Here is a 61,118-nt window from a genome sequence, read left to right as displayed (position 1 = left end):
CTGAGGGAACTGGGATTGTTTAGTCTGCGGAAGAGAAGAATGAGTGGGGATTTGATAGCTGCTTTCAACTACCTGAAAGGGGGTTCCAAAGAGGATGGATCTAGACTGTTCTCAGTGGTAGCAGATGACAGAATGAGGAGTTATGGTCTCAAGTTGCAGTGGGGGAGGTTTAGGTTGGATATTAGGAAAAACTTTTTCACTAGGAGGGTGGTGAAACACTGGAATGCGTTACCTAGGGAGGTGGTGGAATCTCCTTCCTTAGAAGTTTTTAAGGTCAGGCTTGACAAAGCCCTGGCTGGGATGATTTAGTTGCGGATTGGTCCTGCTTTGAGCAGGGGGATGGACTAGATGACCTCCTGAGGTCCCTTCCAACCCTGATATTCTGTGATTCTGAGAGTGATCAGGAAAGGTGAACTATTACCAGCAAGAGAGCCGGTGGGGGGAAGAGAGAGAAACCTTTTGTAGTGATAATCAAGGTGGGCCATTTCTAGCACTTTACAAGAACAGTAGGAGGGGAAATAAACAAGGGGAAATAGTTTTACTTTGTGTAATGACCCATCCACTTCCAGTCTTTATTCAAGCCTAAATTAGTTGTATCCAGTTTGCAAATTAATTCCAATTCAGCAGTCTCTCCTTGGAGTCTGTTTTTGAAGTTTTGAAGCATGAGTGAATACCTTGGCTTCCGCTATGGAGATGAAACAAGTGCCAGCAGTGTATTTTTGGGAATGGTAAATTAGATTGTATAACCTTGTGAGGTTCCTTGAAGCTCTCTGTAATGAGTCATCACTGAGCCTGATGAGTCACCCATGAGCCTGAGTGACATGCAGCCAGCCCCCAGGTTATCAACCAGGGCTCAGCAAGTCTAACCAGGTCACCTCAAGGCCAGGGATATAAGCTCCCAAAGAGAGCAGCAACTCCTGCCTGCTCATGTTGCTACCTCGCTGGAAGTATCCCCTGCCATTTGGTGGTTCTGACAGACTTCCTGCCCCAGCCCTGTTTCAACCCTGTTCTTGGGTCCTGCTCTGACCCCTGGCTCCAGTCCCTGGTCTGACCACTAGGCCTCACTGCTGCTGCTCCAAGCACTGGGCCTGACCATCCACTTCTCAGTTTCTGACACTGTCTTTCTCATTACAAACTGTGGGTCTAGTATGTAAGGGAATATTCTGCTTATCAATTAGGTCATGCCATACATAGCATGCAAATGACACACACTTAGCTATGTATTTCTGTATTAGGCCTTATTCCATTTTTGGGCAGGAATAACCTGACAGTCCTTCAGCAGTGCTCTCATTCATGCAGGATCGAATTCCACTGTGCTGATCGCCCTGCTTGTCACTTTGTACCTTGTGCTTATACCCACAACACTTTGTACCTCTACAGTATGGCATCAAGGTTATTAATGTGTCTTTATTATGTATGGGTGGAGTTTATTTGGGAATAGCATTGTGGAATGTATAGCTTGTCTATATTCCTTTCTGAATTCTCCTATTAGCATTATTTATTATTTGGATTATGATAGCACCTAAAAGTCCCAAATAGGGCCAAATTGTGCTAGGTACTGTACAAACAAAAGAGAGATCTCTTGTTGCAACTGATTCTTAAGACTATATCTATACTGCAGCTGAAAGATATCATTCCCAACTTGGGTAGACATACCTGCCCTTGCTCTGCTTGAGCTAGTGTGCTAAAATGATAGTGGGACCAGGGAGGCACAAGCAGCAGCTTCAGACTAGCCACCTGACTATGTACCTAGGATCTCAGATGGAGTTATACTCATGCAGCTAGGCTGAGCTGGCACCTGTGCCATCATGGCCACACCGATATTTTAGAGCATTAGCGTGAGCACAGCTAGTGTGTATATGACTTCCCGATCTGGGAATTACACCTTCCAGCTGCAGTGTAGTCGTACCCTACAAGGTTTGATGTGCATACAACAGAGCTGGGCCTGAACCAACCCCTTGCCCCCGCCACCCCAAAGCTTAGCAGTGCATCTAACTCCAGTAGATAGTGTGGAACTTGTTATTTTTCCCCTTAATGAATGAGAATATTTAAAACAGAAGAGACACTCCAGATGCACATAAGAAACATTTTGTTTGTTCGATTGATTAAGACACTAAGTGTTCCTTGCTACGTGTCCCATTGCATCTATAGAGTAATGGGACTGATTTCTGCCGGATGTGCAGCTATCATAGCATACACTATAAAGTAGCTGCATACCAACTGACTTCAATGTGCTGTGCAAAGCAGAGAGCTTTTAATTATAAAGATGAGGCTCTTTGCATAAGCGCAGGTTAGTTATTTACTTGGAAGATATCACACTTCTCTGTGTTGGAAGCCTAATTAATTAAACTTTTTTCCCTGCTCCTAAGCTCCTGCTGTAAAACGCTAAGCAACCGGCCCCATCTGGGCTAGCGGAAAGAATGCCACCAAATGGAGCTTTGCTGGTGTGTGAAATGTATTGGAAAGCACTTGTCTGCATCCCAGTGGCGGCTTCTTTACCTCTTGAGCTGGACTGTTACCAGCATTGCATACGGTGAGGGTAGGTTTACATCTGCAGTCTCTCCAGGATTTATAGGCTGAGCCTATGGCTACACTGCAGAGCTTACAGCGGCATAGCTGCACTGGTGCAGCTCCTCTGCTGTAAACTCTCTAGTGTAGCTGCTCTAAGCCAATGGGAGAGAGCTCTCCCATTAACTTATTTACTCCAGCCCCTGCAAGCAGCAGTAGCTATGTCAGCGGGAAAAGCTGTGCCCCGACATAGCGCTATACACACCAGCACTTAAGTTGGCATATGTCACTCAGGGGGTGGCTAATTCACACCCCTGAGCGACATAACTGAAGTCGACTTTAGCTGTAGTGTAGCCATAGCCTCACACGGCAAGAGTAATATTGCATCCTTACACAGCAGACAGGAGAGGGGGAAGTGTCTGCCTTGATCACATGACACTTGGTAGAGTGATGCGGTATTCACAAAGGCCCAGGCTATCCTATCTGGCAAAAACCCACGTAGGAGACTGGAAATTCCACAAAGTTCCTCTTGTGAGATTTTCTAGACAATTATCTGTCAGGGGTAGTTTGCTCCTCTTTTAGAAAAAAAGAGGAAGCACATACCCCCAAAAGTGAGGATCCCCCATGAGCTGCAGGCCAGAGCTCTCTGAACAGAGTCCCTGGGCCTCTACGTTGGCTCCAGTCCAAACCCTCTGGCTCCACTGATGCTCTCCTCCCTGCACAGAGGAGTTCTACAGCATGGAGCAGGTCCATATAAAAGTCTGTATTATTAAACTTTGTGAGGTTTTTCTGTGGGTTTTATGAGGAAATTATGTGCAGCCCCTGGCCTAGCCTCTTCTCTATTCATGGAACTCCAGCCCTGTGCAGCAGCTTCTGGGTGAAAAGGAGGATAAGGCCACAACCTTCCCACCCATGTACACAAGGCCCTTTGTGGCCAACCAAATCCTCTTTCTAGAAAATGCCTTGTGTGGACAAAGGAGGCAAAAAACTCCCTTTAGCTGCCTAAATTGCTAGTTTTCCAGCACAAGCCTTTGAAAATTCTGCCCTCTATTTCCTTCTATTCACTTACATTTATTCCCCCAGTATGATTCAGTAGTCATATGTGTTGCATCACAAATTTTAATCACCTGGCAAATAAAGTTTTGATGTTGCTGGTTTCCTTGACAGGTATATGTTGTGTCAATATAGCACATATGACTGTTACACGGGATCAGCAAATTCCCCAGCCCCATGCTCTAGGGCTTAACTCATCTTCAACTACTAACTCATTCCTTTTCTACAGGCCCTGAAGAGGAGGCTCTTGGGTGCCTAGAGGTGGAGAGCTGGAGCTGCCGCAGAGCTAGCATTGGAATCAGGAGGGCATCATAACAGGTTAAGGAATTTGATTCAGTAGCATAAAGTACATTCTCCATCAACATTATTGGAGTAAACTTCATTCTCTGTTGGTATCAATGGAAAAAGGTTATGCCACATAATATGTCAAATAATTTTAATTTGTACAAGTTAACTTTCTCACCAACTCTATTCTGGAAACATTATCAATATCTATTAAATAACAAAAAAAGAATTAAGTTACAGCTGAGATTGTTGATGGAATTCAATAACTGATATAGCATCAATAGTGCTAAAACACTTTTTAAAAACCTGAACATTAGGATGAGAACCCCAACCCCTTCTAAGATGTCTTTGCCCTGCGGAGCAGCATATAGGGACCCTCACCAGCCCCAACTGAATCCTGAAATGGTGTGAAGCTGGTGTGATGGGCTTTATACTGGCTCCTCCTGATCACACCCCTTCCTTGCAGACCGTGCAGGGCCATTATGGGGTGGGTATGTTCTGGATGAAGAGTGAAGGCTGGAGCATGATGCTTTTTGCCAACTTCCAACCACTGGACTGGTCTCTCGGGAGCCATTGGTGTAGGTTAGGACATGCTGCTCTAACTTGTGCTCGTTGTTTGTTAATCTCTGGCTGGCCCAAGGTCTGAGGAGGGCATTAAGGTGTTTTAGAGTCACCTTTGACACTCCTGAGGTCTCCACCCTAAACATTTGGAAATCACTAACTAATTTATAGGAACATTTCTGACACCAACCTTACTACCAAGCACATAGACTATTAAACAGAAAACATCCGAATGATCAGGATCCAAACAACCTTAACTCTGTCCTCAGATTTGGTAGTGGTTTATGAGCCAATCCAACTTCCATGCAAGTGGACTCTTTAACATTCTATTTTACAGTCAACATAATATTATACTTTACAAGCACAATCAGCCTCTTTAACATTACACTGCTGGAGAGCTGAATACATACATTGTATTTGTTCTGAAGTACCAATGTGGATGTTAGGATGTGAACAGTTGCTGTTTTAATGAAAGGGACTTCACTTCGAGGGTGTGTGTGTGTGTGTGTGGTGGAGCAGGAAAGGGAATATGTGGTGGCAGGAGAATAAAATGGGACAGGAGAAGGGTGTGGGGAGCAGGAGGAATCAGAGTGGGACATGCAGGGCTGTGGGGAACAGGCAAGGCTGGGGGATGTGATAGGTCTGCAAATGTAAGGAAGCAGTTGGGGCTGAAGAAGCATAAGGGTGAATGCTACATTGGGGAGCATAGGAGATGGAGGACTGGGAGATCAGGAGGAGTATGAGGGTGCTGGACAATTTCAGAGGATTGGGGAGCATGGGAATGAAGGGGACTCACAGGGAACACAGTAGTGGGAAGGGCGACTTGCTGCCAGATTCCCTCTGTGATGTAGGGATGCTGAGCACTCTGCCCTCACCAACCCCTCCCAAGCCATGGATTCCTGACCCCACAGAGAGCTTCATACAGGTGCCTTCCATGTTGGCACAAGGGAGAGAATGATTGGCCTTGCCCGGGGCTCATAATGAAAGGGGTAGGAGGGTGAAGTCTCTGCTTATCCAGCTGTGCAAATGGTTGTTCATTTAAACAGAAAAGGTCATTGCAAGTGATTCTAATCTTGCTGAGTGACCAAAAAACAGGCTCTGATCAACATTTTGGTCACTTGACAACCTTCAAGAGGTGGTGTTAGGGAGTCACAGACAGACAAGAAAGACATCACTGAATGTTGGCTTTTAGTAGGGGGAAAAATCATGTAAAATTAGGAGGAGGGAAAGAAGGGGATTTAGGGTTACCAGGCAACAAGCACTGGTAAAGAATAACATGAAAGGACAGTGGAGAGGAAGCCCTCCAATCAGTTGGCTGCTTGGGTAATTAGGGGCCTGAGAAAGCGATGAAATGGGCATAGTAACATTCCATAGAAGGTTAAGAAATCTGTTTTAAGTATGTAGAAGGTGCTGAAGAACAAAGGGGCACAGCTGAGATGAAAATTATGTATTAAAAGAAAATCTCTTACCTTAGCCATAAATAATACCTTTGATTATTCAAATGGAAAGAAACATAAATTGTTCATTTGCTTTCCACCACTGCTGCTGTTTGTTTAATTTTGCACTTTCAGTCATCTTGAACAATGAAGCTAGGCTTTTCATTTTCACTTTCTGCATCCAGTCCAGCTTGCTGGGTTTTGTGCATGCCAGTTGAATTAGGTTATCAGTTCTGTGCTGTTGAGGAAGGCTTGAAACCAAACAAAAATGCTATTTTCACTGAAATTTAAAAAATTAAAAAATCTGTTTCTGTTTCTCAAAATTGTGAAGTTCTTATTCAGTCAAAACACTCATTCCAATCAGTGAGAGTTTTGCCTGAGTAAGAACAGCATAAAACCCCAGGACTTCACAATTTGATCCTGTTAGGTTTTCTAAAGCTTTGCTCAGAAATTAAAATGGGGGCCTACTTGACCCTATCCTGCAAGTGGCTCGATTTTTAGTAAATCTGCAGATACTTTTATCATCGCTTTTTTTTTTAGTGTGGCAACTGCAATAAGTGTGCAATACACATATAAGCAGAGTCAGGATGAGCTCTGGTGGTGAGTCTTGGTGGGTTATGGAAAAGAACTTCAGGGGCTGATCTCATTTGCATAGGCACACCCAGCCAGGGGTGTGGGATTAGGATTAGGATTAATACCTGGTGGTATGAGCCCCCCCTGGGGAGGGCCTTACATGCTAATTGCACTTCCTCCTCTCTCCACTGTGGAATATCAGAGCTAATTTTGATTCCATTAGCAGTCTAGTTACAGGCTGCTGAGCTGAATTCACTTTGGGCCCATGGTGTACCAGCCCTGAGGCTCCCCTACTACAAGCTGAAATCGCTAAAGAGCTAAAATTACTAAGAGCTAAAATCACTGAGCGTTATGTTAAGTAGTGGGGGGGCCTGAAGATATATTGCGGAGTGGATCGTGGGATGGCTGGCAGAGTGGAGCAGCTGGCGGAGCGGAGCAGAGCAGTTTCATGGGTTGTGTTATGAATCCTGTTGGTGGTGTTTTCCCAACATAATGCCACATTGTTTCTCTCTGTTATTAAAAGGCTTTTGCTACACTCAGACTCTGTGTTTGCGAGAGGGGAAGTATCGCCTTTTAGAGGCACCCTACGGGGGTGGTATATATTTGTCCCAGGTCACTGGGTGGGGGCTCGAGCCGGTTTGCATTGTGTTATTGGAATGGAACCCCTAGATACTGAACCCGGCCCTTGTTGCTGCCAACTCTGATGGGCAGAAGGGTTACACACATAAGCACTGGTAAAAGACTGCTTTTTATTTCCCTGGTCCCAGTCACCTGATATGGGGTCACAGTTACAAAAGGTTACTGCTTCCTGCCATAGGACAGGAATCTGGCTCCACTGAGACCAGTGGCTACTGGTGATCTTTTTTCTTTTTGAAAATCAAATGCAAATAAAACATAATATCAATCAAAACCAAAGCCCACAAACTAATCCAGCCAATTGATAAACCACAGAGGGAGTCAAGTAGGGCAGAGATCACAGTCAATGACCCCCGTTCCCCACCCTCCAACAGAGGAGAAGATTATTCTGCCTCTTATTGGGCATCTGTCAGTCACTACTATCTCTGAATCTCTATGGCTTTCTGATCACATGGTCATTTCTTGTTCTCTGAACAGTTCCTTCTGTGCCACTGAGATGGAGCCACCAGCTGGAGCCTGTGTATGTTTTTCTTTGTTAATAACTGGGTGGGCTTTTGTGTTTCTTCTACCAATGCTGCAGCCCTGTCAGTAGCATTCCGGATGTTCTCAAGAAGTATACAGCTAGTGTCCTCCCTGCTTTTGTTTATCTGCTGTTCCTCCTTTGGGACTGAACTCCAAGTGTGGTTATAATGTATGACCTTGGGAGAGATAGAATAGCTATTACTTTCTGTTTAGAAGCCAACGTTCTCTCTCACATGCTATGGAGGTACCTGTTTGGCATTCTTATGATAATTCTTCTGTTCTATCTTTCTGGTATAGAACTATATTGCAAGCCTTTTTTCAGGAAGCTTGTTAGATGTTGGCAAGATTTCGTCCTTCTTCCCATGAATCCTTGAACTGATGACTCTAATAAAGCATTGTGAGGGTGTGATGATTCTCTAACAATACCAAGCAAGGAGCCCTGGAATGCCCAAAGGCTTTTCCCCACTCAATTTTTTGCAGTTTGTACTCCAATATTGTTAGCAATGTTGGGAACTTTAGTCTGGACAGGGTATCAGCTGCAGTCATCACTATAATTACCATATCAATTAGATCTTCTCTGATCTAGTAAGAAAAGAGTGACACAAGCCAGGTCATTTTTTCTGTAGTAAATGCATATCATTAGCTATAGTTATGAAAACTATATGCATGGGACAACAGCCTAAGAAAGGGAAAAATACATGCAGATGCAGTAAGGAAAAGGGGAAATTAATAAGACCTGTAATGGAAGGTAATGCTCTAAGGAAGATATAAGCCTGTTCACAGTTTAAGATTTTTAAAGAAAATAATCCTCCAGCTCCATTTTCATGACACAGTTTATGAGCACAAAATCCCCTGCACAACCCATGTTTATATATACAGCATACATAGTGTATGTAAATGGTAGACTGTCTGTAACTTGAAGCCTTTGAATCATAATTTGAGGACTTCGGTAACTCAGCCAGAGGTTAGGGGTCTATTACAGGAATGGGTGGGTGAGGTTCTGAGGCCAGCAATGTGCAGCAGGTCAGACTAGATGATCATGATGGTCCCTTCTGACCTTAAATTGTATGAGTCTATATCAATATAATTATTGGAATATGCACCACAGCTAGCATCAGGTTAAATGGCTGCAGTAATTATTTGGAAAAGGGATGAATATTTGGCAAATTAAATAGATGTGAGGCTCAGAACTCAAAAGACATATGGTATTTGTGGCCGGGTATAGACACAGTGCACAAATACAGTGTGCACTTCTGTAGCAGCTTTCATCTAAGGATCTCAACATGCTTTACAGATATTATCCCATTAAGGCCCCCAGTGTCTTTGTGGGGGAAGATGACTTCGGGGATTTCCAATGGTAAACACAGAGCTTTTCACTGAGCTCACTGGTTCAAATCCATTGACAGCGACGAAAAGTATGAGCAGATCGACATTAGCATTCTGTATGTTAGATGCTGGGGAGCTGGTGTGATGGGTTCGGTCACAGAGACCCCTTTGGGGCTGTCACCTGACATGCTGAGCCCATTTTCCCTGTCAGCTTGGGGCTCCAGAACCCTGTTTTGTTGAGCCAGATATGCAAGCCTGCTGCAACACAGACCCAGGGTCTGAACCACATTCCCAAAGTTGCAGGCTTTAACTGAAAACCACTCAGCAGGTAATCCTGTCTCCAGCACCGAGACGCTCAGCTCCCAATGGGATCCAAACCCCAAATAAATCTGTTTTACTGTGTATAAATCTTATACAGGGTAAACTCCTAAATTGTCCGTCCTCTATAACACAGATAGAGAGATATACACAGCTGTTTCCTCCCGCAGGTATTAATCACTTACTCTGGGTTCAATAATAAATAAAAGTGATTTTATTAAGAATAAAAAGTAGGATTTAAGTGGTTCCAAGTAATAACAGACAGAACAAAGTAAGTCATCAAGTAAAGTAAAATAAAACAAAACATGCAAGTCTAAGCCTAATACATTTAGAAACTGAATACAGGTAAATCTCACCCTCAGAGATGTTCCAATAAGCTTCTTTCACAGACTAGACTCCTTTCTAGTCTGGGCCCAATCCTTTCCCCTGGTACAGTTCTTGTTAGTTCCAGCTCAGGTGGTAACTCGAGGATTTCTCATGACTGGCAGCCCCCCTTGTTCTGTTCCACCCCCTTTTATATCTTTGGCCCAAGGCAGGAATCCTTTGTCTCTCTCTGGGTTCCCACCCCTCCTTCTAAATGGAAAAGCACCAGGTTTAAAATGTATTCCAGTATCATATGACATGTCCTGCGAGACTTCATTAGCCACTTCAGGTACACAGGAAGGCTTGCAGGTAAACAGAGCCATTTACAGCCAATTATCCTAGTGAATGGGTGTCATCAAGATTCTAAACCACACTTTGCATAATTACAATAGGACCTCAGAGGTAACTTCATATTTCTAGCTTCAGATACAAGAATCATACATTCATACAAATAGGATGAACACACTCAGTGGATTTTAAGCTTTGTAACGATACCTTACAAGAGACCTTTTGCATAAAGCATATTCTAGTTACATTATAGTCACACTCATAAGCATATTTCGACAAACATATAGAGTGCAATGTCACACCATTGTCCTATACCATGAAAATATTCTGCATTTAAAATAAATTATGGTTAAACAATAAGAACATTCAAGCAGCAAAACTATCATCTTGTTTTAATGCTACGTCTGACAAATTCACAAAGGCCAGTGTGAAAGCAGACACTGTGTCTGTAAGTCAGGCCCTTCTATCTGTCTTTTTTTCAACTATGTGCTTTTGAATCTTTAGCCTGCATTGCCCAGAATTTTTTCAGAGTTACTTGGTGTTACTTCAGTGTGTACTTTGTTCTGTGGTTTCATATTGTTCTAAAGCAAGAAGAATTTCAAGGAATTCTCCTAGCACCATTTATTGTAAACCTAGTAGCAATCCATTCATATTTCATAAGTAATTCAAGCCTTGCAATTCTGCATTCATGTAGGGAGTGTACTCTCTGTGCATATACTTTAGAATTGTGCTTGTGGGGGACTGGTAATAGCTTCTTACTATTTGGGTGCCAGTTCAAATACAGCACCTAGTGGTAGCGTCCAAAAGGTTGTTACGATCTGATAGCTTTTCAGCAGCCTCTGAAATGAGTTGAGAGTTGTCTAGTGCTTAATGGCAGGTGTATACACAAAAATCTACCACCTGTCTGACATTAATTGGCTTCCTTGCTGTGAGTCTCAGTAGACTGCCCAAGGATCTACATGGGCCACAAAGCCAAAGTTCCCTTTTGTTCCTAGGGGTGGTCCTTTCAAGTCAGAGTTTAGGTACATTTGCTAAACAGCTAAGGTGAGGCTTGTACTGCCACTGCTCGTGCTGTACCTATTCTGTGGGTAGAGGACTTCAGTCTCCAGGGCTATCAAACCTATATCTTTTATATACTGAGCTGTTTAGAGCAGACACTGTCTTTTTTATTATATATATGAACAGTGCCTAGCACAATGGTGCCTGATTCCCGGCTGGGATTGCTAGGAACTACCATAATAGAAAAAAACAATAATAATTGTACCAGGAACAAAAATAATTAAATAACATGCAAATAACAGCACCATGAAGAGTGCCAGTTTTTATCTAGTTATTTATTTAGATTTAAAAAAATACAAAAAGATGTCTGTCTTTTTATTATTCTAGGTAATCAGGGCTTGCTCATCATGGAGCTACTGCCCTTCCAAGAGTACACCAGAATTCTAGTGGTAGTTGATCTCCTGATGAAGATGGCACATTTTATACCATGTCGCGGCCTCCCCACCGCTCAGGAAATAGCCTGTCTATTCGAAGACAACATCTTTCACCTTCATGGGCTGTCCACAAGCATAGTACCACAACTGGGAGTCCCTGTTCATTTCTTGCTTTTTGTGGGAATTTCTGCATCTTTTGGGCATCAAACCTTGTATCTCAACTGTTGAGTGAATCAATCAATTTCTGAAGCAGGACCTACGCTGCTTACTAAACTACCAGGATGATTGGCTGGAACACATTCCCCACACCGAATTTGCCTACAACTATACACATGCCCTGAATCAACAGACGCTTTTCTTCATGAATTATGGGCTCCACTCTTGGTATCACCTCAAAATCTTTCTCAACATTCACCAAGTGCACAGAGCTGCTGGAACCATTTTTATAGCAGGGGTGCCGAGAGCCATTTACTCAAACTGTAAACTCTGTATATAATGGAAACCACTTCAAGCCAGGGGTGCAGCTGCACGCCTAGTTCCAGCACCTATGCAAGTGCATCAAGGACTCAAACACCAGTTAGAAGAGGCTAAGACAACATACAAATGCCATGCTGACACTCACCATCAGATGACCCCTAACTTCATGGTAAATGACAAGGTTTGGCTTGTGCATCCGTGAAGCTGGACCACTAAGGCCATTTGCAATCACAGAACGACATAACTCAGTAATATTTTGATTGCAGCTGCCAGAATCCCTTAAGAGCCACCCTGTGTTCCACATCTCTCTCGAAATCTTTTGTTGAAAATCCCTTCCCACACTGCTCTACTCCTTCCCTGCCAATAACCATGCAGGACCAAGAGGAATACATGATCCAGCAGATTCTGGACTCCTGCCGAGTCCAGGGAAGACTCCAATATCTGATTGACTGGGATGGCTATGGCCTGGAGGAGCGGCCATGGGAACATGTGAAACACGCTCAGGTCCAGAACCTCCTGCTTGCCTTCCATTGGGCCTACCCCAAGAAACCCAGCCCAAGTGCTCCTGAAGAGCAACCCCGAAAGGAGAGGGGTGCTGTCAGGGCGAGACCAGCTAGGATCAGCTGCTGGCCTACTTCTTGAATAACATCTCTATAAAGAGCCCCACTGCACTGCCTTGGAATTGACAGAGAAGCCTCAGCACCTCATTGGCTGTTTGTTTAGCAGCCCTGCTTACAGTCCTGGCATCCACAGGAGATCAATGACTGCTGAATGTGAACCACACCCACAGCTGTGCTTGCCCAGCTCTTGCTTTCAGCCCTTGCTCTAGCCTACTTCCAGTCCTTGGTCCTGCCTGGTTCCTGTCTTGCTCCTGCCTTGTTCTTGAACCTTCTCCTGCTCCACCTGCCACCCGCACAGGCTATTGACTTCTGGGTTTGATCCTCGGCTCCACCTCTGGCTTATGATTCTGGTTTACCCTACGTCTTTGACATTTAGCTTCTGTCCCTGTGGTACTGACCCTCAGCTCATTCCTGGACTCTAACCACCCTGGACCCAGCTCTAACCTGTAGGTTGAACTCTCATTTCAACCATTAGGTCTGACTACCTATGGCCTGGTTGTCTATAGAAATATGATCTAGATTAAATTACTATAATATAGGTGTACATCTGGTTGAAAGACTGTACTCAAAGAGCAGTTATCAGTCTTAGAATTGAAGGACTGGAAGGGACCTCGAGAAGTCATCTAGTCCAGTCCCCTGCACTAATGGCAGGACTAAGTATTATCTAGACCATCCCTGACAGGTCTTTGTCTAACCTCCTCTTAAAAATCTCCAATTATGGAGATTCCACAATCTCCCTAGGCAATTTGATACACTGCTTAACTACCCTGACAAGAAGTTTTTCCTAATGTCCAACCTAAATCGCCCTTGCTGCAATTTAAGCCCATTGCTTCTTGTCCTATCCTCAGAGGTTTAGGAGAACAATTTTTTTCTGTCCTCCTTGTAACAACCTTTTATGTACTTGAAAACTGTTATCATGTCCCCTCTCAGTCTTCTCTTCTCCAGACTAAACAAACCCAATTTTTTCAATCTTCTCTCATAGGTCATGTTTTCTAGACCTTTGAATAATTTTTGTTGCTCTTCTCTGGACTTTCTCCAGTTAGTCCACATTTTTCCTGAAATGTGGCATCCAGAACCAGACACAATACTCTATTTGAGGCCTAATCAGTGTGGAGTAGAGCGGAAGAATTACTTCTCACGTCTTGTTTACATCACTCCTGCTAATATATCCCAGAATTATGTTTTTTTTTTTTTTTTGCAACAGTGTTATATTGTTGACTCATATTTAGCTTGCGATCCACGATGATCTCCAGACCTCTTTCCACAGTACTCCTCCCTTGGCAGTCATTTCCCATTTTTTTATGTAACTGATTGTTCCTTCCTAAGTAGAGTACTTTGCATTTGTCCTTATTGAATTTCATCCTATTTACTTCAGACCCTTTCTCCAGTTTGTCCAGATCCTTTTGAATTTTAATCCTATCCTCCAAAACACTTGCAACCCCTCCCAGTATGGTATCATCCACAATTTTTAAGTGTACTCTCTATGTCATTATCTAAATAAGTGATGAAGATGTTGAATAGAACCAGAACCAGACCCAGAACTGATGGGGACTCCACTCATTATGGCCTTCCAGCTTGACTGTGAACCACTGATAAGTGATAACTACTCTCTGGGAATGGTTTTTACACCAGTTATGCAGCCACTATATCGTAGTTCCATGTAGGTTTTATTTCCCTAGTTTGTTTATGGTTCGCTGTCAAACTGGGAGGACCCACAGGGGTTTGTCCTGGGTCCAGTATTATTCAATATTTTCATTAATTATCTGGATGATGGAGTATACACTTATAAAATTTGCTGACAACTTCATGATGAGAGGGGTTGCAAGCATTTGGAGGACAGGATTAGAATTCAAAATCATCTTCATAAATTGCAGAATTGGTCTTCAAATCAGTAAGATGAAATTCAATAAGGACAAATGCAAAGTACTGCAATTAGGAATGAACAATCACTTCCACACATACCGAATGGGGACTAACTGGCTAGGCAGCAACAGCTCTCCCTTGAGAACAGCTTTGTCTTTCCTTTTTCATGCTGTCATATTTTATCTTCTTGAAGTACAGGTGGCTACCCTGTTTATGGCCCAAAGGAACTTACAATGTATCTGTAGCCACCTTCATCTTTAGCATGGAGATGTGGCCCACAAAGGCGACAGATACCAGCCTGCGCTGGCCATTACAGTGTTGCCAGTTCTCACCATTTTATCCCAAGTGTTGTGATGCATAGTGTTTTTCTTAAAGCCCCAGCTCTGGGAATCACGCTGTTATGTGAGAATCCCAGCTTTGTGTTTTGGAAAAAGGATGTGTCTACCCTGTGTGTTGGTGGTGGTGGTGAGCTTGCGAACGTGATACAAGAACACCACCAGCAGCAGGCAAACAGTAAGAACCTCCTTTTGTTAATTTTAGAAAACCTTGTGATGTGTGAGCCAATCTGGGAATTTTTTTTTTTTTTTGGATCCTGATTCATGAATGCTCAGGGGTGACAACACTCAGAGCCTCCTCCGCTGCCCCGGGGTCCTGCGTCCCCATGGCCCAGGCCGTATTAACCAGGGGAATTGCTCCATGGGATGCCAACTAGCCCCTGGCTTGGTGGACCCGCCCCCCTGCAGGAAGCCTGGGGCTGCTGGGAAGGAAAAATGACCCTGTAGCGCGCCCAGCAGCCGGGCCCAGACGCCTCAGCACCCTCTAGCTTCGACTAGGGCTGAGGCCCCCCGGAGTCCTCCACCTTCCCTCCCCCGGGCCTGTGGCCGTTGCCGCTCTAGTCCTTCTCTCTATGGTTTCCTGCACTTCCTGCTCGCTGTGGTTTCCTGCGCGAGGGCAAACCCCGCGCTGGGCGGAAGTGCGCCGTGCTGGGGATCATGGCGGCGGTGGATATCCGAGGTACCGGCTCCCGCTCTCTGTTGATGGGACTGGAAAGCGACGTGAACGTGCCGGCGGGCCGCGTGCGCGGGGACGGGGGTTCTAGCGCCGCAGGCTCCCTGCCCGGCCGCCGAGGCCATGGCGGCTGGGAGCTCTTCGCCGACGATGCGGGCGTGCACTTTAGAGACGGCCCCTGATGTCCCGGGCGATTCGGCACATCCAGACCCAGGGTTCATCTATAAAGTACAAACCACAGGGCAGCCGCTGGGCTTAAACGGCCCCTCCCCTTAAAAACCGCCCCCGGGGGGCCGACCCTGTTACCAGCCCCCAGCCCCATGCACCGACCCGTCTGGGGTGGCTGGAGCTGGCTGGTTAAGGGTTAATCTCCTTGGCCTTGGCGGCTCCTCTCCGCCCTGCTGGGGCTGCCTGGGGGAGCAGGTGGCGGGAGACGGGCGCTGTGCTGTGAGCACCCCCGGCCCCCTCGCCGGCCTGCCGGACAAGAGACTCCGCAGCACAGGGTCTCTGTGGCATGTCTGTGCTGCTAGCTCCTGAAACGCCGCCTGTCACCCTTCCTGCCGTTACAGAGCTCGCAGGCAGAGCCCCGCTGCTCTCTCCTGACTGTTACTTCTGCAGGGCCGCGGTGATGGTTGCCGCGCGGCATGTTGTATGTGCCTTGCTACTGGCATGTCGTCCAGGGAAACAAGCTGCAAGCCTGTGACCGGTGGCAATGAGAGACCTGTGTGATCTCTGTATCTTTGTCATCTCAAAGTTCTTTAAATCTCAGAAGACACTGAATCCCCCTCTCCACAAAATAAATAACTACATAGAGATGTAACAGTCCAGAAGCTCCTTTTCTCCCTTTCTCTGCATGTTACATCTTGATGCTCTTAGCATGGGGTTACTTTACGTATAGTCATACCTTCTTGGAATACTGCCTTTCTGCAACCTGTAATACTAACCTTTGATTATATACTGACTTTTTACTGCAGAGGATCCCAGAGTGACTTACAAGCTATAGGCCTGGTTTTGTGGTAGGCCCTGTGCAAACAAGACTTCCACTGAGGTCAGTGGGAATCTTGCCTATCTAGGGACTGCAGGATTGTGCCCTAATTAAATGCAGAAATCACTCCACTAATTGCTGAATTTTAGCCAACTCTCTGTGATGTGGAGACTGGCAGCCAAGCAGACAAGCAATGCATGTCACCCTGCAACAGTGGGAAACAAGAAATTATGGGTTTACCCATGAGGCAAATGTACTCTAATTGAAAATGCAGTGGAAAAAAGCAGACAGGACTGCTAAATGACTCACATGGCAAGCTGCTTGGTACTTGATGTGATTAAGCTGTTGTATTTCTGAAGTGCCCTATTACTTTGGTAGAAAAGCATTGTATTATTTGAGAAGGTTTGCCTTTTGGAAAGAACCAATGAATGATATTAGATTAAGCTAAAGAGTGCTTGTATTTAGAATGTCTCCCTATTGTTGAAGCTGTCCCATCCTAGCTACAACAAAAGTTGAGAGAAAAAAGAAGGTGGAACAGGATGGTGGAGGAGCAGTGAGAGCTGAAACCCCCACCCAGAAGTAGAGCTTCCCTGAATCTGTGAAGAGAGAGGAGCAGAATCTATTCTGAATTATGCTGTAGACTATCTTCATGAAGATCCGATTTTCCCTTTCACTGTTTATATATTGATGGGTGCTATAATGCCTGTCAGATTTAGTTCAGCGGATGAAGGATGGAGGGAATCTCAGTATTTCAAACCTGTGTGTTAGATCGATATACCATTCTTTTTGGCTTCTTTCCATTTCGTGACACAGTTCTGGAGCAGTGAAAAATACTCAGTATAGGACTTGTTGCCTGTCATTAAAGTTTTCCAAACATTCTGAGCTGACACCTCTGCTTGCATTATCTTCAACTTTAAAGTACTCATCTCTGTATATAGACTCATCAAATTTAAATCACAAGTGTTGAATCATGAATAGGGAATAATTGGCTAGGCAGCAGTACTGCAGAAAAGGATCTGGGAATGATAGGGATCACAAATTGAATATGAGTCAGCAGAGTGCTGTTGTGAAAAAAAGGCAATGTGATTGTGGGATGTGTTAACAGAAGTATCATATATAGACACAGGAGGTAATTATTCCACTCTGCTTGACGCTATTGAGGCTTCAGCTGGAGTACTGTGCCTAGTTTTGTGCAACACACTTTAAGAAAGATATGAACAATTTGGAAAGAGTCCAGAGGAGAGCAAGAAAAATGATAAGAGGTTTAGAGAGCCATGACCTCTGAGGAAAGATTGAAAGAATTGGGCCTGTTGAGTCTAGCGAAGAGAAGACTGAGGGGGACATGAGAACCTTCTTCAAATATAGAAAAGTATGTTATAAAGAGGATGGTGATCAGTTGTTCTCCTTGTCCTCCAAGAGTAGTGCAAGAAATAATTGGCTTAGTCTGCAGCAAGGGAGATTTAGGATGGATAGTAGGGAAAAGTTTCTAACTATAAGGATAGTTAAGCATTGGAACAGTTACCTAGAGAGGTGGTGGAATCCCTATCATTCAAGGTTTCTGATAACAGGTTGGACAAATATCTGTCAGGATGGTTTAGGATGCCTCAGCATGGAAGGAGGGACTCTTGACTGCATCGCTACGAGCAAGCTGTCACAGTACTTGGATGAGATCAGCCCATGAATGAAGAACAGCTGGCTGAAGCTCAACTTGAGCAAAACAGAGGTCATGCTGGTGGACAGAAGAAAGTATTTTGAAGAATTTGCAGCCATGGTTCCGTCTCCCTTTGGTTGAGGGGTCACATTCTCACAGTTAGTCACTTCAGTCTGTAGTCTAGGAGTACTCTTGGATTCCTCACTGATGCTCACTTCTTACATAGCAACAGCCATGAGTAATGCTTTTTACCATTTCTGGCTGGCTAGGAGACTCTGTCCCATCCATACAGATGAAGACCTGGCCTTTGTCATATCTTTGTCACTTCTTGGCTGAGCTGCAGCAATGCAATATACCTGGGCATGAAGCCTTTAGTATTTAGGAAACTCCAACTAGTACAAAACGCTGCAGCACATCTCTTCAGCTATCACGAGCACATCACACCTGTCCTCTGGCTCTCTACACTAACTTCCAATAGAATTTTGAATCAAGTTCAAGGTCCTCAGTCCTTATTTTCAAAGCACTCCATTGCCTGGGGCCAGGGTACCTAAAAACCATCTAAAACTCCAGGACAGATACTGTGGTCAACAATTTCGCTCCCCTGGCTTGATGGACCTGTCTACAATAAGAGTAAAACTCATCTGTGCAGGAGAGAGAACCTTCTCTGGGTGTGGTCCAGGACTGTGGAATGAACTCCCCCAGAAACTAAGGACTATCATAAATCTCACCTCTTTCTGCTCCACATGCAAGTGGCATTTATTTATTTTTAAAAACAACCTATGAAAACAAGACACTTCATTGCAAATGCTTCTCCCTGTGGAGAGAGGATGAGAGAACAAACAACTGACCGATGTGTAATCACAGTCATATTGCTTAATACACTATTGCAAGGTGCTCAGATACTGCAGTGATAAATGTGGTATAAAAACCTATATAGAATAGATTGACATGCTTTCCAGTCCTACATTTCTATGATTCCATTAAAACAAGAAAGGGAGCGTGAGTAACGTTTGCGAAACTTATCTCACTTCAGTATATTACTTGTATTATAGTAGTGCAGAAAGTTCAATAAAGTGCAGGGGCCCATTGTAGTAAGTGCTGTGCAAACATAGACTACAAGACAGTGCCTGCCTAAAGAGCATGCAGAGTAATTAAAAACAGGATGCACCATGTGGAGAAAAGCACACAGATGGCCAGTGAGGGTAATAAGAGTCTATGGTTACTTAGACTAGAAATGTTAATAATTGTTAGCACTCAAGTTTCTTGGGATACTGATGAACAAGAGTTTTTAAGAGTGTGGTAGAGGTGGGTGTAGGGAAGGAATTTGGAGGAGTCAGCAGAGGCTTAATAAATTGGTTCAGAGTGGGTGTTCCTGGGATATGGGTCAGTGTGGAAGAAAGTGCAGAGATGCTGGTGATTGAGGCCGGTATTGTTGACAGTGTGGTGAGGTCATGACACAACAGGTAAAATAGCATAACGGATAAAAAGGAGAAGCTAGGTTGTGAAAGGACCTTGAGGGTCAAGATTAGAAGTTTGTGTTTGAAGTCATGGAAAAATGGGAGCCAGTGGAATGACTGACTGGGGTGGCAAGGCCAAATGGTGGGCTGGACAGATGATCTTAACAGTAGTTTGAATGGATCTGGATGAGGCAACATGAATATCAGGAAAGCCAGGGAGGAGGATGCAGTAATTGAGAGAGAGGGGGGGAGGGAAAGGGGCCTGGATGAGAATATTAATGCTGTGGATAGGGAGAACAGGATGGATCTTGATAATGTATGGAGGAAGAAGTGGTAAAATTTAGATTAAGTCTAGAAGGAGGGTGGAGTTGAAGACAAACTTCAGGTTACAGGGCTGGGTCACTAGGAAGACTGGTGATGGTGACAGAGAAAGTGGTGGAGGGGAGGGTTTTGGAAGTGAGATGAGGATCTCTCTTTTTTATTTTATTGTACCGCCATGGACTTCTGTGTCCCTTAGTTTTGAGTCTCTGTCTCACATTAAACTTCAAAGGTAGATTGAGAGGAATGGTACAGCCATTTGTTGGTTGAGATGAGGATATTCCTCAAACTCTATTTAAATGCATTGAATAAGATGCCTTTTTTGAAAAGACTGGGAATTGTCGTACAGTTTTTTACACACACAAAAATGAAGATGTACCCTTCTGAAGAGGAACAATTGATATATGGTATCAGGGTTGCTTTTTCCTAGAGGATGGCCTCTTGCATGTTATAAAAGCAATAATAAATGGACGACTCAGAAGTAATGGCCAGTAATAGTCTGGTCTGGAGTTGGAACTTTACATTCAGCTTTATGGCATATTTACTCTGAAGTTCCAGTCCTACCTGGGAGAAACTTCTGCAGAAATACAGTCGTCATTCTGGCACAAATGAGATTTTTTTCATGCTTCCTGAAAACCTAGATGAGCAGGTGTCATGCCAAGAATATGAATACTGAGAGGTTTGGGTACCTTATTTTCATTGAGATAAAGGCCTTGGCATATATATTTGGAAAGTATCTAGCATATTGTGGGTGCTACTGCAATATAAATAATAAAATACCTTTAGTACTGGAGGATCTCCTATGTTTATGATGAGGGGAGAGAGTAGTATATGTGAAATAACATGAAAACCTCATTTTTCCATTTTATGTAAGAACTAGACTAGTAGCTCTGAGATTGACAATGCAAAAATGAATTATTCATTTATATTGTGTTAACCATGGTTTGCTGAGCTCCTAGGTTCACTTCATAAAAGATTCATAATATATTCAATGACATTTTGGATTTGAATCTTTCATTCCTTGTACATTCAAAACTTCAGCTGAAGTAAAACATCTACAAGGGAATGACTATAGTAAGAGCTTTGGGTTTGCAAATAATGCAGTAGTCCCATTACATTCATAGGTTTCAATCCTGCATGCAGTTTTCAGTCACTTTTCCATCCATGCGATCTTTCTTTTTTCAGTGTAAAAATTGATGCCTTATCATTGTGTTTCCTACTCTCCCAGGAGTGGAGATTATTACGACTGTGGCTTAAAATTATTGAATTTCTAGACCCTTTAAATTTCATACAGCCATGGGAGGAGAGTCTAGTAAATGTTAGCACATTTATCACTTGACTACGGCATCTACTACTACTATCTCCACAACTTTGTTTGGTCTGGCATTTAATGCTGGCTGCCGCTTACTTATTAGGTTTTCTTTCACTTTCATAGTGAAGATCATGCTTAGTTTGCCCATTCCACTTGGCAAATGCTGCTGTTCTTAATCTAAACCATGTACAGTATGACCATAAGTGCGAGTGCTAATAATTTTTTCCCTACTGGCATTCCGAAGAAATAAAGGTGTCTGTGTATCTTCCATATCTTCATGTAATAGCCAACGGAAGAAATAAATTTAAAAAAAAATTGATTTTTTGTGGTCAAAATTTTGAATTTTAGGAAAAAAAAATTTTCATGAAAACTTTTTTTTTGACGTGTTCTAATTAGTAGGTCCTTAATCGGTAAGAATCCCTAACCGTACTGACTGTTTTGGTGCTAATTTTAATTTTTTCTTCCCAGATAACCTCCTGGGAATTTCCTGGGTTGACAGTTCCTGGATTCCTATATTAAACAATGGAAGTGTGTTAGACTATTTCTCAGAGCGAAGTAACCCATTCTATGACCGAACATGTAACAACGAAGTAGTCAAAATGCAACGGCTGACCTTGGACCACTTGCAGTAAGTTACTGTAAGGAACGCTGAGTTAACCTGAAAAATTGCTTTCTGGGTTGGTGATTTTCAACTTGTCCACTAAAGGGTGTCACCAACAGCTGAATTGAAGAGTGCAGGGAAAGTTGTGATCCTGCTTCTGTTGTTCCCTGTCTCTGTTCTTCTTTTGAGGTTGATTTACGCAGCCACTTGCAGCCGGGTGCTATCCTCTTTCAGATGCCAGAAGCAATTTATATTCTCCTAGTTCCTGTGGTGCCACCTGTGAAGCATTATAGATAGGATTTTGGGTACACCTGAGATTGCAGGTCTACAGAAATGTCAAAAAAGCCAGTTAGCTAGAAAGCTAATATTGTGTGTGTGTGTTTGCAGAGAAGCTACCGACAAGGATAAAAACAGTGACAATGTTTGGGGACTATGACTCAGCCTAATTTTGTAATCAGATGAAGAGGATTAATTTCATGTCTCTTGAATGGGATCTACTGTAGTTGGACACTTAAAGCTTTGCCACAGAATTGTGTATAAGAGTCTACATTCCTGCCACATTGAATTAGGTGTGATAATTAAAACAGATACCCCACCATGGGAAGATTCAGGATGAGAAGTATGACTTTTAATTTGGGCCCGAGGGGAAATGAATGGGTAGGCTGTTCTAATTACCAGTGGCCATTTATCAACATCACAGCATGCAACTGGCTTTCTTTGATGTGGGGCCGTGGCAGGAGAGGGGCACGTGGAACTGCAGGCAGAAGTGAGGTGCATTGACAGAACTATTTGGGGACCTAGAAATAGGCTAGTGTGGGACAATGTAGATCATACTAAATGTTCATTGGTAAAGTTGTGTGCATCTGGTATTGGAGGGGAGGAGCCTTCACATCATCTGAATACATTCTGGTCAGTGCTGTTAGCCTGTCACTTCCATATGTAAACAACATCTGTAACTATAAGTTCCATTTTTCTTCCATTTGTTTCTTCTTCTGCCAGTAAGCTACCTATTTGCCAAGAGGTTGACTCCAGGATTTTTTAATTCACTGTGAGCACAAGGCTAGGTTTTGCTATTTATCTTGGAAAATCCTAATGCAAGAGCTTGTGACCCATCAAGGGGTGACCTTCGGGCCCTGTGATTGTTGTTTTGGTGGGCTTTCACATCCTATATCTTTAACTTTCAGATGAATGGTGTTACTTATTCTGGTCACTTGTCTTTTAGCCAAATGATTGGAGTGGAATATATCCTCCTTCATGCTCAAGAGCCCATCCTCTTCATAATTCGAAAGCAGCAAAGACAGTCTCCTACACAAGGTAAGGGCTCACACAGCTTTTCCCTTTAATGACAATGTTGGTGATTGTCTGCTCTGTGTGTTCACAACAGCAGGGGATTGCCCTCTGGTGGCAAAATACTAATAGTGCAATGAGAAAGTGCTGCTTTTGCAGTAAATTTTGCCAGGAGCAATTGGTAGTTGTTAGCATGCATGCTATGTCCTATATTTATGATATGCTGTACATAAGGTTTTCAGTTTAATTAGTTAAACATAATACTAATTTTTTGCTTGCCTGGGGCTGATTAGTGCAAATTAAATTTCATGCTAATCATTCTGAGTGATTATCATACAATTTGGAAATCTCTGATTTGTTAGTCTCTAAGGTGCCACAAGTACTCCTGTTCTTTTTGCGGATACAGACTAACACGGCTGCTACTCTGAAACCACTTATTAGGGTAAGGGGAACATTCACGTTGCTCTTTGCATAATGCCATTTTTATTCTACAGCCTTGCCACTTTCTACTGTGAGCTTCTCAGACTGCACATGTTAAATAGGGTCTTCTAGTAAATACATGACTGGGAGACCTCCCAGGAAAGAAACTGGTGATTCAGTAGGTGATATTTCACCCTGAGTCATTACTGAACCAAAGCACCCCAGTATATTAGAGGGTGCTGAGGTAGTGTAGATGCCATTATCTGATTAGACATAAAATCAAAGTTCTAACTCTTTGCTGTCATTAAAGATTCCATGGCACTTTAAGTGAGAGTAGAGATATTTCCACTGTTCCATGTCTAAGTTCCAGTTGGGATAACTACATTCTGTCTCCCTATTATATACAGTTGGATTCAGTATTCTTCATATCTTATCCTAAATGGACTTGTAGTGTTCATGTGAGCTGTTAATAAGTTTTCGCATTTCAGATCAGGATGAACTGTGTTCTGTATTTACTGTACATAAGCTGTAAAGCTCTTTGGGATCTTTTAGAATAAATGATAATGTAGTAATGTAAGGTTTTATTTTTGTTCTAATGAGAAAGGGCTTTTGTAATGGATTCATACCTTTCTATTGCTGCTCCTAATTTGCTTGGTTTCTGGCAGTGGGCCTTAGTGTATTGTATTCATATTGGAAAAGAGCACCCGACTGCTTCTTAGATTAGATTGAATTTAAAATCTAAATTGAACCTAGATCTCTTGGTGTTGAAGGTGTGTGCCATAACCCAATGTATCACTTCACTGCCTCTGTTGTTCCTTAATATCCAACCTTTTAAAATCTGGAGTGGAGTTATGGCTTTTACAGTATAAACATTCAGACTTCAGCTGTGTAATTTGATCATTCATTGTAGGGAGCTTAGAAGAGAATGATTTAATAATACTCTTTTCAGTTTGTGCAAGATTTCATCGTTATATTGCTTAGTTCCCTGCCTTGGATGTTATCCATATTTTGGTAGCCTGGCACAGATTTTAGGATCTTAAAGGCAGATTAGCTAAAGAAGAGAGTCCTACCCTTCCCTGTGCTTATGAGTTTCAGAATAGGTAATCAGTACTCTCACAGGATTGCAGAAGCATCAGTTTCATACTTTCCACTTTTAAAAGTACCTTGTCAAAGTATTTTAGGCCCAGAGTTTGATCTTTGTTAAAATGGTTATAATCTGGTGGATGATGTCCTCTTGATTCTAAATATTGTTTAAGGAGAAATATCAGTTGCTAATTTATTTGTAGTGGTTTTGTAGCTGTATTGGTCCCAGGATATGAATGAGACGAGGTGGATGAGTTAATATCTTTTATTGGACCAACTTCTGTAGGTGAACGAGACAACCTTTCTAGCTAAACCATGCCAGACCTGAAGAAAATCTCTGTAGCTGAAAAGCTTGTCTCTTTCACCTACAGAAGTCAGTCCAATAAAATATATTGCCTCATCCACCTTGTCTCTCTCAGTTGCTTTGTTAGAAACACAAGCATTGCTGCCCTGGGACAGGCTAATGAAACATCAAATCTGGAACTCTGGCTTTAAAAAAAAAAATCATACAGCTGACTATGGTGAGGAGTTCTTCCTGACCTCATTAGGTGGTCAGTTTGTGCCCTGAAGCATGAGAACAGAGAGTCCTTATAATTGTATCCTAGTTACTGAATCTACAAATGCTATTCTTACTCCTGGGTCTAATTCTTTAAGGAAACATTTTGTGCTATTTACCTCAGTTATATCTGACAGTAGGAATTCCATAGGTTAAGTGATACTCTTGCTGCATCTGTTGTCACAATGGGACTATGACAGCAGCTATCTGAGCTAGCATTGTCCTCCTTATCGTTGTAAGTACTCCAGAGAAGGAGCCCACCATAAGTTCCTCCTTCCTCTCTAAACTAGGTCTGTGCACTGATCATCTCCCTCCTCCCAGAACCATCTCTCACTTCACAAACCAGCTGAGAGCATGTGATAACCCTCGTCTCCCAAACTGATTCAGACTCTTCGCACTGGCTCTGGGGCAGTAGGTGATAATCAAAAACAAACAGAAATTTGTTATAATGGAGTCAGGGATTGAACTCCCTCCCTGTTAGAATGTAGCTTTATCACTGATCCCAGTGCTACAGAGGCTACTGGGTGGAGTGCACTTTCATCATCAACAAGAGTAAAAAGCAGGAATAATAGAGATCACAATGCTAGAGCGGATGGAAATAGCTGACCAGCACACAGTAACGTTGCACTGCGAAGGACACCAATGCAAACCTGTAAATTTATGAAAAGTGCAATTTTGTCTTTAACACCTATGTAGACCAATCAGAGCTGCAGTTTCTAAGATTCTTGCATCTTAAACTACGTGACATTTATTTAACCCTGTCAGAATTAGAACCTCTGGCCACGGAGAAGTGTTTATTTCAATCCTGATTCTTGGACCACTGAATTGTCTTTTCTCCTGATCTAACAGGGAAATTCTGCACAATATTTCTTTAAGGCAGGCCCCTTTCATTTATTTGCTTGCTGCTGTAACTTCAGAAGCCGTCATGGATGGGGGAGAATGAAAGGCAAAAGAACAACTTTAGAGACCCATTGTTGCAGCCGTATGGTTCCAGGGAAAGGGATGAACTTTCATGTTTGTCTTCTTGGTACCATACAGGATGGTAAGTTCTGAATTTCTCCCAGTCAGAAGAGCTGTGGGAAGCCAAAAGAAGCAGCTGTAAAGAAATGTGCTGCTTTTGTACTTTAAGCAAAAAAGCATTTCATTTTCTAATGTTTTGGGAAGAGAAAACTAGAGATCTACATTCACTTTTATTTCCTACTGTTTTTTCATTAGAGTTGTGAACATAAGAACTGCCATACTGGGTCAGACCAATGGTCCATGTAGCCCAGTATCCTGTGTTCCGACAGTGCCAATGCCAGGTGCTTCAGAGTGAATGAACAGAACAGGCAATTGAGTGATCTGTCCCCTGTCATCCACTCCCAGCTTCTGGCAGTCAGAGGCTAGGGACACCCAGAGCATGGGGTTGCATCCCAGATCATCTTGGCTAATGGCCACTGATGGACCTCCAGGAACTTATTTAATTCTTTTTTTGAACACTGTTATAGTTTTGGCCTTCACAAAATCCCCTGGCAACGCGTTCCACAGGTTGACTGTGTTGTGTGAAAAAGTACTTCCTTATATTTGTTTTAAACCTGCTGCCTATTAATTTCATTTGGTGACCCCTGGTTCTTGTGTTATGTGAAGGAGTAAATAACACTTCCTTATTCACTTTCTCCACACCAGTCCTGATTTTATAGACTCTATCATAGCCCCCCTTAGTCATCCCTTTTCCAAGATGAAAAGTCGCAGATTTTTAATCTCTCCTCAGATGGAAGCTGTTCCATACCCTTAATCTTTTTTGTTGCCCTTCTCTGTACCTTTTCCAATTCTAATATCGTTTTTGAGATGTAGTGACCAGAACTGCACATAGTATTCAAGGTGTGGGTATGCCATGAATTTATATAGTGGCATTATGATGTTTTCTCTCTTATTATCTATCTCTTTCCAAATGGTTCCTAACATTGTTAGCTTTTTTGACTGCTGCTGCACACTGAACAGATGTTTTCAGAAAACTATCCATGATGACTCCAAGATCTCTTGAGTGGTAAAAGTTAATTTAGATCCCATCATTTTGTTGGGATTGTTTTTTCCAACGTACATTACTTAGTATTTTTCAACATGTAATTTTGTCTGTCATTTTGTTGCAGCTATGGGCTAGGGGTAAACATTCACCTGTGATGGAATAGCAATGGGGGAAATGGAGCAATTGAGAGGGTGAGTTGCTGTCCTGTTGCTTCCTCCAAATTAGCACCTGAGCAAACAGCTCAGTATGACATCTGCATAGAGATACTGAGGAGGAGCTGCTGCCCCATTTTTTGCCTCTAAGAAGTTCGGGGCAACAGCCTGATCCCTGCCCAACTGTCCTGAACCCTCAATGATCTGTTACCTTGAGTGAGTGACCAGGGTTCATATAGCAAGGGCACCAGCTGAGTCCTGGGGTTCCAGAGTAATTATAAGTGTTGAGAAAGACGGAGGAGCTCGAACAAACACAGGCAAGGGTCAGGGTTTTGGGAGGATTGACTCTCATGTCATCACTGCGACTATGACACTGTGCTAAGGCTGATAACATTGTTTAAAGGTAGTTGAGCTGTCTGGGCTCATCTACATGAGGTGGGCAGGGGATAACCTGCAGCTTTTTGATGCATGTCAAGTAACGTGCAGTAGTCAAGTTGCACCAATAGTGTGCACATGGGACAGTGTGCCCTCTCCCAGTGTGCATCATTGTATACACACAGCGGCGGCTTGGGCATTCTCAGAGGTTATCTCATGGTCCTTTGATTCGCTGCTGAGCAGTGTGCATTCTGGGATTTTTTGCACTGGGCACTGGGATGCATAAGCAAAAAATGTTTTAAATGCCATGTTTCCTTTGTCTCCACTCCATACTTCCTTTCTGGGAAGGTTAGCACCATTTGCAAATTGCTGTCGGCCAGCGTGGGCCCAACAATGCTTCATGCTGGCCACTGCAAATCAATAGAGGCTGCTTGGGCTGTATTTCAGCACTCTGTGCTGGATGAATTTGCCTTTGGACTCTGCCCACCGTACCATTTAGCGGGTGATGTGGCAGCACTGGAACTTCAGCGGCGGAGGAAGCGGAATGGGAATGAGGAAGCAGAGGCACTGAGTAACTGATTATACAGGAATTATGCCAGTTCCTGGAGCAGCTTCACACCATGCAGTGTGGTTTCTGGGCTCAGGAAACCTGCATGGGTTGGTGGGAAACAGCTGCTCTGAAGACCTGGGATGACCAACCATGGTGAGAGGGTATCAGGATTGGGGGAGGCAACCATTTTGGAGATCTTGGCTGAACTGAACTTGGAGCGGTAGCGTGCCAGTATGCAATACCCCATACCCATGAACAAGCAGGTTGCCATTGGTATCTGGAAGCTGGCCAACCCAAATGCTCCCGGTCAGTGGCCAACCAATTAGGTGTAAGGAGACTGACTGTTGGGGCCATTGTCATGTGGGTATGTGATGCCATATATAAGGTGCTGTTGCACAGGGTTATAAAGCTTGGTAATGCTTAGGAGATTATCAATGGCTTTGCATGCATTGGGTTCCCAGAGCATATTGGAGCAACTGATGGGGACCCATGTGCTTATTATTTGTGCGTCCCGCGTCTTTCTCTCCCCCACCCCAAATAATTTATAAACAGAAAGGAATATTTCTCAGTGGTGCTCCAAAGGCTGGTTGATCACATTGTCAGGTTTATGGACATAAATACAGAGTGGTGTGGAAGGGTTCACGAGCTAGGCTCTTTCGGAACTCAGCTCTGTTTATGTTAATGAAGAAAAGACCGTTCGCTCTCTGGATCACTATGGACATTAATGGTGCAGACATTGCTCTAGTTATCCTGGGAGACCCAGCTGATCTTCAGCTTCCCCTGGTTAATGAAATGATTCACAGGCTGCCTGGATAGAAGGAAGGAACTGTTTAACTACTGCCTCAGGGTGGAGTGAAGTATGCATTTGGCTGTTTGAAAGGAAGGTGGTGCTGTTTGTGGAATAGATTGGAAGCAGCTGGGAAAAAAAGTCCCCTAACCTAGCAGCATGTTGTATTTTGCATAATATTTGTGAGAGTAAGGGAGAAAACCTTAACAATGGGTGGGAGGCTGAGGCGCAGAGACTTGTTTACTGGTTTGAGCAGCCAGCCAGGTGTCCAATACAACATGGAAACAGCTGGGCAATATTGTCAGAGATGCCATTTGCTCTCATTTGGAATCCTAGGCCTGAAATTATGCAGCTGTTAACCCGTACCCACTCCCTCTAGAATGGATTGTGAGCAAGTCAGTGTTGTTCGTGGCTGGTGGAGGTGCAATGTTGTGCCACTCCTCATTTTACCCTGTGTTTTTGCCTAGTTACTTTTGTAAAACCTTATGAATTCTATAAAACAATTTATTTCTGTATTAAATACTCTTAACTTCTTATGGATGAATTTTTCAGAGTTTTTGTTATTAAGCAATGTAGTGTGTAACAAGCCAAAATAAAGGTTGAATTGAAATGATAATGAAAACGTTTAATTATGAAACAATATATTAAACAACAATTTATTGTCTAATAACTACAAGAAACCTTTAGTTAAAACAATAGTCAAACAACGTATCACGGTGCAGTGCAGGGCACAACACATGGGGCTTGAAGTCACAAGTGAGTGTATGTCTTGCCTCTGCCTCGTCTTGTTTGTGGCCCTTCTGGAGTTGAATGGTGAGGCTTGATGTTACCAGGGGTGTTAGAGGGCTCAAAAGACCTGGGCTCCTAGGTGCAGCTATTCTCAGTACCCTGCCTTGGCTCTGTGAACGGAATGGCCCGTGGAAGCACTGCTCTGGGGAGTACAACAGGGAGGTGTTGCTTGTGTTTCCAGTATCCTGTATTGTCCAGGAGCTGCGGAACATAGCTGGGTCCCGGAACACTGCAGTGTCTGCTAACCTTGCGCGGCAGTGGAGCGGTTTGGCTTTGTACTGCCTCCAGAAGTTGCTGCTGCATTTCCTTGTCTTTTTTTTTAATGCTGTCTTTGGCCACGGCTGTGCTATCTCTGGCAACTGCCGTCTCCTTTGGACTCTGCCAACCCTACCACTGAGCAGGCGGTGTGGCAGCAGCGGGAACTTCTGCAGCAGAGGAAGTGGGAGGAGGATGTCGTTTGCAATTCCCTCTACACCTGCCAATTGTGCCTCCATCCTTCTGTTATTTTCAGGGTTTTTTGAGAGTCTGCAGTGATGTCCACAAACATTTGTCACAAGTTTTCTGTTTCCTCCACCTCAGGTTTGTGAGCTGCTCAGCCATTGATAAGGGCAGTGGCAGGTGCCATGCCTGTGAGTGTTTGTTCAAATTCTGGACAGGCTGAGATAGCATTTTTTATATGCATGTTTGACTTTACCTCCCTGAGATTCTTACCATCTCTGAGGTTCCCCCAAGAGCGGGAAGTGGTGTGTGCATTTGGGTTTTTGTCTGTGCGGGATGTGCTGTTTGGCTTTGCTGTTGTGCCTTCCAGGGTGTATTGGCGTGGGTTGGGGTGGAGGGAGCAGTGTTGCAAATTTATGTTCCCAGTATGGTTTTGCAGCTTTGGTGTGCCTTGGAGGTGCCTATATGGTGTCAGAGGGATTAGCAGGGGGCATCTGGGGGTGAGCTGGATAGTAATGCCCCCTACGTCCTGTTTAAGGATAGCTTAACTCTGGGATGACTTTACACTGAGGTGAGTGACTAGGAAGCAGAAAATGCCCTTATTCAAAAAGGCAAAGAGCAGAACAGCAAAATACACAATGCAGATATTCACCAAGATGGTCCTCTGAGTGGAAGGGAATTGTGAACTACTCCTGTGGGGTAACCATGAAGCTGTTCCTCATTAATGTCCAGACAAATGTGGAGCAATTTCTCAGTCATAGATTTTGCTTTATCTCCCCTGCAGACATGGTGAAAGTGAAGAGAAAAACAGGGTTCTGCAATGATTGTCTGAAACATTCACTGTTATCAGTCGTTATCTATGGGTACGTCTGCAGTGCAACACCCCTTATCCTTCCCCCTCCTCACCCCACAGGAGCAAGTCTCAAAGCTTGGGCCAAATTGATTTGGGTTCACAGGGCTCAAGCTACAGGGCTAAAAATAGCCGCGTAGATGTTCCCACTCAGGCTGGAGCCCAAGCTCTGAAACCGAGCAAAGGGGGAGGGTCCCGGAGCCTAAGCTCCAGCCTGAACTCAAACATCTACACTGCTATTTTTAGCCCCGCAGGTTGAGCCCTGCAAGCCAGAGTCAGGTTATATGTCCCCTGCCAGATGTTTTCCTGGCATCCCTGGTTTTAATACAAGTCCTCCTGAGCTCTTTGTTCCTTATCTGGCATTGGTTGGCATCCCACTAACGATCCCTTTGGGACATCTGCTTAGCAATGTTCACAACGAGATCTTTATTCCAGTGGCTGGCCATAAGAGCTTTTAGCATCAATGCTTCTCCCCAGATGGCCATGAGATCCAGGGTATCAGCATGGCTTCAGGCAGCTCCTTCAGGCATATTGTAGGACTTCTGGAGTAATATCACAGTAATTGTGATATTCTCAAATCCAGGGAAATGGGCAAAATTTGGCCCTATACCAGCTTTAAATGGGGGAAGGGACATCTGGTTAACTTGACACCAGAGCAGGAGAGGGCACACAGGTAAACAGACAGATCAGTGACAGTCGCCTGCAAAGCAGTGTGGGATAGCTGTTGGAGGACTGCCAAAGCAGTGCTCAGCAGCATTACGTGTACACAAACAATACACCAAACTAACTCTATTTGCAGCAAAGTTAGTGCACTTTGCAAGAGAACTCCAGAGTTTGAGATAAATGCAGAGTTAGTGTGCTATAATAGATTGTCTTGTGTATGCAAGCATTTTCAAACTGGATTATCTTGACTTAATCTGGTTTAAACCTCCTGTGTAGACAAGCCCTGTGCAACTTCAACTTCAAAAAACTTCAAAGAAACCTTGTTCGACAGTCAGGTTAAAGAATGCTGTTCAGACCCTGAAGGGATCATCTCCAACCTGGTTTAGCTGTAGTGGACAGGGCTTTGCAAGGTTTGTTGCAGAACTATATTAGTTGGGCCTCCCAGGAAAACCCAAAGTACAAGGCCTGATTCCAAAAAGGTAAGTGTTTGCAGAGTGTGACATTTTTAAGCAGTAATGCTGGAAAGGTCTGAGTGAAAGTTAGGAATGATTGGTTTCCATATTGTAGCTTATTGTTTGGTTTACTGGAATGGCAAAGGACATTTGAACTGCTTCCAGGAGTGCTAGTCTGAGTGCTCTCATGTGATACTAAAAACAGTTTAACTTTCTGTTAGTTGTGTTTGTGACAGTGGAACAGGAAAATAAACTGATGCTTCCTTGATATAAAATGGGCTTAATATTTGCCCTATTTCACAGGTATAGTGTGAGGCTTAACTAATTTTTGTAAAGTGCTTTGCTATACTTGGAGGAAAAGCTTGAAAGTTCAAATTATCCTGACCAGGTGAAACAAGTAAAAAACAAATCCACTATGTGACCCGTGAAATTAAACAATTTTGTCCCTTGCTTACCCAGAGCTCTGCTTATTGACTAAACTGATACTATGTTCCTTATTTACAGTCATCCCATTAGCTGATTACTATATTATTGCTGGAGTGATTTATCAGGCACCTGATTTGGGATCTGTCATAAATTCCAGAGTGGTAAGTGTTTCTACTATGCATTTAGTTGATATAAAACAATTATCAGTTCATATCTGCTTTTATTTTACATTGTTCCCCCAACCCAATTCAAGAAATTTCTTCCCTGTTTTCCTCCATTTTGGGAAAACGAGATGTGTGTTAAATTTATTAATCTTATTTGGGTTATTTCTGATTATGTACTATATATATTGTATTACTTTTTAAACCTACCTTTGTACTTTTGAATAATTTAAGCACTATACCCAGATGTACAGACACTCCTTTCTTAATCTATGTGTTATATAATTTTAACATTAGCGTTAATAAAATAAAATGACTAATCCAGTTTTTTATAACTACAATTCATTAAACCCTCTTCTTCCCTGCCCGGTCCTTCTCACTCCCCTTTCTTTCAATGTCTCTCCTCCCTTACTTTTTCTTTCCATTTAGCAGATCCCCCCTGAATTAACCTTCCCCTCACCAAAAAATAAATAAATTGTGGAACTAACATGCTGTTTGCTGCCATCGCATTGATTGCTCTGCTTTGCTTGTGTGTTCTACCCTTTCCCCTACCCTGTATCTGTTTTTTCTGTTTAGACTGTAAGTTCTTCAGGGCAGGGACGTCTACTACTTTGTGTGTGTACAGCACTTAGCACACTGGGGCCCCGTTCTTGGTTGGTTCTTAGTCACTAGTGTAATAATCTATTACTAGTAAAAAATGCACTGTATACCGAGTACTCTACATTAGCAATGAAAGTGAAATGTTCCCAGAAGAGTATAGTGTGCCTTAATAGCTCTGACAGGCTGTTAGGGATGGAATAATCTTAATGGTTGAAAAAGGAGAGAGATTAAATTTTAAAATACTCAAAGGGACAATGTCAGGCTTAAAATTGCTAAAGAAATCTTTTAATCTAAGTTCCTAATTTAACTGAAGATGTTAAAATGGAATTTACATTTCACTATTGGTGCTGTTGGCACTTTTACGATCTTGGATACTAAAACTAAAATGGTCATTTTCACTTTCTGCTTTTCATGCCCTAGTATAAATCTGCAAAACTTGTGTTGGATAGAAATATTTTTGAAAACTGTTTTCAAAGAATACAAAAATCACAAAAATATTTCTGTTCACACTAGGTTTTATAAAAGTCTGTCTTATAAACAAAATCTAAATGTTATTTCAAATAGCAACTGTAAAATAATTGCCTGATGGAGGGAAAAGCTACTTTAATGGTAAAACTACATTCCATAGTAGTTCACAAACTTGATTAGCTTTTTACCAACATACAGTGTTTTTTCATGTTCTACTCTATCAGTCACTATTTATGTAATAGTATGTAGGCATAGACTTGGCTGTTCGTTTGTATTATATATTACTCTGTTAAATTCCTGAACGTTTTCTTATGTTGACTTCTTCTGAAAGCTCACTGCAGTGCATGGAATTCAGTCTGCTTTTGATGAAGCCATGTCATACTGCCGATATCACCCTTCCAAAGGCTACTGGTGGCATTTCAAAGACCAGGAGGAACGAGGTATGATTTCTGGGCCCTCAGTGCATTAAGCAATTCTCCTTTTCTTTGGACTTAATACTTAAATTTTTAGCCGAAGTTTACTTTAGCATCCATAACTCCTATAACCAGTGTTCCCTCTAATTTTTCCCATGCATGTGCGGAATTAATTTTGTTATGTGCACCAGTATGGAGGTGATATGTGACTCTGGCTGGGGGTGTGGGCTCTGGGGTGGGGTCGGTGATGAGGGACTCATGGTTGGGGCAGAGGGTTGAGGACTCCGGCTTGGGGTCCGGGCTCTGGGGTGAGGCCACAGATGAGGGGTTTGGGGTGCAGGCTGCCCTGGGGCTATGGTGGGGAGAGAGGACTCCCCCCAGCTCTCTCTCCCTGCAGCAGCACCTGGGCTGGGGGGGAGAGGTGCCTCTCCTGACTGTGGCAGGTCCAGGGCTGCGGCCACAGGATAGCCACCTTGCCCCTGTCTGTGGCAGGTCCGGGCTGGGTTTGGGCCAGGGCACCTCTTCCCCCTCCATGGCAGGTCCGGGGCTAGGCGGGGTTGGAGCTGGGGCAAGGGTCTCTAGTCTGCGGTGGGGCCAAGCAGGGTTGGGGCAGGGGCACCTCTCCCTTGTCCGTGGCAGGGCCGGGCTGGGTTGGGGCCAGGCAAGGGGTGCCTCTGCCCAAGCAGATTTGGGGCTGGGTTGGGGTCGGGGGAGTGGTGCCTCTCCCCCGGCCGCAGCAGGTTGGGCTGGGGGGAGCCGGGGACGGGGAGAGGCATCTCTCCCCACCATGGCAGGTCTGGGGACGGGGGGGAGAAACATCTCTCCCTGCCGCAGCCCTGAGAAGAGAGAGAAGTGTGGGGAGGGGTAAAAGAAGTGAAGGAAAAGGTTAGGGGCAACACAGCAATGGTGTGGGCTTGAGGCCTAGCGTTGGCACCTGTAATTATTTAGAGGCACCATGCTAGGACTTCTGTGAGACTGGGAGGAAGTCTGCTTCACTCCCCTGCATCAACAGGGGTAAAAGTTGGGGCCTGGAGTAGGATAGAGAACGTTAAGCCCTGTATCAACAGGGCAAGCGAGTATTGAGCCTAAGGAGCGTTGACGGACATGTTTTGTTTTGTGGTTGGACTTTAATTTGGCCAGAGAGTGAAACTGTTATATCAGACGGGAGACTGAAGACTGAATTACCCTACTATAAGAGAGAGGACTGCAGTCCAAAGGGGAAATAGAGATAAACAGCAGGGGGGAAACTGAGGAATGGCCACACCCAGTGCCAGAAAGGACAACCCTCTACAGGAACGAAGAGCAGATAAAAGAGAACTAGAACTTCCATCATTTGATGTGATGTTGCATTTCAGCCTCTGTATATGATTTGCAGATAAAGCCAAACCAAAAGCCAAGAAGAAGGAAGAACCAAGCTCTATTTTCCAGAGGCAGCGAGTGGATGCTTTGCTTCTAGACCTGAGACAAAAATTTCCACCCAGATTTGTTCAGGTAATATAGTCATTTGTGTCTGCAGTGTTACTTCAGCATTAACATCAGGGCTCCTCAGGTGGACAGCTTGTGGGACTTCACTGTACTTGGTGGAATGGTAGCATTGGTTGGAGTAGGAACTTTGAAAACAACAGGTTCTCTTAATGCAGAATGAAGAGGAAGACTCCATAGCATAGGTGAAGGAGTTACCCAAAATGTGCGCCGTAGCCTTGCAAAATTGCCATGAAAATTTACCAACCCAAGTGGATCAGGGTTTATCTCATCAGATGTCAAACCCTGCTGGCAACTCAGTTTTCCCATTACCACAGCCAAACAAAACTGACACAACTGATGTTTTGTATTTACTGTCACCTTCTGGGGACTGGTTTGTTGTAACATAAAACAGCTCAACCAGAAATTCTCAGCCCTCTTCTAGAGGCTCACTAGTTCATTATGCTCAGCAGTCCCTATTAAGAGCGCTGCTCCTGCCCCTCACTGCAGGTAGCTCCAGTCTGGCCTTTTTCTCTCGCTGCTTTGGAGGACTTCTTGGATCACCTGCGGAAGCTTTCCTGCAGGGCTCTCTTGCTGTCCCTGGCCCTCTCCCTGGGATGTAAGGAAAGTCTCTGTGTAGTAGGAGCTCACACAACCTCCCTGCTCCTTTGTCTCTCCCTTAACTCAGCAAGCTCATTGAACTCAGGCTGTCCCTATTATCTCCCAGCATGCTCCAATCATGAATCCCCAACTCAATGCATTCATTCGGGGAGGTAGATTTAGCTTGGCACGAGAGCAGTGAGCCCCAATCTCCTTACAGGGCCAGCTCCCCCTGTGATACCAAGTTAAAAATCTACTCACCCACTCTTTACCAAAATGTCTGATGGGGAAAGAACTAACAAATGCAATTTATTTGCCTGTGGGGAAAAAAATTACTCTCCTTGACAAGTAGAACTTCTGCAGAGCTGGCATTGTGTATGCAATTGCTGATTTAAAGAGACATGGTAAACATTTCATGAAAGCTGGTGATTCAATAGTTGGCATTCTTTCTGCTGAGTTAGTATTGAACCAGTGTCTCAGCAGCGTGGTGGAAGCCCTGCACTGGTGGAGGAAACTACCCTCGCTTGGATTAAATGTAAAGTAGGGGTCCTTCTAGTCAGATAGTTTTTTTGGGAGGTAAACATTGTTAGCCCCAGCAGGCTGACCAAATTCCATTGTGAATAAATACATGCCCCACATATTTGTAGTGGATTCTTCTTCTCTTTCTATCCTAAGTTGTCATTGCCACATTCCACTTCAGAAGTGGCTGCATTTTATCCATTGGTGAAGTCATTCCTGTAAGGAACTGTGGGATTTTTTGTGATGAAATGCCCTATAGCAGCAGTTCTCAACCGCAGGTTGCATGTGGCCCAATTAGCACACAGCTGTGTGCTAAAAAATTGAAAATTTGCTGCTCTGGTCTGGCAGGGGGTGAGGCTGGCTCAGGGGGAGACAGCGTCTGCCAGCCTGCTGGAGCGCTCCTGCCAGCAGGGGACTGGTGAGTGCTACAGGGGGGCAGAGGGCAATAGAGTGGATCTCTTGGCAGGTTTGTGGGATTGGGTTCTGGGCAGTGAGGTGGTGGGGGGTGCTGGAAACGAGGGGCTTATGGGGGTGCTCCAGCACCCCCAAGTTTTAGGTGGGGCTCCGTTCCTGGCCCTGTACCGGGGGTCCCGGCTGCCTGGCCCTGGGCAGGGTCTGAGTCCTGGCTGCCAGGTGGTGGGTCCCGGGGTGCTGGCTGCCTGGCTCCAGGTCCCAGCTGCTGGCTGCCTGGCCCCACGCGGCGGCGTCCAGGTCCCAGCTGCTGGCTGCCTGGCCCCACGTGGCGGGGTGCCAGGTCCAGGGTCCTGGGATGCCGGCTTCTGGGTCTGGGATCCCGGCTGCCCGGCCCCACATGGCAAAGTCTGGGGTCTGACTGCCAGTTCCCGTGCCCAGGGCTCTACTCTCTGGAGGGTCTCTGGGCAGGGGCATTGGGAATAGGGTACTGTGGGAGTTTTTAGAGGGGGTGTGCTATGGTTCTCAGCCTGTGGCTCACGTAACACAATGTGGCCCACATATGCAGCCCACTATGATAAATAGGTTGAGAATCACTGATCTATACAGATATAAGGACACACTATTAAATACAATAGTTCAGGCCCAAAATTTGACCTATTGTTAAAATAGTTAGGTGGGGAATCATCCTTTGGATTCTACATACCTGTTTATTCCCCTTCTTAAGCCCACCACTCAGTCACCAAGAAATTACAAAAAAGACAGTGTTTCTGTAAGACCTAAAAATAAAATCATTTGACATCAACAGAGAAAGGCATTCTGTAAGTGCACGGTCTCTTGCAAAAGGTAGATAAGTATCCCCTGCACTGAGGGATAAACTGATGTGCAGAGAAGTCAAATAACTTGTCCAATGTCAAACAGCAAGACAGAGTGAGTCAGGGATGGAAGATATGTTCTGTCTCACAGTCTGTTGTTCTAACTACTAGACGTGATGCCTCCCATAGTCAGTATTTAGCACTATTGTGCTTCACCTGTTGTCCCTGCAAAAGCAGATTCTGAACAATATTCCCAAAGCTGTTCGGAAATAATATTATTGAGGCACAAACTACTAAGGAAATGCGCAGCGCAAATTGACTTTCCTGACTCAATAAAATATATTTAAATGTCCGAGGCTGTGGGTGAGCTGTTGCCATTATGCACTCTGGTATTTTGCCTACAGTTGCTGCAATGGCTAGTTTCTAACTACTGTAATTGTTATAAAACATTCTGGAATACTTTGAGGAAGGCAAGCACTGGATTAGACCAGATTCTAATCTACTTCCAAATTCAAATACCTTCTGACACCGTGGGAGAAAAATAAATGTTTGCTCAGTGGGAAAGAACTGCATTGGTAGGGAAGTGCATTTCAAATTCTTAAAGTGGTATTGAAATAGAATAATACTTTCATGGAACCTGTCATCGGAAGGTCTAAGTATTTTACAAAAATTAATTACCCCATTCATGTTAAGCAGGTAATAGGATACACAGGAATCACTTCAACCATAACTGAAATATAGCCACCTCTGGAGTGGGATGCAACTCAGTTGCAGCAATGTTGTGCAACATTTTACATCAAGAAATGAAAAATATTGACCCTGCCCATTGTTTTAGTGGTTTATCTGATCAGATCATTGCAAAGAGTAACAAGACTGCAAGCAAATAAATAAAATTACCAAAAATAATTAATTACAGTCATAGTCAAGGCTTGAGCAGAGAGAGAGCATAATTCATGTGGGATGTCCTATGAAACATTCATAACAGCTATCAAATCCCCCCTCATTCTTCTCTTCTGTCCTGCAGAAGAGAAGAATGAGGGGGGATTTGATAGCTGCTTTCAACTACCTGAGAGGTGGTTCCAGAGAGGATGGTTCTAGACTATTCTCAGTGGTAGAAGAGGACAGGACAAGGAGTAATGGTCTCAAGTTGCAGTGGGGGAGGTTTAGGTTGGATATTAGGAAAAACTTTTTCACTAGGAGGATGGTGAAATACTGGAATGCATTACCTAGGGAGGTGGTAGAATCTCCTTCCTTAGAAGTTTTTAAGGTCAGGCTTGACAAAGCCCTGGCTGGGATGATTTAATTGGGGATTGGTCCTGCTTTGAGCAGGGGGTTGGACTAGATGACCTCCTGAGGTCCCTTCCAACCCTGATATTCTATGATTCTATGAAACTACCCTGCAAAGCCCCAAATATTAGCTAACTGCATGAGTCAAAAGAGTAGCTCTAGATTCAAATGGTCTGAACTCATTTTTTGTTCTTTACAAAATTTGATTCTCTTTTGCACTGGTGGATATGCAGACATCTTGAGCCATATTTTACAGCCAAGGAAAACAGGCATTAATGACTTGAAAGGGATAAGGTTCTTTGCATGACTGGAGAATAAAACATTTAATTTTTGTGTGCTGTTAATTTTCCATATGGGTTAGAATTTAATTAGTGCTTCTGGAAGGCTTGCTCGTCATTCTTCTCTTGTTTGACATCGCCATGATGTTCCGATTCATGTGAGGCCTTTCCTCATTGATATCCCTCAGAAGCCCTCTTGCTGAAAGTATTCTACAGCAAAAGATGATATTTTAGTCAGTGCTAGCAAAGGATGATAATAACAAAGCTCCAGTTCATCTGACTTTCTTTTCTTCTTTTTTGATAGCAAAAGCCTGGAGAAAAGCCCATCGCAGGTAAGAGATCTCACATATTACAAGATTTTTAAAAGGAGCCCAAATCCAGGTGTGATATAGGTTCAGTTGTGAGGCTGAACTAACTAATGGGCTTGCTCCTGCTGCTGCTGAAATTGTTGGGAGTTTTGTCATTGACTAATATGAGAGCAAAATCAGGCTCAATATGGGCCTAATTTTTCTAGGTGCCGGATGGGACTTCACCTCTGTGCTTAGGCTGTATGATGTCCCATCCCACCCCTTGCCTTCTGGAGACTGTCCCCTGTGCAAGAGGCCCCACCCCTCTAAGGGAGCTGCTGAGCCAAGAGGCCCCAAATCAGGAGATGCTCTTGGGGAGACCAATGGCCAGGTTGATTCTGCATCTTGGTGATTTTACATCAGGGCCATTGCAGGAGGGCTGCAAGCTAGGGCACCTCAAGGACTGCCTGAGGGGGTTGTGCTGGTGTTCGGCAACTTCAGAATAGGGAAACTGCAAGGTTTCTCCTCCCAGTCCCTGTACCGTGGCAGCCATGAATCTAGCCCTGAATGTCTCCTGCACAAGTATTGACTGGCTTCTATTCTCTTAAACTCCATTATCTTTTCAAAACAACCTGAAAAGAATTTGAAAAGAAATGTAAAACCCTTAATGCTGAGTTATAATTTATTTGATGGTTGGTTTTTTATTAAGTGGATCAGATCAAGAAGGAGCCAGAACCAGCCCCTGAAGCTATAAAGCCTGAGGAGAAGGAGACTGTAAAGAATGCCCAACAGAGTGCTGGCACTAAAGGGCCCCCAGAGAAACGGATGAGACTCCAGTGAAGGGATGGACAATTCCATATCTCGATGATTCAACGTCTGGAGAAGAGTTTGCAAGTGACTCCTACTCCCCCTTATCTGTATTTGAACGTTCAGGATTGTGACACTGAAGGATTTAAAGCCCCTTGCAACAGCTTCTTCTCTCAGCAGAAACCTATTTAAAAAGCTGCCAATGGAAAGACTTGAGCTGCACCGGGAGGGGATTTTTCAGCCTTCTCCCCATTTTGGATGTTAGCTTCTGGCTGAATTTCACATGAATGCGTTTTGCAACTTCCTTGTAAAACTCCTTTTTTTTTTTCATGTCCTCAGGTAATTGTGTGTTCTATGTAAAAAGTTGAACTTTTTAATAAAAAGTTGAATTCTTGGTACACCAACATTTGGCTGTTGAAGTGCCTTTCTTGCTTACTCTGATTACTTAGGAAATGGCTACTGAATATGCTGTGTGTGCTGGTAGTGGATTTCACTTGAATGTCAGGATATACCATGATATTATGCATGTTAACCTTTTTTGAGGAAGGTGAGTGTTTCCTATGGCATTAAAGGATTTACGCTGCCTGCTATAAACTGCTGTGCCTGTTAGAATGCTGGGATATAGATCAAAAAAGTTGGGTAACTGGCAGGGCTGAATCCATGTAATTGGCTGTCAACCTTTAGTTTGCTCTCATTCTTTTAAAATATTTTTTGCCTTCATACTTACCATGCCATCCCATTTCACTTAAAGAAAAAGAATCACTGGCCTGTGTGTCTCATTTGTTTGGATAGAGCTGTCCTTGAAATCGCTTGCCCTTCTTGGTCTTTACTTAAGATTGTTTTAATTTATTAGATCACTTTAGCTGTTTTCTGAGAGGAAAAATATTTTCCAACTTCTTTTCTCCTTCCTAGTCTTCTTACAGTGTAGTTGACAAGATACTAAACAGCAGAAGAGCAAGGACAAGTGCCCTAAATAATGGACAAAGTTTAAATGTCTCTAATGCAAGCTAGAGTGTGCTTGGATGGGCTGTAGTGTCAGACTCCCTGTCATAAGTATAAAGGAAAGGGTAGCAACCTGTATACAGTACTATAAAATCCCTCCTGGCCAGGGGCACAATATCCTTTTACCTGTAAAGGGTTAAGAAGCTCAGGTAACCTGGCTGGCAGCTGACCAAAAGGACCAATAAGGGGACAAGATACTTTCAGATCTGGGTGGGGAAAGGTTTTTGTCTGTCTGTTCTGTGTGCTTGCCGGAGAGAGATCAAGAAAGCAAGCAATCCAATTCCATTAGAATTAGTAAGTACTAGCAAGGAAATGCATTAGTTTACTTCTGTTTTGGCTTGATTTTTCTCTGTGCTGAGAGGAAGGTGCATTCCTGGTTTTCTTTTTGTAACTTTAAAGTTTTTGCCCCGAGGGAAATTCGCTGTGTTTGAAATCTGATTGCCCTGTGAGATTTGCTTCCCTTCTAATTTTACAGAGGTGCTGCTTTTACCATTTTTCTTTCTAATAAAGTTCTGTTTCTTTTAAGAGCCTGACTGATTTCTCCATGGTCCTAAAACCCAGTGATCACTTTGTAACCAGTTGGTTAGGATATTATTCTCAAGCCTCCCCAGGAAAGGGGGGGTAAGGGCTTGGGGCAGCCGCGGAGCCAGGTGGAGGGAACAGGGGGAGCGATCCAAAAAAAAGGCACTACCCGCTGTGGCGCTTTTACTCACCCAGCGGCTCTCCAGCAGCAGGCTCTCACTCGCGCCAGGTGTCTTCGGCACTGGAGGTGCCGCCAAAGACCCGGAGCGAGTGAAGGTCCCACCGCCGAGGTGCTGCCGAAGACCCGGAGCGCCGCCGGGTGAATAAAAGTGCTGCTGCAGGGGAAAATTTAAAAGGCGCCAAGACATTGACAAGGCGCCACTTGTGCTCAGTGGGGGAGTGGCTGCTCCCCCGCTCCCCCCCCTAGCTACGCCACTGGCTTGGGGGGGATATTTTGGGGGAATAGGAACTCCATGTGGTCCTTTCCCTGATTCTTTGTTAAATCATTTGGTGATGGCAGCGTACCCTCCAAGGGCAAAGAGTTTGTGCCTGGGGTAAGTTTTACCCTAAGCTGGTAGAAATAAGCTTAGGGGGTCTTTCATGTGGGTCCACACATCTGTACCCTAGAATTCAGAGTAGGGAGGGAACCCTGACACACTCTCTCTCAGCTCTAGACTATCAGAGGCATGGGACGCTGTCAGTAACTGATGATCAGTTTTGATTGGGTAGAAGTGAAATAAAGGAAAATATTTAGGATCATATGACACTGTCTTGACCTATATGATTTTGTCTGGTTAATCTAAGGTTTTAATATTCAATATGTTAAGATGGGGTGGGCAAACTTTTTGGCCCGAGGGCCAAATTTGGGTTGTGAAACTTTATGGAGGGCCAGGTAGGGAAGGCTGTGCCTCCCCAAACAGCCTGGACCCCACCCCCTCCCACTTCCTGCCCCCTGACTGCCCCCCTCAGAACCACTGACTCATCCAACCAGCTTCTTGTCCCTTGACCACCCCCTCCCAGGACCCCTACCCCTAACCACCCCCCAGGACCCCACCCCCTATCCAACCTCACTGTCCCCTGACTGCCCCGACCCCTATCCACAGCCCCGCCCCCTGACAGGCCCCCCAGGACTCCCACCTCCTATCCAGCCATCCCCTGACTTCCCCCCGCCCCGAACCTCTGCCCCATCCAACTGTCCCCTGCTCCCTGTCCCCGACTACCCCCCAGGACTCCCTACCCCTTACCCAACCCCCCACCACCACCTCGCCACTCAGAGCGGCAGGAGCTCGCAGCCATGCCGCTGCCCTGCCCGGCAGGAGCGGCAGGCCAGAGCGTTGGCAGTGCATTGTGCTGAGGCTGGGGGGAAGGGGGGACAGCAGGGGAGGAGCAGGACAGTCCCACGGGCCGTACTTTGCCCACCTCTGTGTTAGGATATATAGGGAAATATAGTTGCATTGTTGATATATCTATAGATATAAAATTGGCATGTTGATGTAGTGGTAGTTGGGAAAAATTCATTGCTATCTTAACTCCATTCAACCTGGGTTGAGTTTAGACTGTTACACTTTCTAACAATCTTTTTCTTTAACATATGGATACTTCAAACTAGCATGAGCTTCTAATTAAAATGATAGAACTAATGCTAAAGAGGAGAGAAAGGTTTGTTATTCCTTAGTGTATTGGAAACATATTTTGGAGACTTTTGTTAAATGGGTTGACATACCTAAAGAAGTGAATGCAGTTAACCTAATTCAACAACAGAAGGATTTGTGGTTCTTTTTCATGTACTGGAAGATTTACTTTGGATAGTGGGATGCTTAGAAGGCACAGTAGAATTTATTCCACTTTGATGCAATCCTCTGTCTATTCACTACGTGTCTTCCAGCTTCTGCAACAGGTGAACAGGGCTCTTAGAGAAAGACTCCTTCTCTACACAAACCTGATCCATCCCCCAAGTTGCTACATTCTGTGCACAGAGTCCAGGGTCCTGTGGGGAAAAAAAATGTAATCGTGGAATACTGTGTGCACATGGGTGACTGAATTAGGGTCGCACAAGCAATCTAAATTCTGGCATCTCCTAAGTTTTGAGTGCTTGACTTTGCAAACTTAATGCTCTTTTAACATAGGGTTTGGGATATTTTTGTAACTAAGTGTTTTTAAAGATAAACTGAACACTCCAAAATGTGATCATGTGGATTCATACTGATACCCTCCCCCCACCAGTTCATCGGCGGGGTAAGAACTGTTAGATCCACTGCATGGATCCCCACCAGTTCATCCCAGCCCCAAACTCCTATCATCAGGCTTCTCATCCCAGTTCCAGGTCTCTTCCCTCACCCTGACTCCTTGTCAGATCTCTCTCCTTCCCTCACCCCACTGATTCCTGTTCCCAGCCTCCCTCCCGTCCAACTCCCAGTTTCCCATTTACCACCCCCCACCAAAACTGCTTGTCCAAATCCACTTCCCCTGCCCAGATCTAGCTCTTGTCCCCTGCATTTGAGTCAGGCAGTTTCCTCCCTGGTGTCAGCATGAGGAACAATGAAAGCACAGGAGAGAGTTGTCCTGTTTTCAAGTTTCAGTGCCCAGACCTGGCTAGCCTAGCCCACAGCAGCAGTGGCAGTAAAAATCCTGCTGATCTCCCAGCAGTTCTGGGCTAGAGCATACTTGGTACAGACAATATTTGGGGAATCTAGCTGAGTAGCTCTAGGAAGTCTCTAATGAGCATGTGTGAACTGTGATTTTTTCAAGAGTTTATAACTTTGCAAATTTTCATGGGGGTGGCAAAAGGCTTAGCCCTGACAAAGGTCCCCTCCCTACCAAATTTCATATCCATATTTCAAAGCAAGGGGACACTACAGCTATTTTGAAAAAGGTTGCCAGATTTTTTCAATGTAGGCAAAATCTATTTTTCTCTAACCCTATTGGAAAGAAATGAATTGTGGGCTGAAATTTTCCAAAATTACAGCTCAAACAGTTAAAGTTTGGCACAATTATAAGCAGCTGGAAACAGGGTTTTGTAATGGGAAGTGCCAGACAACCTTAAGCAGTGTTACTAACCTTGCCTATAATAAAGGAGCCAAAATTTAGAATGAGAAATAATCCAACAAAGGTCCTGGAGAAGACCACTAGAAGTTGTTACAGACTTAACGCCTGCATCCTGCTGAGAAGTGCTGAGCATCTTCAACTCCTCTCTGAAACCAGTGGGAAATCAATAGTCAACACCTCACAGAAGCAAATCATAAATACTACCGTGAGCTGGGCAAGCTAGCTGTGATTATGTACCAAGATAATCCATCATTTAATTAAAACGATGGGAACAAATTTGAAATACACAAGAGGGAGGCACTTTATATGTAGAACAGATGATGGCATGGTAGGGTCACAAGTTTGGCTAGACTGTATTATGGCTTCTGGCAATAAAGTCTGAACAGCACAGTAAGCCCTTCTGTATTCTATTTACACTTTATATTTTTGTCCTACTCCCATCTTCCTTTCCCATTTTCCCACTTCAAAATACATTAGTTACTATGGAAACTATATAATTAGTATGGGTGGAGCTTACTGACAACCACGAGCTCAGAATACAGTTCATTTTATATCATGGTTTGGGATGTAGATTGTGAATATTAACGGCGTTTGATTTTTCCTCCCTCTGTGTGGTATAAATAAATGTATATTCTATCTTCTATCTAGATTTATCACATTCCTCTTTTATTTACCTATTTGGTTTGGTTCTACTATAGACAGATTGCTTTTGGCAGCTTTTGCATCCCATCATATAATGTAAATCTTTGTATTTACATACAAATATTTGTATCAATGTTAAACAAATTACAGTAAATTTTTAAGGCTTTTATATTCATTGCCAGAACCCAAAGATCGTGAGGTTATGGTTTGGCTTGAAAGCTGTACTGTAACATATGATCCAGTAAAAGCCATCCTGTAATACTGGGGAATTGTCCTATGAATGACTGCCCTGTTTGCCTGCTGCAATATAAGTAAGTTAGGATGAGGGCTGGTATAGCTGTTAAGCTACTGTGGGCTTGTTTGATCTCCAGTGGAAAAACAGCCCTCTTAATGAAAACAAAATTAACAGGCAAGAGTGGGTCAGTTTTCATCATGGCTAAAGGTTACCTCAAGATTACCTACTATGTATCGTTGATTAATGATCTGGAAGAGAGGTAAGCAGTGAAGTACCAAAATCTGCAGATGACACAAGCTTATTTGTTAGGACCAGAGAGGACTATGAGGAACGTCAGAGAAACATAATCAAGCTAGGTGTATGGGCAACATACTGGGAAATGAAATTCAGTGTTGATAAATACAAATAAAGCACATTAGAGGGCGGGAACTAACTCATACACACAGCAAGGATCTAAATTAACTATAAACTGAGAAAAGGAAGCTGGGGATCACTGTAGACAGCCTAATGTACAGCTGTAGTCAAAAAGGATGTTCGGCTCCATAAGGAATGGGATAGAGAACAGTACTGAAAAATCATAATGCCATCATATAAATTATGTGTCTCAGCTGGAATAGCATGTGTAGTACTGGTCACCCTCTGAAAAAGGAAGTAGAGGGAGCTCAAAGAAGAGAAATGAAAATTATTAGAGGCCTGGAAAAACTCTCATGGGAAGTGACATTAAAAACACCAGGATTGTTTACCTTAGAAAGCAGATGAATAAGAAGGGACTTGACAAAAGTATATAAAATAATGACTGGAATAGAGAAGATAAATCAGAAGCTTCTGTTCTCAGTCTTATAACACAAGAACAAAGTGACAATAAAAGCAGTTTTCAGAGTAACAGCCGTGTTAGTCTGTATTCGCAAAAAGAAAAGGAGTACTTGTGGCACCTTAGAGACTAACCAATTTATTAGAGCATAAGCTTTCATGAGCTACAGCTACTGAAGTGAGCTGTAGCTCACGAAAGCTTATGCTCTAATAAATTGGTTAGTCTCTAAGGTGCCACAAGTACTCCTTTTTTTAATAAAAGCAGTCACATTCAAAATGAATTATTTAACCTCATGCTTCAGGGTTTAACACGATCTCTAATGTAGAGATCTGGCAGAAACCTAAAAGTGGGGGGGAGGCAGGCAGACTACCCCACATTTGCCTACCATGGGGTTTGTATAACTTCCTCTGAAGTAACTGGTACTGGCCACTTTCAAAAGGATACCAGTCTAGAAGGAAATCTGGTCCAATCCAGTATAGTAATTCCTATGTCACAGTTTAATAACTAAAGGCACTTGCTACCTGGGTGACATGTTCTCCCGTAACAGTATTTGTAGTCCCATTTACCCAAGAAACAAAGCACAGCGTGGAGCCCTAAATTAAATCTGAGTGTCATTACAGCTGCTTTTATCTTGTATTTTCTTTTTCCTAGCCATGCTTGGCTGACGTTCTGTTCCTTTACTTCTGGGTAGGAGTGAGATGTATGTAGCCACTTTGAAAAATGTGACATGGGGGAGTACTAATACAGTAATTGTATTTCCAACCCTTTTCATTTGCCCTGGAGTATCCCTTCGGTGACCCATCCAAGTTCACGCCTGGAGTGAGTGGGCAGCCTAATTTACAGTGCCAGCATCTAAGCTCCTGCGGGGCCGATTAATGATTTTAATTTACAAGCCTGGTAATACTGGGAGTTAGATTACATGTCCATTTTGTGAAAATGGTCCCTTTTTAAGAACGTTCAGTCTGTAAAACAAAAGTGTACTTTATATTAAAGCAGAAGAGAGCCTCCATTTCCACCAGTGAACGCTTTAATCTCTTAGCCAATGACTTCCAGAAGCCAGGTTTACTTGTCAAGATTCTAATGAAATGTTTTCAAACCCTATTACTCTCATTCAAGTGATCCCCCAAAATAATTTTACCAACCAAATTCGCTTTCCATAGGTTTCTCAAGTGACATTAGATCAGATAGTGCAGTTAAACTCCAAGTAATGTACTTTCAAATAACTATGTAGAATTGTCTCTATTCTTTTGTCAGTAATGATATTTTTAGTGTGAGATTCTAAAGTTTATCTTTATATGGTATTTAAACGTACCTATCAGTGTGGTGTTTAAGCAGTGGTGAGCTGGAGCCGGTTGTTAAATTTAGAAGCCCTTTTAGAACTGGTTGTTCCGCGAGGGACAACAGGTTCAACACAGCCCTGGAGCACCGAAGGGGAAAATTTGGTGGATGCAGAGCACCCACCGGCAGCTCCCTGCCCCATGCCCCGCCCCAGCTCACCTCCGCCTCCTCCCTTGAATGTGCCGCCCCACTCTGTTTCTCCGCCCCCCCAGGCTTCCTGCGAATCAGCTGTTCCCACGGGAAGCTGGGGCAGGCTGAGAAGCAGGCCACGGCTTCCCACTCAGACCCAGGGAGGCGGAGGTGAGCTGGGGCAGGGGGGTGTGAGGAGGGCCACCCACGCTGCAGCAGGTAACCAAGGGTTGGGGGCGCGCAGAGGAATCGCTCCTTGCCCCAGCTCACTTCTGCCACCCTCGGCCTGAGCAGGAAGCCGCCACCTGCTTCTCAGCTCTCCCAGGCTTCCCGCCGAACAGCTGATTTGCAGGAAGCCGGGGGAGGAGGCGGAGAAGTAGAGCGGGGCGGTGTGTTCAGGGGAGGAGGCGGAGCGGAGGTGAGGTGAGCTGAGGCTGGGTGGGGAGCTGCTGGTGGATGCTCTGCACCCACCAAATTTCCCCCATGGGTGCTCCAGCCCCAGAGCACCCAGGGAGTCAGCGCCTAAGGCGCCACTTTTGATGTGATCAGTGGGGGAGCGGCCACTCTCCCTGCCCCTTAGCTACACTCCCCTGTCCCTAGGAGCCAGAGGGACCTGCCAGATGCTTCCTGGGAGCTGCCTTAGGTAAGCATCTCCGGGACTCCCCACCTCGCCCCCCGGCAAGTGCCTCTGGCTCTTAGGGGTGGGGTGAGCACCTACTACAGTGGCCCACGAGACCCTCCTGCCCAGTTCTGGGGGCAATCAGGGGACGGGGAGGGGAGTGGATGGGGCAGGGGTCCTGGGGGGGCATCAAGGAACCCAGGGGGTTGGATGGGGCAGGAGTCCCAGGGGGCAGGCAATGACCCCCTCGTGGCGTGAGGAGGGAACCCGTTGTTAAGATTTTGGCAGCTCATCACTGTGTTTAAGTACCAGAATGTAAGATCCTTGAGCCTGCATTCAATATTTCTAATGTCACAAAGTGTTAGAGAAATGAGCAAGTAGCTCCAGAATTTGTGTTGTGAGTCACCATGTATGTTTTGCATGAAAGATGAGAGAGCTATATAGTGGAATCTATGATCCCTGTTTGTGTCCACTGTGCTCTTAGATAATGACAATTCAGATTTAAGATTGGCTTTCCAAATCTTTCTTCACATAATAGTTATTTTGGTGGCTAAGCAATATGAAATTGAAGGTTAGTGTATTAACTGAGAGTCTGAGCATCAGTGTGTCTTATTGAATATATCATAAAATGGGGGGAATCCTCTTTACAGACACTACTGTGATAAGGCTAATGGATTCTGAGGTGCAGCTGAAATAAAAATTGATAATGGAGGCTGCATATTTTTCTTTTTCCCAACACTTCTAGGAATCCTCTAGGAGCCGCTATTTCCTCTTCATCACACTCACATACAACATATCTTAGCTCTGGTCTACACTAGGACTTTAGGTCGAATTTAGCAGCGTTAAATCGATGTAAACCTGCACCCGTCCACACAATGAAGCCCTTTATTTCGACTTAAAGGGCTCTTAAAATCGATTTCCTTACTCCACCCCTGACAAGAGGATTAGTGCTTAAATTGACGTTGCTGGCTCGAATTTGGGGTACTGTGGACACAATTCGATGGTATTGGCCTCCGGGAGCTATCCCAGAGTGCTCCATTATGACCGCTCTGGACAGCACTCTCAACTCAGATGCACTGGCCAGGTAGACAGGAAAAGAACCGCGAACTTTTGAATCTCATTTCCTGTTTGGCCAGCGTGGCAAGCTGCAGGTGACCATGCAGAGCTCATCAGCACAGGTGACCATGATGGAGTCCCAGAATCGCAAAAGAGCTCCAGCATGGACCGAACGGGAGGTACGGGATCTGATCGCTGTTTGGGGAGAGGAATCCGTGCTATCAGAACTCCGCTCCAGTTTTCGAAATGCCAAAACCTTTGTCAAAATCTCCCAGAGCATGAAGGACAGAGGCCATAACAGGGACCCGAAGCAGTGCCGCGTGAAACTGAAAGAGCTGAGGCAAGCCTACCAGAAAACCAGAGAGGCGAACAGCCGCTCTGGGTCAGAGCCCCAAACATGCCGCTTCTATGATGAGCTGCATGCCATTTTAGGGGGTTCAGCCACCACTACCCCAGCCGTGTTGTTTGACTCCTTCAATGGAGATGGAGGCAATACGGAAGCAGGTTTTGGGGACGAAGAAGATGAGGAGGAGGAGGAGGAGGTTGTAGATAGCTCACAGCAAGCAAGTGGAGAAACCAGTTTTCCCGACAGCCAGGAACTGTTTCTCACCCTAGACCTGGAGCCAGTACCCCCCGAACCCACCCAAGGCTGCCTCCTGGACCCAGCAGGCAGAGAAGGGACCTCTGGTGAGTGTACCTTTTAAAATACTATACATGGTTTAAAAGCAAGCATGTGAAAGGATTACTTTGCCCTGGCATTTGCAGTTCTCCTAGATGTAGTCCTAAAGCCTTTGCAAAAGGTTTCTGGGGAGGGCAGCCTTATTGCGTCCTTCATGGTAGGACACTTTACCACTCCAGGCCAGTAACACGTACTCGGGAATCATTGTAGAACAAAGCATTGCAGTGTATGTTTGCTGGCATTCAAACAACATCCGTTCTTTATCTCTCTGTGTTATCCTCAGGAGAGTGAGATATAATTCATGGTCACCTGGTTGAAATAGAGTGCTTTTCTTCAGGGGACACTCAGAGGAGCCCATTCCTGCTGGGCTGTTTGCCTGTGGCTAAACAGAAATGTTCCCCGCTGTTAGCCACAGGGAGGGGGGAAGGTTGAGGGGGTAGTCACGCGGTGGGAGGAGGCAAAAGGCGACCTTGTAATGAAAGCACATGTGCTATGTATGTAATGTTAACAGCAAGGTTTACCCTGAAAGAGTGTAGCCACTGTTTTATAAAATGTGTCTTTTTAAATACCGCTGTCCCTTTTTTTTTCTCCACCAGCTGCATGTGTTTCAATGATCACAGGATCTTCTCCTTCCCAGAGGCTAGTGAAGCTTAGAAAGAAAAAAAACGCACTTGCGATGAAATGTTCAACGAGCTCATGCTGTCCTCCCACACTGATAGAGCACAGACGAATGCGTGGAGACAAATAATGCCAGAGTGCAGGAAAGCACAAAATGACCGGGAGGAGAGGTGGCGGGCTGAAGAGAGTAAGTGGCGGGCTGAAGACAGGGCTGAAGCTCAAATGTGGCGGCAGTGTGATGAGAGGAGGCAGGATTCAATGCTGAGGCTGCTGCAGGACCAAACCAGTATGCTCCAGTGTATGGTTGAGCTGCAGCAAAGGCAGCTGGAGCACAGACTGCCACTGCAGCCCCTCTGTAACCAACCGCCCTCCCCCACAAGTTCCATAGCCTCCACACCCAGACGCCTAAGAATGCGGTGGGGGGGCCTCCGGCCAACCAGCCACTCCACCATAGAGGATTGCCCAAAAAAAAGAAGGCTGTCATTCAATAAATTTTAAAGTTGTAAACTTTTAAAGTGCTGTGCTTAAAGTGCTGTGTGGCATTTTCCTTCCCTCCTCCACCACCCCTCCTGGGCTACCTTGGTAGTCATCCCCCTATTTGTGTGATGAATGAATAAAGAATGCATGAATGTGAAGCAACAATGACTTTATTGCCTCTGCAAGCGGTGATTGAAGGGAGGAGGGGCGGGTGGTTAGCTTACAGGGAAGTAGAGTGAACCAAGGGGCGGGGGGTTTCATCAAGGAGAAACAAACAGAACTTTCACACCGTAGCCTGGCCAGTCATGAAACTGGTTTTCAAAGCTTCTCTGATGCGTACCGCGCCCTCCTGTGCTCTTCTAACCGCCCTGGTGTCTGGCTGCGCGTAACCAGCAGCCAGGCGATTTGCCTCAACCTCCCACCCCGCCATAAACGTCTCCCCCTTACTCTCACAGATATTGTGGAGCACACAGCAAGCAGTAATAACAGTGGGAATATTGGTTTCGCTGAGGTCTAAGCGAGTCAGTAAACTGCGCCAGCGCGCCTTTAAACGTCCAAATGCACATTCTACCACCATTCTGCACTTGCTCAGCCTGTAGTTGAACAGCTCCTGACTACTGTCCAGGCTGCCTGTGTACGGCTTCATGAGCCATGGCATTAAGGGGTAGGCTGGGTCCCCAAGGATACATATAGGCATTTCAACATCCCCAACAGTTATTTTCTGGTCTGGGAATAAAGTCCCTTCCTGCAGCTTTTGAAACAGACCAGAGTTCCTGAAGATGCGAGCATCATGCACCTTTCCCGGCCATCCCACGTTGATGTTGGTGAAACGTCCCTTGTGATCCACCAGAGCTTGCAGCACTATCGAAAAGTACCCCTTGCGGTTTATGTACTCGCCGGCTTGGTGCTCCGGTGCCAAGATAGGGATATGGGTTCCGTCTATGGCCCCACCACAGTTAGGGAATCCCATTGCAGCAAAGCCATCCACTATGACCTGCACATTTCCCAGGGTCACTACCCTTGATATCAGCAGATCTTTGATTGCGTGGGCTACTTGCATCACAGCAGCCCCCACAGTAGATTTTCCCACTCCAAATTGATTCCCAACTGACCCGTAGGTGTCTGGCGTTGCAAGCTTCCACAGGGCTATCGCCACTCGCTTCTCAACTGTGAATGAGGCTGCTCTCATCTTGGTATTCATGCGCCTCAGGGCAGGGGAAAGCAAGTCACAAAGTTCCATGAAAGTGCCCTTACACATGCGAAAGTTTCGCAGCCACTGGGAATCGTCCCAGACCTGCAACACTATGCGGTCCCACCAGTCTGTGCTTGTTTCCCGAGCCCAGAATCGGCGTTCCACAGCATGAACCTGCCCCATTAGCACCATGATGCATGCATTGGCAGGGCCCATGCTTTCAGAGAAATCTGTGTCCATGTCCTGATTACTCACGTGACCGCGCTGACGTCGTCTCCTCGCCCGGTATTGCTTTGCCAGGTTCTGGTGCTGCATATACTGCTGGATAATGCGTGTGGTGTTTAATGTGCTCCTAATTGCCAAAGTGAGCTGAGCGGCCTCCATGCTTGCCTTGGTATGGCGTCCGCACAGAAAAAAGGCGCGGAACGATTGTCTGCCGTTGCTCTGACGGAGGGAGGGGCGACTGACGACACGGCTTACAGGGTTGGCTTCAGGGAGCTAAAATCAACAAAGGGGGTGTCTTTACATCAAGGAGTATTTCAGGCAGGACTTCACGGAGGGTTCCAATAAGAAATGGTGCACCTAAGTTATCGTTCTTATTGGAACAAGGAGGTTAGCCTGGCCTCTGATTGATACATGGCTAGATTTACCTCGCTGCACCTTCTCTGTGAGTGACTGCAGTGTGACCTAGAGGAATGAGTCCCCTAGACAGGGGAGGAGGCAAATGAGTACAAAACAAATCTGGTCTATTTCTTGTTTTGACCCACTCCATCTATCTTTTACATCTTTGGCTGGCAGCAGACGGTGCAGAAGGACCTCATGCCATCCACATCTCATGGCTGCTCGACAGAAGATGGTATAGTACGACTGCTAGCCATCCTCATCCCTTGCCTGCCTGGCAGAAGATGGTACAGTACGACTGCTAGCCATCCTCATCTCTTGCCTGCCTGGCAGAAGATGGTACAATACGACTGCTAGCCATCCTCATCTCTTGCCTGCCTGGCAGAAGATGGTACAGTACAACTGCTAGCAGTCCATATCGCCTGCCCGCTCACCATAAGACGGTTCAATAGGACTGACTGCAGGACTAAAGAGAATGACCTGCTCAAGTCACTCCAAATTTAGTCCCTGCGCCCATGTCTGCCCAGGCGCTCCCAGCCGACGTGGCCAGGAGCACCTCGGACACGACGAGGACAACTACCAGTCGTATTGCACCATCTGCTGCCAGAAGGCAATGGGTTGCTGCTACTGTGCAGCAAAGCCGTACCGCGTCTGCCAGCACCCAGGAGACATAGGGTGACGGTTACCTGAGCGGGCTCCATGCTTGCCGTGGTATGGCGTCTGCACAGGTAACTCAGGAAAAAAGGCGTGAAATGATTGTCTGCCCTTGCTTTCACGGAGGGAGGGAGGGAACGGGGGCCTGACGATACGTACCCAGAACCACCCGCGACAATGTTTTAGCCCCATCAGCGTGCTGCATTGTGACTGCTCTGGACAGCACTCTCAGATGCCCGATTGTTTGCCGTTGCTCTGACGCCGGGAGGGGCGACTGAGGACACGGCTTACAGGGTTGGCTTCAGGGAGCTAAAATCAACAAAGGGGGTGGCTTTACATCAAGGAGTATTTCAGGCAGGACTTCACGGAGGGTTCCAATAAGAAATGGTGCACCTAAGTTATTGTCCTTATTGGAACAAGAAGGTTAGCCTGGCCTCTGATTGATACATGGCTAGATTTACCTCGCTGCACCTTCTCTGTGAGTGACTGCAGTGTGATCTAGAAGAATGAGTCCCCTAGACAGGGGAGGGGGGGACGCAAATGAGTACAAAACAAATCTGGTCTATTTCTTGTTTTGATCCACTCCATCTATCTTTTACATCTTTGGCTGGCAGCGGACGGTGCAGAAGGACTGCATGCCATCCACATCTCATGGCTGCTCGGCAGAAGATGGTACAGTACGACTGCTAGCAGTCCGTATCGCCTGCCCGCTCACCATAAGACGGTTCAATAGGACTGACTGCAGGACTAAAGAGAATGACCTGCTCAAGTCACTCCAAATTTAGTCCCTGCGCCCATGTCTGCCCAGGCGCTCCCAGCCGACGTGGCCAGGAGCACCTCGGACATGATGATGACGGCTACCAGTCGTACTGTACCATCTGCTGCCACAAGGCAAGGGGTTGCTGCTACTGTGTAGCAATGCCGTACCGCGTCTGCCAGCACCCAGGAGACATAGGGTGACAGTTACCTGAGCGGGCTCCATGCTTGCCGTGGTATGGCGTCTGCACAGGTAACTCAGGAAAAAAGGCGCGAAATGATTGTCTGCACTTGCTTTCACGGAGGGAGGGAGGGAACGGGGGCCTGACGATATGTACCCAGAACCACCCGCGACAATGTTTTAGCCCCATCAGGCATTGGGATCTCAACCCAGAATTCCAATGGGCAGCGGAGACTGCGGGAACTGTGGGATAGCTACCCACAGTGCAACGCTCCGGAAGTCGACTCTAGCCTCGGTACTGTGGAAGCGCTCCGCCGAGTTAATGCACTTAATGCACTTAGAGCATTTTCTGTGGGGACACACACACTCGAATATATAAAACCGATTTCTAAAAAACCGACTTCTATAAATTCGACCTTATTCCGTAGTGCAGACATACCCTTAGCAACCTTCCCTTCCAGGCAAGGAAACTTACGCGCCCACTGCCTCCACAGCCTGTTCACTATCAAAGCAGGTTGCTTAAAACCAGGTGTAAGCTCCCCCTCTCTCTTCCCCCAAACAAACTCAATCCCAGGAAGGGTAACATTTGTGTGTCTGCTTCTCACATTGATCACTACTGGAAAGCCAGATCTACAAAAACAGTTGTTAACCCTATTTCCATGCATGCAGTGTCCCCATTAAATGAAACTGATGAAGGTTTCCAGTATTTGAAGGGAAAACAGAAAAGGTTTACCTCCTGCCCCCCAAAACTGAAATACAAGTGGATGGATAGTTTTGGTATTAAAATACAAAAGTGAGCCTTCCCTAAATAGACAGTTGGTGTCTGAACAAGATCTTTGATGTGATATTGACTCTCTGTTCTTCTCATATATATAGATTTCCTAAGAAGCATATTCTACACCCATGGCTTCCTTCCAGATCCCCAAATAAGACCACCTTTTCCTGATATGCTATGGCATCAAGATAGGGTAAGGGTGAAATTATTTTGCTGCCTATGGAAACATTTATAAATAGACTTCACAGTAAAACTGCTGCTCCAATCCATTTACTGAGCTTATCATGATGTGGCTGACAGATGTGTCTTAAAGGGGAAATGTGTTCTTTTTTTTAAATTCTCTGTAACTTTAAATCTTTAAATCATGATTTGAGGACTTCAGTAACTCAGCCAGAGGTTAGGGGTCTATTTCAGGAGTGGATGGGTGAGGTTCTGTGGCCTGCAATGTATAGGAGGTCAGACTAGGTCCTTTCTAATCTTAAAGTCTATGACTCTGTAATCTAAACACAATTATGTAATCTCTTTGATATGACCTTGATCTACAGTAAATGCTCAGCACAATAACATCATGAACTATTATTCACCTACAAATGGATCAGTACCAACAATTTAATAGCTATGAGTTCAACAGCTGAACTAATCTTCTCTTGTGTTATATGTAGACTTATATATCAAAGTGAGGCAGAAAGTAATCAGTAACATTTGCAGGTGATGCATCCCACCAATTTGGCAGAGGGCTTTACCAGGGATTACTCCTGAGGGAATTCTGTGTTACTGCACGTACGCAGAATTCATGTACCCCACAGATTTCTTTGCTTCCCCACAAAAAAATGACTTCTGATGGGGAAGCAAAGGAAAAGGCACAAGAGCAGTCATGCGCCAATCCCCAGCAGTGCTGACTGGTTTGTTTGGGCCCCCAGAGCAGTTGTTAATGATGTAAATCATCACCGGGGAGGAGGTGCTGGGCAGTCATGTGTGAGAGAGAAAGAGATACATTCTGTCCCTCTCACTCGCTGTTGTGGCACACTTTGCATGGAGGGGAAGGGCTTTGGGGTGTTTCTGAGAAGGTAAGTGTGGGGCAGGCTCTGTTCCCCTCAGAGCAGAATGTAGCAGCTTGTCTGCTTAGTGAATTGTTCCCATTGTTTTTCTGAATTCCCCCAGGAGTATACAACAGGTATAAAAGTGTAAGCAGTGTCAGGATGAGCTCCACCCTGACATCTGGTGGTGAGGTGTGGCAAGTTGTGGAAAAGAACTTCAGGGGCTGATCTCATTTGCATAGGCACACCCACCACGCCTAGAATGAGACCATAGCTGCCCAAATGGTCACTTTGGCTGCTGTGGGATCCCCAGTGTCTCTGTTATTGGGGCAGGAAGAATAAATTGTTATTACTCTGATTATAGGAACTGTGCTTGGAACTGTACGTGGCCTTTTGTTATGATGGAGGGATTCACCATCAACTAAGTAGCACTCGCTAGGCAAGGGTCATGGGTTCCAAAACTGTGTGAATGGAGAGAGGCTGGGGACAAGTATTAATACTTGGTGGTATGGGCCCCTTGGTGAGGGCCTTACATGCTGATTGCACTTCCTCCTCTCTCCACTGTGGAATATCAGAGCTAATTTTGATTTCATTAGAAGTCTAGTTATAGGCTGCTGAGCTCACTTTGGGCTGACAGTGCACCCGCACTGGGGCTCCCCTATTATAAGCTGAATTCACCTAAGAGCTGAAATCACTGAGTGTTGTGTTAAGTAGTGGGGGAGCCTGAAGATATATTGTGGAGCAGTTTGCGGGAGGGCTGGTGAAGCAGTTCAACGTGGAGCAGTGTGTGGATGGCAGGAGCTGCTTGTGGGCCGTGGAGCTGAGCGAAGGAGTTCGTGGGGCGGCTGGCGGAGCGGAGCGCATCTGAGCGAAGGAGTTCGTGGGGCGGCTGGTGGAGCGGAGCGCAGCTGAGCGAAGGAGTTCGTGGGGCGGCTGGCGGAGCGGAGTGCCGCTATGGAGCTATGGGGCGGTCAGCTTCAGATCACGTAAGGTGCCTCTTACCCCCGTCCCATTTCCACCCAGGTTGGGAGGTAAAGCTCCGCCGATAAACTTTCGAACTCTGGGGCTGCCCTGACCAGGGACAGAGACTTTTGGGGCATGGGACTTTTGGGACTTTGGGTGATTTGGGGTTGCTGGACTCAAGAACCAAAGGGAAAAGAGCATGCCCCAATTTGCCTGGGGTGGGGTTGTTTTTGCTCATGGGTTGTGTTATGAATCCTGTTGGTGGTGTTTCCCCAACATAATGCCACATTGTTTCTCTCTGTTATTAAAAGACTTTTGCTACACTCAGACTATGTGCTTGCGAGAGGGGAAGTATTGCCTCTTGGAGGCGCCCAGCAGGGGTGGTATATATTTGTCCCAGGTCACTGGGTGGGGGCTCGAGCCGGTTTGCATTGTGTTATTGGAATGGAACCCCTAGATATTGAACCCGGCCCTTGTTGCTGCCAACTCTGACGGGCAGAAGGGTTACAAAAGTTTTAAGGCTCCTTTACATTGCCAGAGTGGCATAAAGGACAGTATGGCCTTATAAATGCTTATGGGGCTTTAGTGATTAGAACTGGTCTAAATTTTTGGACTGAAAAAAATTCCTGTGAAAAGGTGCTCCATGAACTGTTTGCTACTGACCTTTCTGGAGATGGTCAGTAGCCAATATAAACTGTAAGTTTGATTCCCCAGCCCTTACTTGCTCTTCAGTTGCCTATGATGTAACATTGAGCATATGGCTGCATATATTTGTTGACTAATAACGAGAAATAAAGGGTCAAACCTAGCTACATTACTATTAGGCAAGAGGGTTTGGGGATTTCCTCCAATGCTCCCCACTCCCATTCTCCATTCATTGTATTGTAGTTTAAATAAATTACCAAAATAACTGAAACCAGAGTAATTATATTGCATTATTTTGACAAATAAAATATACAGAACACTGCAGAATTTTAAAATATTGTGTGCAGAATTTTTAATTTTTTGGTGCAGAATTCCCCCAGGAGTAAGGGACTCTTTGATAACCTAATGCGAGGCCTAACCTAGCAGACGGATGCATTTAAAAAGAGTACTAGAGATATTGCCCTTCGGTCGAGTTATATAATAGCACTTTGCTATTACAGCTACTGTGGCCTTGTCATAAATATAAAGGGAAGGGTAAACCCCTTTGAAATCCCTCCTGGCCAGGGGAAAGCTCCTCTCACCTGTAAAGGGTTAAGAAGCTAAAGGTAACCTCGCTGGCACCTGACCAAAATGACCAATGAGGAGACAAGATACTTTCAAAAGCTGGGAGGAGGGAGAGAAACAAAGGGTCTGGGTCTGTCCGTAGGGTCTTTGCCAGGGACAGAACAGGAATGGAGTCTTAGAACTTTTAGTAAGTAATCTAGCTAGGTATGTGTTAGATTATGATTTCTTTAAATGGCTGAGAAAAGAATTGTGCTGAATAGAATAACTATTTCTGTCTGTGTATCTTTTTTGTAACTTAAGGTTTTGCCTAGAGGGGTTCTCTATGTTTTTGAATCTAATTACCCTGTAAGGTATCTACCATCCTGATTTTACAGGGGGGATTTCTTTATTTCTATTTACTTCTATTTTTTATTAAAAGTCTTCTTGTAAAAAACTGAATGCTTTTTCATTGTTCTCAGATCCAAGGGTTTGGGTCTGTGGTCACCTATGCAAATTGGTGAGGCTTTTTATCCAACATTTCCCAGGAAAGGGGGGGTGCAAGTGTTGGGAGGATTGTTCATTGTTCTTAAGATCCAAGGGTCTGGGTCTGTAGTCACCTAGGCAAATTGGTGAGGCTTTTTACTAAACCTTGTCCAGGAAGTGGGGTGCAGGGTTTTGGGAAGTATTTTGGGGGGAAAGACGCGTCCAAACAGCTCTTCCCCAGTAACCAGTATTAGTTTGGTGGTGGTAGCGGCCAGTCCAAGGACAACGGGGGGGAATATTTTGTACCTTGGGGAAGTTTTGACCTAAGCTGGTAAAGATAAGCTTAGGAGGTTTTTCATGCAGGTCCCCACATCTGTACCCTAGAGTTCAGAGTGGGGGAGGAACCTTGACAGGCCTATATTACATTTACTCCAGAATGCATAATCTGACCTAATTCTCAATTCTGATGTACAAAATGGGAAGTGGTGGAACATCAATTAAGGTACTGGAACCTCAGTAGAAGTGGAGAGGGCCCATCCCCTGCTCCTCCTCTCCCCCTGAGGCCCTGGCCAGGCCAGAAGTCAGAGCTGGGCAGTGGTGGGAGCCCCCCAAAGGAACCTAAGCCACTGTGGATAGCCCTGGACCCTCCACCTGCACTAGGGGGGTGCCAGGATCACCAAGAGCAGCCCATAGTCCGTATCCTTTCCCCACCCCATTGTGGCAAGGATAAGGGCTAAGGCCCACCTCAGCCCCCTCTTCCCCCCTAATTGCTGGTAACTGGACTCCCAAGGTCCCACCTCTTCCCCCGCAAGGCCTAACCCCTGCTCCACCTCTTCCCTCCAGGCCCCGCCTCCTTCTCCACCTCTTCTTCCCAAGGACTTGTCTCCATCTCTGGCTCCTCTCCACCTGCCCTAGGGTGACTATATGTCATGTTTTGGCTGGGACAGTCCCTTTTTTAAACCCTGTTGCAGCCATCCCAACTTTTTTTTGGCAAAAGTGGGCATTTGTCCTATTTTGCTCTTGCCAACTGATCATCAGTTGGCAAGAACAAACTGGACAAATGCATAGTTTTGCCAAAAAAGTGGGGTATGACCCCTAGCGGGGCATCGAGAAACATGCTGGGAGGGGGGGCGACAGGCAACGCCACCCCTGCGTGTGACGGAGGGTTTGGGAGAGTGCCTTGGGCTGGCTCTGCATGTGGGTGGGTGGCAGGGGGGCTCAGGCCAGCCCCACATGCGGGCAGGCAGGCCTTGGGCCCGCCCTCCAGGCAGTAGGGGGTCATTGGACTGGGCAGGAGGCAGGGAGGGCAGGGGGTTTCAGGTCAGCCACTTGTGCTGTCCCCTTTTCCATTTGGGAAAATATGGTCACCCTACCCTACCCTTCTTCACTTGCTGGATTGTATCAAGGAGCCTGCCTGCAGGTAGGAGGCAGCCCCGGCTGAGCAGTGGCTGGTGCTGGTTAATGACCTGGTGCCGGTTAATGACCTGGTGCCTCACCTCGCCCCATCATAACCAGACTTTTGGTTCAGGTGCCATTTAGGATTGCCAGGGTTCCAGTGCCC

General features: G+C 45.1%; 1 protein-coding gene across 1 annotated transcript; it reads left to right on the top strand.

Annotated features, from left to right (window-relative positions):
• The first annotated feature begins 15,093 nt into the window (after nucleotides 1–15,093).
• On the top strand, nucleotides 15,094–40,938 carry MED6 (mediator complex subunit 6). Its single transcript, XM_084631694.1, has 8 exons — nucleotides 15,094–15,276; nucleotides 21,462–21,621; nucleotides 22,817–22,908; nucleotides 32,506–32,588; nucleotides 33,988–34,096; nucleotides 35,445–35,560; nucleotides 39,745–39,772; nucleotides 40,437–40,938. The coding sequence occupies exons 1-8, from the start codon at nucleotides 15,255–15,257 to the stop codon at nucleotides 40,565–40,567; spliced, it is 741 nt and encodes a 246-aa protein (XP_084487820.1). The 5' UTR covers nucleotides 15,094–15,254; the 3' UTR covers nucleotides 40,568–40,938.
• The last annotated feature ends 20,180 nt before the right edge of the window (nucleotides 40,939–61,118 follow it).

The sequence above is a fragment of the Lepidochelys olivacea genome (assembly GCF_965140295.1).
Source record: "Lepidochelys olivacea isolate rLepOli2 genome assembly, chromosome: 6".
NCBI lineage: Eukaryota > Metazoa > Chordata > Testudines > Cheloniidae > Lepidochelys > Lepidochelys olivacea.
The sequence above is the reverse complement of the archived record's forward strand: the minus strand, read 5'-3'. Positions and strand labels throughout refer to the sequence as shown.

Coding starts and splice junctions, on each gene's coding strand:
- MED6 (XM_084631694.1), top strand. CDS start 15,255: ATGGCGGCGGTGGATATCCGAG. Junction 22,909..32,505: donor AAGACAGTCTCCTACACAAG/GTAAGGGCTCAC, acceptor CCTTATTTACAG/TCATCCCATTAGCTGATTAC. Junction 34,097..35,444: donor CAAAGACCAGGAGGAACGAG/GTATGATTTCTG, acceptor TATGATTTGCAG/ATAAAGCCAAACCAAAAGCC.